We start from the raw sequence: 72089 nt of genomic DNA, 5'->3' as shown, positions 1-72089 counted from the left end.
CAAACGGGGGTTCAAACGTTATATACTCTTAAAATAAAGTAGGGGAACATGGACTTTCAATTTGGATAGGAAGTAGAGGCATTAACAAACTTTTCACAGACACACATCTTATGAACGCACCACCATTTCTTTTTATCACCACCCCTAAACACAACGCATGGGATGCACGTGCACAACGCAGTAGCCCCTTACACGTGCATGGTGTGTCATTCTTGATTGACGGTTTTCAAGAAGGTCGATAAATCACAGCAGACCATTAATTTTGACAATCATCTTGCATCACACAGTTGTTAGCATAGTGTTTGTTTCTAGTTGTTTTTTGTTTGTTTGAAAAATTAATACCGTACAGGTACAAATTTCACGTCATACACCAATTATCTTTAAAGAGCGACTACTGTGCAAACAACTATGGTCATAAGAAAGTGCAAGTGGTGATGCACTCTCAAAACATCCATTATCATATCAACATTGATTGATTCCGATATATCTCCCAATTTTTTAAATCGTAAATTAAAAATGAAGTTCCCTCACTGTTTTTGAAGAGTATACAAAAGTAGAAGCGTACAAAAGGTCCTGTATCAACGAAAGAGAGTAACCTGCATTTCCATTATCATGTTTCAAAGGTGGACGAGAAGTAGTTAAGCGTAATTCAGTTTTAACTGCTAAATTAAGCTTTTCATCTGCATCATAAATGCCCGTCAAACATCGAGAAGAGAAATTCGAAACAGATGTTGATGCTGCAAACACCTTGCTGAAATAGATGAAACAAATCAACGGCTGGCACAGATATACTCCGAGTCTCAGAGCCTTCAGAAATCTATGAACAGTTGGCGCTTATGAAATGATTTGTTGTATGCTCGTGTACTAACAGTGTTCTAACAGTGGCGTCTTAGGTAAAACATCAGGTACTTGGTGGCGCTTACGACTCATAAATATACTCAGCAGCAAAAAAAACCCCGTCAGTACGAATTGAAAATTAGATAGGCACTGTAATCAAATCATTACAGAAATGGACATAATAAGCGGATCAAAAACATTTTTTGTGTACAATATCCTGACACATCAATGAATAACTCAGCACAATTCCAAGACATTACGTGAACGTTTGCAGTCCATTCAGACTCTTGACTTCAGTATCTAGTGTGACCACCATGAGCGGCAATAACTGCAGCACAGCGTCTATGCATGGAGTGCACCAATCGATTGATGAAGGCCATTGGCACCTGGAATCACACTCTGAGAAAGGCCTGGCGCAATAAATCGGCTGTGTTCAGCCTTGGTATGACATTATTCATGCAGTCTCCTCTGAATTTCATCCCGAAGATGTTCAACTGGGTTTAAATCAGGACTAAGGGCTGGCCACTTCATCATGTTGACACCGTTCAGCTGTAGTAAGTCCCGTGTAGCTCTGGCAGTATGGGCCCGGGCGTTATCATGCTGGAAAATGTTCCGGTGACGTGCGAAATGTGGTATGACGTGGGGTCTGAGAGCTTGGTCGATGTAGCGCACCGCCCTGATGCCGCCTCCTCTCCCTGGACCAAGATTTTGGAACACCACTGGACCCACTCTCTGGTTCAGGCCTATTCCACCCCATACCATGATGCTTGCACCTCCCCATGAGTCTCTTTCAATAACACATTAGTCTGAGTAACGCTGGCCACGTCGTCGCCATAGTCTTGTTCTGACATCTGCAGTTGATACGCAGTACCGACTCACAGAACAGTTCTCCATTGCCTGTATTGCCAGTTTTGGTGTTGTAGGGCAAACTGTAGACGTTCACGCCGATGACGAGGGGTGAGGATAGGTCCACGGTAAGGTCTACGGCAATGGAGGTTCCCGCTGTTGACACGTCGGCGTACTGTATCAGTACTGATTGGTCTTCCGTGTGTTCCCACTGTCTGGCGTGCTGCTTCGGATGCCTACACTATGATGCTGTCGCACAACATGGCAGCCTTGTCGTCTTGTGGTCACCCTTGGTCTGCCAGTACGGGGCCTATCATTTTTGGTGTTGGAGGCCCGGAAACGTTGCCGCAGCCTGTAGATGGTCCGAACGTTGACCTGGAAGTGATTGGCAACGGCTTGTGCAGTGTGGCCAGCTTCAAGTCTTCCTAGCCCCTGGTTCCTCTGAGCTGTCGTGAGTCGCGGCATCCTGCTGACGTTGTAATGTGAATGTTTCAACCAGGTTTGGGGGTGCATTTTATAGGGCGGGTCCTTTTGAACAGCACGTGCAGCATGAGTTGCATGAAAAACATAGAGAACACCGTACCATCTCCGAGATCAGGCTGCGTTTTTGAGACCATTTCCTGGGTTCCATTCTAAGTTTGGGAAGGAATGTCTTTGCTCAGGTAAAGTTGGAGATGTTGTCAAAAATATACAATCAAAACATTAAATGAGTTTACAGTTATCCGTTTCTGCGCAGGAAAATTCCAAACTGACGTTTCTTTTGCTGCTTAGTATATAACGTAGGCTTACGAAAGTTAAGATAGTGACAGGCATCGTACACAGGACTCGAAACGTGATCATGGACTTACGATAATGATCGGCATCGTCCTTAGAACTCGAAACTAAACATGGACTTACGATAATGACGGGTGTCGTACTTATGCCTTGTGATTTTAACATGGACTTACGATAATGACGGGTGTCGTACTTATATCTTGTAATTTTAACATGGACTTACGATAATGACGGGTATCGTACTTATATCTTGTAATTTTAACATGGACTTACGACAGTGACCGGCGTCGTACTTATATCTTGTAATTTTAACATGGACTTACGATAATGACGGGTGTCGTACTTATATCTTGTAATTTTAACATGGACTTACGATAGTGACGGGTATCGTACTTATATCTTGTAATTTTAACATGGACTTACGATAGTGACCGGCGTCGTACTTATATCTTGTAATTTTAACATGGACTTACGACAGTGACCGGCGTCGTACTTATATCTTGTAATTTTAACATGGACTTACGACAGTGACCGGCGTCGTACTTATATCTTGTAATTTTAACATGGACTTACGACAGTGACCGGCGTCGTACTTATATCTTGTAATTTTAACATGGACTTACGACAGTGACCGGCGTCGTACTTAGGACTCGTCACGTTAAGATGGACTTAAGATAGTGACCACATGGCAAGAGAGACATAAAACTGGACATATGCAGTAATGCACAAGTGAAATTATACTTTATCGCATGAAAGGGGAAAAATATATGGGCATAATAAACCAAAGACGTATTTCACTCTATGTTTACCAACACCCCGAGCCGCCACGTTATGAACTAATGCCGCGATTTTCATGAAATATGTTCTGTCCCCATGAATATGTCTATACAACATGGTGAGTATACATATTGTAAATCAAATGATGACATATACTACTCAAAGTTTGCTAAAGATCACCACTTTAAATACATCGAGTTTTGTTGAAATAGAATGATGTTTTAATGAACAAATGTCCGTTGTCATGTGCCACACAATGCCAAAACGGTCAGTCCGATCACTCCACAAACTGACATTATCTGACTGAAAGGTTAAAGAACCACGAAAACAAACTTCTTGTTAAAAAAGACCAACTCTCGGTAGCGTGTTGGTGATCCACGGAAAGTGTGTTCCACTCTTCAGTAAGAGATATCGTCCCTGTCAGCGCTTCTGATCCCAGAACAAATCATGATTGCGTCTCCTTCATGGATGTCGTTTGATTCCCCACATTGGCACAATGTGTGAAGCCTATTTCTGGTGTCCTCCGCCGTGATATTGCTGGACTATTGCTAAAAGTGACGTAAAACCTCACTCACTCACTCACCGGAACCACAAAATCTTCTCCCTTGTTTTCGCCACATTCGGACACGATGATAAGTGAAGTCAGGACTGTATCTCGATTCATCAGTGAAAATTAGTGGAGCTCTGTCCTGGTCTGCCCAGCTGACATGATCGTCAGTCGAATCCACGCGTGCCTGTCTGTTATGTAGGGGCAATAGGATGGCGTTCCGCAGTTTATTTCTGAGCGTGGTGGTTGTCACCAATGTTATGACGTCTTGCTGCAGTCTTCCCGCTATGTGGTGGAATGTCGTCGACCACCTGTATGTCACCCCGGAGCTGATCCACGCCTGGTATCCATTCTATGCCCGGTTAACGACAGTTTAGCTGACACCAAAGACGACTTTGTATTCACACGGTTTCAATCGTGCCTGTGCATATGTCTACATCTTCGATCGTCAAACGACGACTTTGACGCTGAGGGGACATCAGTGTATTCAGTTGTAGCAATCGTCAGTAGCAAATCGTGTACTCTCTTATAAAGATGTACAGCTATTCTGTCACGATACATCCAAGCAGAGTGACTGAGGTTTTCAACACCTCGTGCCAATGACTGCATGCCTCTGTCCGTCCATCATGAAACTGAGGGTATATTGGGATTACCCAATCATTGTGTACCAGGATATTTCAATTTTTAAGGTGGATAATTGTTTTCTCGATCACCAAAACGTAATCCTCAATAACTTTGAGTGGTACAGTTCCACAACCAATGGATCTTGATCTGGACGCTTGATCCTCACATCAGACCACGGAGGACTCAGGGTAAGATATCTTCAGGAATATTACCCACCTTAACTGTACGCCGTGACCCACTTTCAAAATGTGGTTTTACGTCACTTCTAGCAATATTCCAGCAATATGACAGCGGGGGACACCAAAAACTGTCTTATTGTGTCAATGTGTGGAATCGAACCGGGTCTTAGGCGTGACGTGAAAACGCTTTAACCACTAGACTACCCCATCACCTATACATCCTCTGACGCCTTCTGCAAAATTATCTCCAAAGTTATTTCTTTTGTAATACATCCTTTGTCATGCATCTTCTCCATAAACCTTAAAATAGCAATAGTTTTTGACATTGTGCATACATTGTGCAAAGTATATAACTGTCTTTTACAGATAATCATTTTCGTGATTTGTACCCTGTTCACGTGGGCATCGCAAAAATACCTTTTCTTCAATGATAAATACTGTATCATGTATACGTGATGTAAATGTTATCAATATCAGAAAGTATAGAAACGTGAAACGAACAAGATTTCTATTCCACATTTAATATATCTGTTATTCATTATTCCAAGGCAGATTTCTCAACACGAATAATTGTTCGTATGAAAGTTCGCCGAGCAGGTAAAACCATATCCATTTTGAATAAAACATCATTTCTTAACTGAACCAAGCGCACATAAAATATATACTCATGCCAATAATGGTTGTCACCCCCTTCAATTTTTTATTTGGAGGGGTGGGGGCGTGAGGTGTGGGGGTTGGGGTGGGGAGGGGGTGACAACCATTATTGGCATGAGTATATATATATATATATATATATATTAACGATGACGGTGTGCGGCTGTAAAGCAGGTTAGGGTGTGTATTTTTCGGTTACTCGACGACAGTGGAAATTTATGCGCCGATGTGATAAAAAGATACTACTAACTAAACAAACATTTTAATGCAAGACCTGCTTTCTACAGCTATATTAAGTAGAATTTCGGGGGAAATGCCAATCAATCTAGTTGTAAAGTGGACTTACTCTGCTAACCTTCGACATGCTACCGGTGTACCGCCGGAATCATTAAACACTGCAGCGGGCATTTGTGTGTGTGTGTGTGTGTGTGTGTGTGTGTGTGTGCGTGCGTGCGTGCGTGCGTGCGTGCGTGCACGCAGATAATTAGAGATAAGGAGCGCGTTGTTCACAAAACTTCTGAAATGACTTATGCCGAATCACCCAGAATTGTTAATATAAATACAGGTATGCAGGGGCAGACAGGTACAAAGAGATGAGTCATATGCCAACAGATAATTGTAGATATCACCTTACATTTGAGAAGTTAAAACAGGGCAATTTGGCCAAGAAGTTTAACTTTGGATTCCGGTATCTGTTATCGTTCACTATCAAAAAGCCGATTCCTTCCCCACTGTTAAACCCACCTGAAATTGAAATAAAGGAGACCAGTGTGTCTGCTTCATTTAAGATTTTAAGCATAAAGATTCAGGGTGACAAAACTCTCACAAAAATATACAACAAAATGAATGGCTTAAAATTCCCGTTTAAGCTGGAAATATTCCACTAGTTCCATCTTTCCGTGTCTATAATTCCCCAGCTTTTGAGGTGCAGTCGCGCATACTATTTCCACGAGGATTTCAAAGTGTGTCTTTCGCAAATGTTGTTTGATCAATGTTGCAACATTCAATGCATTAATAAAGCGTGTTAATAAAGCGTGTTAATAAAGCATGTTAATATAAAAGTGTTAAAGTTGACATGAGGGGGACATTTCTAGACTTGACACACCAGTGACAAAAAATAATGCCGGATGCAGTTACATGTGGTGTCCTGTACCGCATCTACTCATGTTTTCTTAAGGAGAACAATTGCTTTGCCTTTGCATGTGTTTATGATCGGGACCACCGGTGGGCAGTATATCCTCACCACAGGTCCGTTCCACAAAACAACTATAGCACTTAGCTGATAATAATAATTCCATACACTTAGATATACACTTTACTTGCCAAAGCGCTACGATCGCTTTGTGGAATATTATTGTAATTGAAAACATTGATCCGACAGCAGACATTCGATATTTAAGATACACATTCAAATCTGATGCACAATGAGTCAGTTTTTGACAATCAACCTACACAAAAATGATACCAAACTGCATCTAAATAATTAAAACAAAATGAAAGTGGACTTCCCTTCATGCTACACACCACCAGGTAACGTGAAAAGACAGTATTCATCTATCAATTTAAAAAACTTCTTTAAGTTGAGTCTATAAATCGGGTTTTCTATCCAAATTTGGTCGAGGAGCAACATAGGTCTGTCAGCATTGCTTAAGGTCATGTACTTCACAATATCATTTTAACAAATATAACGGGTAAATGTATGCTTAAAGAACTTTAAGTTAAAGTAAGATCAATATTTTTATTCGTATTATTCTTTGAAAGTAAAATGTAAAGCCTAATGAGGTAAAAGAATATACATATTTCATATTGATTCGAAAATTTCAATCAATTGACTTTAATCAAAGGTGAATTTTGAACAATTTTCAAAATATCTTACTTTTCAACGGCGATTTAAAGAAGAACTTAGGAAGAACAGTATTTAGTTATAAGTTATTACCTAACAGTTGATATAATATATCAATTTAAACAAAAGTCGTAACAAAATAGCAACTACTGTTGTTTGGATAAAGATGAAATGTACGCTTCAAGTATTTTGTCAAGTGTATTTCCTTCTCAAATGATCAATGATATCTGTATTTAGAATTATATTGTTAAAACCGGTTGTCCCACGCGATGTTTATTTTTTCATAGACAAACAAAAAGAACTTACATGAGAAACGCGTATGGTTTTCCCCTTCATCTTCTATTTTGAATAGAAAGGAAAAAAGAAAAAAGGAGTTCATGCAAAATTAATCACAAGAACAGCGGAATTCTACTCTTTTAGACAACTGTGTTATATTTCTAAGCAAAGTGTTTGTCGGTAAAGGGCATGTACTCATTACAAAGGGAAGCCACTCCCAACTATGTATGAACTATGGTTAGCTGCCCCTGACTTACGAAAAGGTCACGGACGTTATTTTAAACTGCCAACTTGTACTCTATTTATCCGTCCGAAATTATCGAAAAGGTATGTTGTTTCACACTAGTTTCCAATATGAATGTATCCGGATAGAAAGTAGACTTTTGGGCAATCTACTCTACAGTCACATAGATCGTGAGATTGCGATAAACATTCCTGATGTGAATTTGTAAATTACTGTTTTTCGAAGGTAACTTAATCGCACATGTTACCAAAATGGAAATATTTTATGGCCCCATCGTGAATGATTATTAACTAAAATTACGACCGGTATGGAGCTGTCTCAGTCTTAAGGCTCTGATAGTTTCGAAAATGGTCTTCAATTGTCCACGATTTTCTTGCGATAGATGTACGATACTTTTGGGGCCAAGATTGGTTCGTTTGTTGTTTAATGCTGCACTCAGCAATATTCCAGCTATATGGCAGCGGTCTGGAAATAATCAAGTCTGGACCATATAATCCAGTGATCAACAGCATGAGCATCGATCTACGCAATTGGGGTACGCATGTGTCAACCAAGTCAGCGATCCTGACCACCTGATCCCGTTAGACGCTTAATTACGACAAGGATGGATTACTGAAGACCAATATTTTCAACCCGGATCTACATGGGTATATTTAGGACTAAGACCGTTTCGTACATTCCTCGATCAAAGTAATGGATGACCCACATATGCTGTGGATTAGGTCACTTTAACATCTCAAATCACCTAATAATTATAAATGAATACAGTTGTCATGGAATTCTGTTGATCGTGAGTTATTCGCGTGGTTTTAAAGCCATTTAAAATTGGTTGCCGTTCATTGTATTTGTAAAGACTAATCTAAATATAATGACAACAAAACACGAAAAACAGTTAAAAGTTTTATAACTGTAACAACTGTAAATCATCGTGAAGGTTATGAAACCATCCATAATAACACATTTTTTTCGTTATATCACAATAAAAATTTGGTGTAAAGTGTCCATGATTTTTGAGTTTCACAAAAAAGTCTATAGTTTGTTCCATCCTTCACGTTCACTGCGCTTCGAGCGTTGGAACAGTCCGCGCACACCTCTGAAGAATCTGCCGATTCTTGAAACCTTCTTTGGTTTAGGGCATATTCTGGCCACTTGGATGTCAAGCGAGATATCGCTGTAGACTGATGTGGAGGAGGCGGTGGAGACGGGGCTGCCGCTGCCGCCGGTCCAGGTTGGAGTGACAGGGGGAAGGATGTCCCCTTTCTGAGCCACATTGATTGGCGCCCATGGAGATGGTGGTCTAGAGTCGTAGTCATGGAAGTGTTCATCATCATCCAAGACTTCAACATCGTCATGGACAGGCTGGAGCATGGACTCCTGAAAGTGAAATGTAAAAATATTAGCATTACTCGACACTTACATCAACAACTCTAAGGAATTTAACATTTCTTGATTTATTAACATACATTTATAGTATGTTTTCGTCCTGAATTTACTACAACATACCTTGTATGCCTTGATGGCGAGTTCGGGATCCAGACTGCTCTCAAGGAGATGGTCCCATAAGTCGATCAGGCTTTGCCAGTCTGAAGACTCTGCTATGAACATGGCTGGAGATTGCTATCCAGGACAATCGGGTGACGTTTGAAGATTATGACGTCGTTGTGTATCGTGCAGATGACGAGAAACAATGACTTTACGCCTGAATGCAGCTGCCTTTATGCTGGTGACGCGGACGTTCGAGGAGACACCTAGAAACTGTTGCTAGGTCGTTTGTCTTGTATACCCGAACACTCAACCGTCTCGTCTTTTTCCGTACAAATTCACTCACAAAATGGACTCGTCCGAAAATACTGTTGCTGATGATAAGTCATCACTGATTATGATTTAAAACTACAGGAAAGTTGATCACACTTCCCCAAACCCCCCAACAACAAAACCTGAATACAAAATGTAGAAAAAAAAAAGAATTCAAACCTCTAAAGAATAAACCCCAAACCCAAAGAAAGGAAAATACTCCTTCCTCGCTCAAATACGCTATAAAAAATCGGCTTATGTTCAAATGTTACGAAGGAAACAACTTCACAATATTTTAAATGTCATATGAGCTTACTGAAAGGCTTAACTATATGACGCAAGTCATAGTTATCCCCCTTTTAATTGTTTTAACGTCAGAGACTCGTGAGGTTGATATCACAGCCAAAAGGATATAGCTAGAGTGTCCGACTGAAACCCAGTGTTTTGACAAACCTATTTACCGCATTCTGCACTAGAAAAATAGTTCGTGTCATCTTTATTACATGGGCTAACATGGAACTTATTTTTTAATTTAAAGTAAAAACGGATTACATTTACCGGAACAAATAAAAGTCGTATGTAACAAACAATTGTCTGTTTCCAACTTATCATACATTTATAGTATTGTTTCAACGTATACTTAATACGACATAAATACAATACACAATATTTATTGTTTTCAGAAGATTGTCGCAACAATTTATACAAACTCACCAATAAAATAATTATATGTAAACAACAAAATGTGTATGTAAAGTTGACCTAAACCAAACTAAATGTTGCTGATTGATTTCAGCTCTCATACGAACTGCTCGAGCCGAAATGTGTTCGTGACAAAACCGCGTCCATGAGAATTCGTGTACATAAAGTAAGCAGTTTAGAGACAAACATATACATAACAACAAAGTTCAAAACTATTTTATTTCAAACGATCATAATGACAAACATGTTTCTAATTTGTTCTGAATATATTTGATATCATACAAATATATATATATAACGGCCGCCATTTTCAAACACTTGACCAACCGTTTGTAAATATTCAGCTCCTTTAATCAATAGAGTCTGGAGAACCTGCATGTAAAGAAACTGACAGGTAAGACATATGCTGTTACATACTGAAAAGTGTTTTAATCAGCTTTAGGGAGTCAACAATAAATTCAATAGTTCATACATGCGCGCATAATTTCTTCAAAGGCGAATAATAACGAGTGTGTGTCTTACATATAAGAATGACGTAGTTCAACCTACCGGCATCCAACTGGAGAGAAATGTTTACAGTTCACCAACAACTGCACAACAAACACGGAATATTATCAGACTTACAGAGTTACCAAGGAAAATATATTCTTGTTGTGAACAATTCAAATCCCGTGGTTGTGGATGTTCCTCATTACATTGCCTGTGACCACGCCAGGTTTACCTATCCAGAATTCCATAATTAGGCGTTTTTGTCCAGATACGTAGCGTTTAGCCGTTTTTCACCCATTAAACTGAAGGGAGATAACTCCAATTATCGAATACTAATAAGGGAACGCGAGTTTTGTCCCTTCAATTAAATACATGCCAACGTTTTCTATCACGCTGAATTTTGACACAGGAAAGTTAAAAACACACACACAAGAAACAAAAAAAACCCCAACAAACAAAACAAAAACGTCACGCCACGTCAGAATGCAAGAATTTAAATTCGCAAGACAGTAAACCTGTCTCTGTACAGCTGCCTAATACAATCTGCAAAATAGTCCAATAACAGCTGAAGAGAAAAAGCATGCCAGCATATTGTTGTATTTATATTATGCCTTGTATTAAACTTGATTGTCACATGGACAGCTTCAGTCAGGCGTGAAGTCACTGTCCATCTTCACTTACCCAAGCTCTGTATATACATGTATCCATATGATTAGACCTTATGGTTGTCCTCTCGTTACACTAAAATGACAAGACATCAATCAAAATGTCAAGACAAAATATGAGTAAAGTACAAAAACATTATTACACCTGTCAAACACAGTTCAAAACGTAGCTTAATCAACAACATTAATTCGGTACATAGAATAAATAACAAATAAAAGATCAAAATGTATTTTTTGGTGGAATGTGTACACTACATGATTTTTTAGTTTCCCCACGTTAGGACAGTCCATGCACACCTCTGAAAAACCTGCTGGTTCTTGCAGCTTTCTTTTGTTTGCGGTTTATAAAAATGTGTTGACTGTGTTCCTTTTGTAATATGATATCACTAACTTAAGTTTGTGTTATATCTATGCTTGAATGCGGAGTAAGGGGTCAACATCAATCTGAAGAGGATGGTCATGCCTATCTGAGGAGTCTATTCGGAACATGGAAATTGATAATCGTGTGACGTAATGTTACTGTTGCAGGTGACGCCACTAAATGACTTTACGTCGGACCGATTGTTGCTTTATACTGACGACGCGGACGTTCGAGGGAACACCTAGTAACAGTTGCTAGGTCCTTTGTCTAACACCCGTACGTCCAGTGTAGTCCTGTCGGTTATTTCCGTGGACATTCACCCAGAGCCACAGAACTAATGGAAACATGCCAAGCCTTTACTGTTTGTTAAAGAATTCACGGGGGCCTAGTTAGTTGCATCTTTAGGTTTGCTAGAAACCTGCGATTGTGGGTTCGAATCCCGACTCGCACTGATGATATTTCCAGGTTTGTCAGCGCCGTGTCCGTGGGTTTCACTGAGGTGGTAATGGTCTAAGACTCACCACGGGCTTTAAACTAACCTCTAGCTGACACGCCCTTTTCAAAGCGGCGTGAAACCCAACTCACTCATACACGATAATCAGCTGTATTTTTCGAAAACTCAAAATTTATTCGGCTGTCAACTGCATAACAAATATATCTCTTCATAATAAACGTAAAAGTAAAAAGTCATTTACGCCGATAACAGTTTTAAATGCCTAATGTAAAATCCTTAAAGGGTATTAGGTTATTAAGTCATCTTTGACATACATTACTTCGCATAGGTTTCATGTAGGTATTACGATTGAAACATCCATACATATATTGAAGTAAATGGTCCAAACACGTGTTGCCTCATCTGTCTGCCACGATATACCCGACTTACCTCCCTTTAGTACGGAATTTGTTATGTTTGGGCTGATGTTAGATACGTCTTCACATGATTAAAGGGACATGTCTACCTACCAGTGACTCGACGATACACAAAAGAAAGTTCATAGACATAATGTTATAATATTGTATGAGGTGTAAATAGAAGGTGGTCTTTGCTATTTACAAGTATATACTTTGTACTCGCGTCGGCCTGTCAATACCGATCAAGCCTTCACCAGGTTAACCAGCTGTAGGCAATGGCAGCAACACTAAATCATTCACATCCGACCACATTCATCCTCTATTAGTCCGTCTGCCCATATGGTTCCAGCAATATATTCCACCTCCTCCGGTGTATAAAGGCCAACGTGAGGCTGTCATAGCATTCGTCAGCAGACTCACGTTCAGCACTTAGAGTGAATGAAGCGTCTCAAAAATGTAACTGTTACCGCAGTAGCGGACGTTTGAGTTGATCCATTCCCAGCCGTGCTGTTGCCACGGACACATACGCGAGGTTTGATATTCGCATCACGGACATTGTTAAAAAAATAACTGCCCGTCTTGCCTCGTATGTAACAGCCGGTAAACCCAACACATATCACCTGGTAGCATAGCTGTCTAAAAGCTCAGGGGCGTGTCACGCTTAGAAGCAGCGTTAGAAAGACATAAGTATAGGTTAGATCACGAGGACCTGGCGTCTAATCGTTGAAGTGGTTAGTTAGATCACGAGTGATCTTACTAACCACTTCAACGATTAGACGCCAAGGTGCGAGTGGCCTAACCGACTTAAACCATGACACATAATTAAATGGCTACATGTACATTAAACGTTATCAAAACAATGATAAATTCAATGCACTATATTAAGTTGCGCTCTCGCGTAGTAAAAGGTTTATTTTCACACTTAAGGTCCTTGAAAATTTCGTATTGCACGTGCCCTCACATGTTACTTACAGCACGTGCCATCTGATATATCTGAACACGATAAGGGCTGTTTGACAATGTAATGGGCCCCGGAATGCGCAGAGTAATTGTAGTAATTGATATGTTATTCTTGGTTAGAGGCGAATGAATTTTAGTTTGCCCTGCACGAGAGTTATTAATGAATGATTTTCCCGCATGCGCAAACGTTCATCAAGAAACATGCTTTCACATTCACCGCCATTGCCAGTGTCCGGCAGCAACAAATGGGTCCAGAATGTCTGAAGAAGATTTTATTCCGTGCTCACATATATATTTGAGCTCAAATGTTCATAGTAATGCAGTTTCTCCGACAAATTATGCTACTCTGTGCAGTGATATTAGCGACAACGACGACAACGCTGCTGGAAATATGCAGACTGCAGATAAACATTGTGACATACCGTCAAGTGAAGATTTAGGTAGCTTCTCAACAGATTGAGAGTGAGTTGTTTAAAAAACAGAAAAGTTAATTTCTTGTTTTGTCTTCGAGCGATGATGACATGCACAGAATTTTGACAGTTGATCAAATAAAAATTGGAGAAAATGACCAGGGTGAGTTCAAACGCTACCATGGAAAGGTCAGTAAATGTAAGGACTACCATGTTGCACCCAAAAGTGTTTCTGCGTATGCTACCGATGTATCTGATAAACGCATCGTCCACCTGTACCGGAAGTACCTCGGTCTTCGTCCAGCTGATGCTCCTACAGCTTTATATTTACGTCCACTCAGTAAACACAGGCCTGATCGATGGTATTCAGTGTCGCCAGTAGGAGAACACACACTTAGTAAAACTGTGTCCAGATTGTGCACTGCTGCCGGATTCAGAGGTAAGATTTTCAAATTCATTTATCTAAAAAACTGCATTACTCAAAATATGTTACCAACTTTACAGTGTCAAAAAACACAATGAAAACATTTATACATTTCTTCCTTGAACCAGGTGTTGTTTCGTTACCAGTAATTTAGTTAGATGTAAATGACAAAGCGTGTTTTACATAAATATAGCATCAATTCATCTCTTGACTTGTTTTGATTGGGTTAACATTTGTCTTTTCAGGTTTCTACACGAATCATTCGTTGAGAGCAACGTGTGCGACGCGGCTGTTTCGCTCAGGTGTAGATGAGCAGTTGATTGCTAAAACAACCGGTCACAGGAGTAACGCCATTCGCAACTACAAGCGTGTCTGTACTGAACAAGAGGCGACTATGAGCAGGATAGTGCAAGGGAAACCAAGAAAGCGACGAAGTGAAACGGCATCCATAAAAATAATATTCTGTATTCCTCCATAGGAGAGTACAATAACACGGACAGGCAGAAAACGTACATTAAGTAGGAGAGGTATTTAAAAAGAAAAATACATTAGAGTCATTGGAGCAGCACTGGATTAGATGAGTTTGGTTTTAAGTCACTTTACGATAAGGTAAATCTGGTGTATTTACACAGTCTATATAATCCTTGAACGACCAGAGAAGAGTAGATGGCGTTGTCTGTGTCATCCAAGTGGACACATGGAGTGCATGATAGAAGACAGCATACCACATCCTCGTCAGGTTGGTTGAGCAGGTTCACTCCCAGCTCTATTGGACCAATGCTTGAGATTTCAAGCCACAGTTTATCTTGTGCACTCATCTTATCTGTACAATGACAGATGGTATGGGTGAGTTTGTCTTTGAAGCGTGACTGACACAGCTCACATATGCCTTGTGCACCTCCTGGGCGCCATGATGCACATAGGTTGACCACAAAGTTGCATTGCTGTTTAATTGTGGGAATTGTCGGGCAATGAACCAGGCTCTATGTGGGGCCAGCACAGGATGGATTTTCAAGAAATGTCGGTGCCATGCTACAGTTTCAGCATTAAAGATTGCCTTCTTGACAATCTACCGCCTCCGTGGTGTAGTGGTTAGAGCGTTCGCCGAGAGAGCGGAAGGTTACGGGTTCGATCCCCGGCCGCGTCATACCAAAAGACGTTAAAATATGGTACTTGTTGGTCACTGCCTGGCGCTCGGCATTAATGGGTACAACAAGGACTGGTCGGCTCGGAGTCAGTATAATGTGTCTGAGTGGGGTATTCATGCTTCACTGCGGCATGGTATCTCAGTGGGCTAGCACTATAAAACCAGCTTCAGTCTGGGCTAGTACAAGCAGCCGCACATACACATACACACGTATGCACGTCGTCATATGAGCAAAATATTCTCAAGCAGGACGTTAAACCCAATTTCCCCCTCACCTCACCTCTTGACAATCTGCTTCCATCGTGTATTGGCAGAGACGTCCAGAGTAGTAGACTTCCTTCAGATAGTCACACAAGTTATACTTCGTTAGGATACGAAGTATGTGTGATATGAATCCTCCTGGGTCAACCACACAGTTGTTTCTCAAGGCAAAGATTCGTGTCATAAGTAGCTGGTAGCTTGTATTCCTGGAAGAGGTGTGGCACAGCCTTCCGAAGAACAAGAGTTTGCTTTTGTTGATGTGGGCTTCTATGGGTAACCATCCTAGCAGAGCATTACACACGTCAGTCCTGGTTGTTTTGGGGAGGTTTCTACACAAATCATTCGTTGAGAGCAACGTGTGTGACGCGGCTGTTTCGCTCAGGTATAGATGAGCAGTTGCTAAAACAACCGGTCACAGGAGTAACGCCATTCGCATCTACAAGCGTGTCTTTACTGAACAAGAGGCGACTATGAGCAGGATAGTGCAAGGGAAACCAAGAAAGCGACGAAGTGAAACGGCATCCAGTTCATGCGAGGAATCTAGAGCTTTACAAAACACCAGTACCGATGGTATCAACATCTCTGTCAACGTTACGGTCGCAAAATGAAACTTTGTGTATGTTCTGTGAATAAATACATTCTGCAGTATGCATTGCTGTTATTTTTTTCTATTTTTCCATAAGACCTTTTCAACAATCTGCGCCTAGTTTTGGTTGGATGATTGTAATTGGCAAACGCTGATGTTGAAGTAAAGCTGGTCAGATTCCAACATGAAAGCTAACATTTAAAAAGTAGTCCCGGTCGTAGTCTAACTGATATCTGGGTTGGTTAGACTACGAACTGAAACAAAACAGTCATGGTTTAAAGGTATATACACCCAACCCTAGTACTATATAAAAGGAGAGGGATGTAACGACGGAACCACCCCCTCCTCAATCAAAGTTAGATTTGTGTCTAAAAAGGTCGTAAAGAACACTAACTTTTGCAAATGATAAACTTACTGTTTAATTGACCCATTGAGGGCACAACACTTGACAAGTCTCCGCTAGGTGCATACATTTCCAGTATGTTTGTCTCGTTCTCTCTGTAGGTGTATATTTTATCTCTATTGCATCTCGGGACATATCTGGGTTAGTATGCCTTAACTAAATTATCCGAAACTCGGAACAGGTCTACGCTATTTTGGCACGTCTAGATTCTTCGGCAGTCTCCAGAATAATGTGTACAAAAAAAATTGACGACTTTCTCATAACAGAATTATGTTCAGTCTGAGTATTTCTATTACCTTCAACAAGATACGAAGCTGGTTATTGTGTACAGATGGAGGAAAGATTATTCTCGTTCTTGAAGACGTTTTCGACTGTATAGACAGGCTTTCTGAGCCTTTGCAAAATATACTGGCCACACACAAAGACTACATGTAAGTTTCGTGATGGTACTACACTACTACAGCACGGCAAGAAGTACAAGGAGCTACTAATAAAATTAAAAAGATGACAGCAGTTGACGTAAGATGAGTGGTTTATGAAAAACGTACAAGATGGATTTAATATGTGGCTTGCGAACATCTGGCAGCTATACCTGTTCACCGTTCACGTTAGGTTTTCTCATGCTGTTGATCACTGGATTGTCTGATACAGACTCGATTATTTACAGACAGCCGCCGATATAAAGCTGGGATATTGCTGAGTGCGGCCTAAAAATAAACTCACTCACTACTGTAGGTTATAGACACGGTATATGGACTTTTTGAAATATTACTGATCCGTGTTCCTAGTGACTGTCAAAAGATATATTGAAAGCGTGGAGAAGATGTCAAATCTCTATCACACTGCGACAAGGCTCATCTTCGCGGCCACCCCTGTGGTATAGTGGATAGTGAGTCAGTCCTCAGAGTAGGAGGTCGGTGGTTCGAACCCTTGGCCGTGTCATACCATAAAACGTTAGAAGGCGGTAATTGTCGTTACCCTGTCAATCGGCATTAAAGTGATAGAACAAGGGCTGGTCGGCATCAACTGTCAGAGTGACGTATTCATGCTAATTATGCACTGTAAACCGGCACATTTTCACACTGGTACAAACCCGTGAAGGTCCGGGCAAGAATGAACCTTCAGTAACCCATGATTGTCGAAAGAGGAGACTAACAGGATCGGGTGGTCAGGCAGGCTGGCTTGGTTGACACATGTCATCGGTTCCCAATTGCGTAGATCGATGCTCATGCTGTTGATCACTGGATTGTCTGGTCCAGACTCGATTATTTACAGACCGCCGCCATATAGCTGAAATATTGCTGAGTGCGGCGTAAACCTAAACTCCCTCACTCACTCACATCGGTACAAGCTTCTGCCCTCAGGGTACACGTACAGTCCACTTGACAACAGGGGCGGTCTCAGTGTCGGTTTAGGAATGTGGTAGATAGTTAGATTAGGGCACTGAGTCTGACCCCTGAAACCCCTTTGTATGGACGCCAAGTGAGACATGTTGGAGACATTCCATGGACCCCTACAGTGCCGGTCAGCTTTGTGCCACTATTGCTCCCGCCCCGACATTCGTTAATCGAACAGTTAGTGTACAACAAAACATATATCTATATAAAATATGACTTTATTAAAAAAGATGAAACGTAGATTCAATATTTAAGTATATATAAAAGACGATATCTATTTGACAAAAGTACAAATGACAAACAACAGGAACATATTGTACAATATGGATACTCTGATCTCTACGCTATATATACATGGAACATGTGGGGGTTTCAATCTAGGCCTCATATAGTATATAGCATCAACATATAATGTCCACCTCATACGTTAAATACAGTATGTAGAATGTGAATATATTGTAGTGTTCGTTCTTCAAAAACTGCATTTTGCAAGTATGCTTGTGGTGGCGTGCCAGCCTTCAGGCATTGGAGTGAGTGAGTGAATATGTTTTTACGCCGCTTTAAGCAATATTCCAGCAATATCACGGTGGGTGTGTGTGTGTGTGGAAGAACACAAGAAATGGGCTTCACAGTTTGTACCCATGTGGGGAATCGAACCCGGGTTTCGGCGTGACAAGCGAACGCTTTTACCACTAGGCTACTCCACCGCCCCCTCAGCATTGAAGGTACGCCAGGTGGAACCTCGGGTTGAAGGGCATTCAGTGGGGACACGTGTTCTGTCAGTCTATTTTACAGTAGAACGAAGGTACATCTATAAATCTGTTTGTTACATATGGACTACGACGCATCTATCTTCACTGAACAAAAACAGTTGGGGTCAAAAGTATTTAAGGGGATGCTTTTGTAGCAAAGACTGATCACATAACGATGTCCCTCGAAATATTCAGGATCGCTATATTTGTTATCAGTATTTAGGAAACACTGGATGGGGAGATGCAAATTTATTAGAAATTTGATGGAGTAACATACCCAAATCCATTAACCGCGTTTGGTTTATCGCGCCTCTCGTTGGTCTTTTTCTGTCTAGACTAGATACTGAAGTGAACAACCGAGAGAGACGATGTACATGGACTTCTATTCATGGCTGACGGTTACGCCTACTCATTACAAAAGTGTAATAATTGAGTTTTGAAAACAATCTGCTCGACTGAAGGTTACATGTTTCTGATACTGACGAGTAATGTATATTCGCTTCCTGATTATATGTCCCATCCGCTACAAACAAAGATTACAGAGTTTGGGTCGATGCAAGGATACGCTACAACACCCATCGATCTGAAGGCCAGTATGCAAATTAACTAAGTACTCACCAGGAACACCCTACGCAAAAACTACCCGGGTCTGTGTATACACAACATAAACATGTGCCATGCAGGATTTCAGCTCGGAAGCGCTATCACATACAATATGTCTGAATCCTGTAATTACTCTGTGCAAAAATTTGACCATGAACAGAACAGAAGAGCTTCGTAAAAACCCTTCCGTGACAGTCCTTTGTCCTACAGCTCACATATCTTCGTGAAGAGTTCAGTTTGTTGGAGTCTCGGTGAGCGTAACTCACCTGACTGCTTCAGTTTGTTGGAGTCTCGGCGAGCGCAACTCATCCGACTGCTTCATCACAAACATAGACGTTACCAACAATATTGGTCCGAGATGAGTCCGGAATCTTCGCGGTTTTGTCTTAATGAGGTTTAACTGTTATAGTGTATATCTACCCGCTTTAACTGTCATCCTCGGGAGAGTTTGTGTCAACTTCCTCCTTACCATGATGTGTCTTTCAACCACTCTGTTTTTGTGCCTAATATTTTAAATGGATGTTTTGTGTTCAAGACAAAATGCACTGCCATTCGTTCATTGCTAGCAGTGTGTTACTAGTACTGGTGAGGTCTGTATACGTATGGGCTGGGGCTGACACTGGACGGAAGGACTCGGCTTCCGCCAGTCGGTGGCCGGACGCGTCTTGAAGACTCGTAGTAGTCGTCGTAGCCGCGTTGGCTGTAGTCAGCGAGCGCCATCGGACGGCCGTATCGGGAATCATCACGATCACCCCTGCTTATCTCCCCTTTCAAGTACGAAAATCCATTTCCGGTGTAGATCGTGTGTCCCATTTCTCTGTCTCGGTTGTCCTTGAATTGACTGGAGGTGGGCTTATGGTAGGCGACTGCTGGCTCTGGTTCCGCCTGGTATCCCCTGTTCTCGTAATGGCCGTTTTGTCTACCTTCGTAGGGGTTCCGTGTTTCAGAGTAATAGTGACTGTTGTTTCTCCGCTCTTCGAAGTCATCATAGCCTCTGATCATACCCCCAGACTGCACGGACCGATGGTCGTCATTATACCTCGACCTGTCGTCCATATATGGGGTTTGGTTGTAATAGCGGTTGCCACCGTGGCCATTCTGCACGTGGGGGTGAAGGTTCATCTTAGACACATCACGTGACACAGGAAGAGATGCCCCGTCGACGTGCTCCGGTCTACACTTCAATCTGATGAAAAGACAGATGACGATGAGAATGAGGCAGGCGATCAAACTCATCAACCAAGACCAAGGAATACTAGTTGAGTCGAAGCTTTCAACGAACAGGAAGAAATTGTAGTATTTGACGCCGAACAGTATTGCGCTGGCTAAGAGATCCAAAACTGTAACAGAAAGAATGTACTATTAAAATGACAGTTGAACATCAAACATTCTAAATGCAGCCAGTCAATAAAAGCGTATGTGAAGATCGTTGTCCATCATCAGCACACCTTATATGTGTAATGATTGTCCTCCTCCTCTCATCAGATCCGAGTTAGAATTGGTCTTCAGCAACCCATGCTTGTCCTAAAAGACAACTAACGGGATCTGGTGGCCAGGCTCGCTGACTTGGTTGACACGTCAACGCATCCCAATGGTGTAGATCGATGCTCATGATGTTGAGCACTCGAATATTTACAGACTGCCGCCATATAGCTGGAGTATTGCCTAGTGCGGCGTTAAACAACAAACTTTCCGATCAGCGCTGTAGTCGCTATCGTTCACCAACGGTTACGGCCTTCTGACCAAATATGCCCAAAGCAAACTTGTGTTTTCTTTTGATTGATTGATTTTGTGTTTGTTTGTTTAATACAACACTCAATGACATACCACCTAATGGTGTCCGTCTGCAAATACGTATCGCCATACGCACATGGGATACCATTACTGGCAATATCATGCCTGACCACCCGATCATGTCAGTTGCCTCTTAAAGTAAGCATGGGTTGCTGAAGATCAATTCTGAAGATCATTTTCAAGGGCGCGAACATGATTCTACAACCGGTAAACGTGTACTCACTTGTAAAGATACACAAGACGAAGGCGGAGAGGTTGACGGTGTTCATGTTGCTCCACCTGCCGCTGTAGCCGACCTTGTAGACAATGAGGAAAACGGTGAGAGCCAGGATGCCGGCCAGGCCGACCGACTGCAGCACCCGCAGAACCAGGAACTCCACGTCACTGTCATAGATTCCGTCTGCAATAACACCACAACAACTGTCAAACTGTATAATGTTACATATACAACGCACCATCAGATGGGAACATTGCATTCCACTATGCGCAAACTGCATTAGGGTGCTGTTTAACACCGCACAGGACAATTTCACAGGTATATGATGGCAGTGAGAATATAATCGAGTCAGGACCACACAATCCAGTGCTTGACGTCGAGCAATTGGGTGCGGTGGCATGGGTAAACATCTAACAATTTTCATAATCACAATGATGATAAAACGACGACATATATGTTTTGTCTTGATTGAAAATATATTTAAACTTTCTTATCCTCATCATTTCTTTTCTTTATCCATATTATTTGAGTAATTTAGCTATCAACGGGTTACTTGCATAGGTCTCCAAGGTTTTGTTAATGTTTAATTGGTGATTTCTAAAACAAATAAATAAAAAGAGCTCAATGTCCCTCAAACTGGCGTCCTTAGACTGTCTGCTTGTCTAGACATGCCTCTTTTAGGGATAGAATTATTATACATGCATGGACTTAGCATTCAAAACAGACTTGGAGCAAGGCTACGGATTCCTGGAGGTGTAATTCCTCTACTGTGATGTGTATGGACATTGTCACAGCTTTGCAATACAGAAATACATCTTCGCTGCATGGTGCACGGTGACTGGTTGTGTTACATTAAGTGGAATAGTTATACCATGCTGTGTGAAGTACAAACATGATACCCAACGTCAAAAATCAAACTCTCGATTAAAAATATACATGCATCTGTTTGAATACTGATAGTTTCACACAGCCAAATTATGACTGATACCCCGAATACGCGTCAGAGTACGATCTATCGTTCCTTCTACAGACATATGCTATCTTATGTATCAAATGACATGTGTTACTGTAATCCTAGATCCAGCGATACCTGGATCACCATGCAGTACAGGTTCTGGTGTCCAGTTCCGGCTGACTCTTGTTATCGACTTGGTGCAGCTCACACACACAAAGACGGACACGTACATACTTTTAAAAGGTCAGATTTGTGTATTATTTAAGTGATATCTCTGGAACGCCAAGAGTCTGTCATGGCTATGAATTACTATTCATCTAGCCTTTGTTCAAACGTTCAGGATCTCTCCTATAGGAGTTTGCCCATAAATATATCATTGCTTAAATATTTTCCTCAGTGTTTGGACATTTCGACGGGATTACAGAAAGATTATTTTATTCTCTCTTTGTCTTAAAACATCAAACATGTCGTCCAAAGCTGTCACTTATACTACATTTTTCGTATGAGTGAGTGTGGTTTTACGCCGCCTTTACCAATATTCCAAGTATGTCACAGTGTGGGAATAACTCAAATGTATGGATTACCCCTATTACACAAAGACACATTGAGTCTTGGGCGTCACACATGAACCTATTCATAAAATGCAAACCTACACTTGAAAAATTTGATGATGTCCGTATAATCTACCTGAACCAAGTGAATATATATCACAAAGCCCTCCAAGTACCCAAAGTCTAGACGGATTGGGTACATGTCTTGCCTGAAGTTAAGAATTGTTCCGGGTCTATTTTGGGTTATATTATTTTTCGACAGATAAACTTTTCAAAATAGAAAACGTTATTTATTGGGCCAAGTGTCAGTCTAACCTAACCTTTAATGTGACGCAGAGTACTACGATTCCCACACATTAAACGGACGTTGGGTAGTCTAGTAGATAAAACAATTCTCTTCCACGAATTTTGTCAGTTTTGTCTTCACACGAGTAAAATGTTTGACGCGTATCAGTGTTCTCGCTGATATAATCACATGTGGTCTCACCTTAGGCAAGTGAGTTTGTTCATAAATCCAGTTCACCCAGCAATGAATGGGTACCCGGTGGGATAAGTCATATGACTGTTAACCTTCTCACAGGCAACTTGGGTTATCCGGGGTAATAATGGGTTAGCGCTTTGAGCATGCACAAGTGCGAGGAAACAGGCGCTTTATAAATAGCCATTGTTATTATTGCTGGAATATCCCTGAAATTGTGTAAAACCTAACTCACTCATACTCTCAAATACGTAAAGATGAAATAAAAGGTTATTAAGGAAAACATTGTGAGTCGGCACTGCCGGCATACACACGTTTACTGTTATTGACGTCATAGCCGGGCTATGTGTATGTGTAGATATAAAGTCCGATTGTGCAGTGGGGACTAGGCGATGTAAAAGTCCCCTTTAGACCCGAGGCGAAAGAGCCCGGCACACAGCAGCACGGGACGGTGCCCGGCAACGTGACGGCTAAAGCAATTTTGCAGATCAGTACTGAGTAAGAGATATTACCTCCTTTCACCGTTACCATATTATTTCAGATCTCCTTTCTAAGTAATATGCGTACAAGGGATTTCAGTTTCAACATTCCGCAAAAAATCCGAATTATTGTTACAGCGACTGTATTTCAAACAAACATGCTCTTGTTGGTTTTAACCGGGAACATTCCAATGACGAAGCTATTAGTGTCGGTTTGAAAATGCAACTATTTTCACGCCGCGTTGAGACGTCAAGCTGTGGAGATGCCCTACTCGCACATAACCAATATTAATATGACCATGGGGTGATGCGGCTCTTTAGAACAATAAAGGGCTCGACCATTATGTGGTTTGCTGTACAGAGTTGTGTCCCTTGGGCAAGCCAGAAATATGCGAGTTCGACTCCCGGTTCGCCCTGTTTGTCAGCAACATACCCGTGTTCGTGGATGTCATAAGAGACTGACATCACTTAGGGATTTCCCCTTGCATTACGCTGACACACCTGTATATAACTGAAATGCAGTTAAAAGCGGCGTTAAATATCACTGAGGACCCTACACAGAGATTGATAATCTTATGCGTGTTTGCCAATCCCATCATGATTAAATGAATAAATATGTTTAAACCAGATTGATAATCAAAAACAATAAAGAAAACCGTTTGTCAAGGCCCATGAAACAATTTATTGTTAAGAGATATATTGCCTTGAGTCACCGCCAGCTATCCAGAGAAAATCATTTCGTACAAAAATATATGTTTTCAGTGTTTCGGTTTCCTAAAAACCAAAGTTAGATCTTTAACCTATTGGGGCTGACCAGACCCGATGTTTTTGATCCTTGATTCAGGACACTATGAGTACAGCTAGAGCCAGTGTAAATCACCGACCACATATTGCTGGGTACAAAGGCAGGTTATTGTCAACAGATGGTGCACAGTTGTGGTCTTCAATAACTAATAAGAACAGTCAGTACGGAGGTGAGTTATGTTGAGTTTGTCATACTGCACTTTTTGCCTTTACAGATCCTATCGGAAACCAATGAATAATTTAACATTGCTCAAAAGATTAATGAGTAAAATGTTTCACTCACAAATTCGTCATTCCCTGAAAATGTTGCTTTTAGCTGTACTGAGTGAATTGGTTCCTACGTCGTTTTAGTTACATACTTCGCAGCCTTGTCACGGCGGGGACAAAGTAAATGTAATGCAAGAGCAGGAGTTAAATCCTAGGCGTGACGAGCAATCAATTTAAGCACTTGTCTATTCTGACGCCCCCTACAGTATTGAAGATACAATGATTCAATATTTACCTACATCACAGATGTGGTAATTCGAGGGATTCTCTGCGTGCAAAGAATAAATCCCTATTTCAACAAAACGTGAACAGCACAAATTAGGGAAGATGAACACACATAGCCCTTGGTAGACCTTTTCCAGTCCATAAGATCGGATTTACAAAATATTTATAGTCACTATTTACAAAAACAGTTATATCGCTTTAGTATTTCTTCTTACGCTGATGCAGTCATAACAACATTTGACAGGATGACCGCGCTGTTTGGCCGGAAGTGGCAACGACCAGACACGTCAGATATGTGTTGCAACACCTGTCTGCTGGACGACAACAAGTGAAGGGGATTTAAAGAACGCAGGGCAGGTGTGCAACACAAATGGTCAACAGATGGACAAACAGACGGACACAATGCGATCAATGACGAATTCACCTTGTCAACAATGGGAGCCACCAATAGGACAATTGTTAATTGTTCTGGAACATTTCTGTTGACACTTGTCGCAACAAGTCAATCTTATTTCAGTGGCGACACGTCTTCATATTCTTGATTTATTTGGGATTTGACAAGGTCTGAATATTTGCTTATTTCTTATTAAATCAATTGTTTGCCCGGAAACGGGAATCTAGTGAGACCGGATTGATAAGGTCCAATTCAGCAAGAATATGATCCACTAAACCTTTTCGATATTCTAGCAATATTTGTAGCGCCATTGCAAAATTATATTGTTGATACCTTAACGAAGGTTCGAAGGTTTTGATTTTCTCAACTTCCACCAACGGTGGTACATGAGTGAAGTGGAAAAACGTTATATACACATATACACCAAGATGGCATCGGAGAGATATAATTGAGGCAGGATAATGTACAATACAATATACATGTACATACATATTCATATATAACCTCACCACACAAGTTAGAATTCCTCGCACTATTCAACATGGCAGATTTTAGCACGCCCAGTGTGTTCTATGTTGAGTGGATTGGTCCGGTTGTTAGGGAGTTATTATTTCTAATAAAACGTTACGATACGTGATCTGAATGGACTGTCACACATACATCAATACAGCTGCATTACGATGGATGTCAGAAAATGATCCAACTCAGTAGTCCACTTGTTGCATCCGTTTATACATCTATAGTATTAGGATGTATCGATTGTAACTACTGCCTTGTAACTTGTCATCGATTGCTTAGTGCTATCAAACAATAGCCAATTACAAGGAATCGATAGTTCAGGCAAGCATTACTGACATTTAAATTACATTTGTGCAATATTCCAGCTATGTGGCGGCTGTCTATAAATAATCGAGTCTGGACTCGACAATCCAGTGATTAACATCATGAACATCGTTCGACGCAATTGGGATACGATGCCATGTGTCAACGAAGTCCGCGAGCTTGACCTGACCACCCGATTCCGTCGTCTCTTACGACAGGCTTGGGTTGCTGAAGACCAATTCTAGCCCGGATGTTCACGGGTTCTTCTGACAGGCCGTCTCCAAGTGTATAAGAATAACATGTATGACTATATAACACTGATGCGAGACTTACATCTAGTGCCAGGAATAATGCCATCTTAAAATAAAAATAATAAAAAACTATCTTCAAAAAATAAAATATAAACCCCGAGGCTGAGTTTAGGCAATCTGGACTTGCCAAAACATCTCAGGCTTGAGTTGGGTTCATTTCTTAATCTATTCGTGAGAGACTACATTAATGCGACAGCTCACAGTGGGCGTCTCCCAGTATACCGGTATGACTAGATGTACAGTACTGTTGTGGGTGCTCTAATGTGGGTCGTCACCAAATATGTTATTGTAACTGGGACTACAACAGTGATGCGCGAGCTCTAAAGTGGGTCGTCGCCAACTATATTAGTAAAACTGGGGCTACACGGGGCTCAAAGAAAACGGATTGAATTGATCAAAACATCCATAGGTAGTACAGGCCAATATAGAATTGTGTGTGGGTAAGCATAACATGGCGTGTTTATTATGCAGCGTGAGTGTACATACAGCGTTGGGTGTGTAGCTTTGTGTGTGACGTGACTGTGGAAACTATAGAGACGGACCCTCACCTGGCACGTACCTGAACATTCACTACACAAAGGCATATATATGGCCGACAAGGACAGCTACCATACTCAAAGCCGACTCTGAATTCAAAGCTATTTTCAGAAGATTACATTTTGGGTACCGATACAGATGAGAGAGTACTGTTTTACGCCGCTTATAGCAATAATCCAGCAATATCAACAATATATAATACTGAGAAACTGTTTCGGGGTTGGGGGTGGGTGGGTGGCGTATCTGGTGCTTCCAACATTTGCCGATGAACTTCATGATTTATCATGATTTATTTCGTTGCATAACTAGAGACAGTTAAGGTATCCGTGACTTAGTTCTGAACCCCCGCTGTTGTAAAAAGGCGTGTGCTTCACCTTTAACGTGGGGTCGCGCTGGAGCATGACACTCATCTATCATAACAAAACCAGTGACACGATAGTGAGACCACATACTGTAGCGTTAAGACTGTGTAGGTCTAACACAAGTTTGTCTCAAGGTACACATGTGCCCTTGTTCTAGGACTTAAAAGGGTAAACTTTTGTGCATTTGCATGTGAACAAACGGTATGCCAGGTAAATAAAAATGGTTGCAAAACTCCGCCCTACAAATATACAGATTCACTTTCAACCATTGTTGGTTGCTCGATGCACAGCGTCATTTTGCATTTAGTTGAATACCGTCAGCACACAAGACCATCACTGTGGGGGGAATGTAACCGTCAGCACACAAGACCATCACTGTGGGGGTAATGTAACCGTCAGCACACAAGACCATCACTGTTGGGGGAATGTAACCGTCAGCACACAAGACCATCACTGTGGGGGAATGTAAGACCATCACTGTTGGGGGAATGTAACCGTCAGCACACAAGACCATCACTGTTGGGGTAATGTAACCGTCAGCACACAAGACCATCACTGTTGGGGGAATGTAACCGTCAGCACACAAGACCATCACTGTTGGGGGAATGTAACCGTCATCACACAAGACCATCACTGTTGGGGGAATGTAACCGTCAGCACACAAGACCATCACTGTTGGGGGAATGTAACCGTCAGCACACAAGACCATCACTGTGGGGAATGTAACCGTCAGCACACAAGACCATCACTGTTGGGGAATGTAACCGTCAGCACACAAGACCATCACTGTGGGGAATGTAACCGTCAGCACACAAGACCATCACTGTTGGGGAATGTAACCGTCAGCACACAAGACCATCACTGTTGGGGAATGTAACCGTCAGCACACAAGACCATCACTGTGGGGAAATGTAACCGTCAGCACACAAGACCATCACTGTTGGGGAATGTAACCGTCAGCACACAAGACCATCACTGTGGGGGTAATGTAACCGTCAGCACACAAGACCATCACTGTTGGGGGAATGTAACCGTCAGCACACAAGACCATCACTGTGGGGGTAATGTAACCGTCAGCACACAAGACCATCACTGTGGGGGGAATGTAACCGTCAGCACACAAGACCATCACTGTTGGGGGAATGTAACCGTCAGCACACAAGACCATCACTGTGGGGGTAATGTAACCGTCAGCACACAAGACCATCACTGTTGGGGGAATGTAACCGTCAGCACACAAGACCATCACTGTGGGGGTAATGTAACCGTCAGCACACAAGACCATCACTGTGAGGGGAATGTAACCGTCATCACACAAGACCATCACTGTTGGGGGGAATGTAACCGTCAGCACACAAGACCATCACTGTGGGGGGGAATGTAACCGTCAGCACACAAGACCATCACTGTGGGGGGAATGTAACCGTCAGCGCACAAGACCATCACTGGGGAGAGATGTAAACTTCTAACCGATGATTTTATTTTGTTTGCCACACAAAATACATCTTTAAAAGATGCCGTTCAGAACCCCCTCTTAGGCCTATATTCTAAAGTAAAATGATGTGATCACTGAGCTGCATCTAAAAAAATACCCCTTCTCCATGAACCCTCCGAACTCCCGTAGGTCTTGCTGACTGGAGGAAGGTTTGTCCTATTTATTTATCTAACGATTCTGACATTCCATTGTCACCGTACTTTCGAAACGTGATGTATGTCCGTATCCACGACGTTTATGCAATGGTTTGTTGGCTGGATTAATCTGAATGCAGTAGTTGCACAAAGAAAGAACACTATGCAACACACGTAATGAGGATACGACTGATTCCGCGCCTGTATCTGACAAATAACACTGCCCTATGTCACTGCGGTCCTGTCCCAACCGAAATTACTGTTAAATCTAACAGTTCTTAGTATGCGTTACTTATTCAGTAAAGGATTATGTTTGAGAGGGGCGGTGTTCAGTAACAAAGACAGTGGATTAAACTTTGTACTTCTCTTGTTTGTAGTTGATGTGTCTGTTTCCCTTAATCTGTGACCTTTTTTGCCGGACGGTGGTCACAACGAACATCAGACCCTGTTCATTCAGTCTTAGCTGCCGACTGTTTTCAGAAACCACTTATCCATGAGTGAGTGAGTGAGTGAGTGAGTGAGTGTTATAAGCTTAAGTCAGTATGCCCTTCATTGAGTCTAGTCAGTGTCGTGTAGTGGATGATAGCATGAGCAGGGATGCTAGCCGTGAGGGTGCCATGACCTATGACACGGTGCCAGGTTACTCAATGTACCTCGCCTTCACCCAAGGCTACTGAAAAAATACGTCCTTGGTTGTATTATAATACTACCCCTGTAAACGCTTGGCTGGATAAGCCGACAGCAGGTCATACGTCTTTCATACGGAAACTTGTTTTTTAATACGAGTATAGTGTATAGAACCTAGACAACATGAATTACCTAATATCCATCGTGCAAGGCTATATGAAACCCGAACCTCATCGGTTGACAGGGTGGGGTGCTGGAATTCTGACCCGTCCAGGAACCCGGATAGGGTTTCACGTTGGAGGCAGGTTTACAGACCAGTGGGTAGGTTTACACGCGAGATACGTGACGTCAGAGAATATCCGTAACAGGGAACATTCGTAACTACTCGTGTCATTCCGGCAAGCCGGATGGCGTCTCGTACCCCACGCGTGGCCATGTTTACGACTGGGCCCTGTCTCAGCGCAAACGGGCATGGAGATGAAAATAGTCTAGTACTATTACCAAGGAAAGATAAATCTGAATTTCCAAACATGGCTCCTAGAATATCCTATATCCCCTAGGTAAAACAGCAATACAGTCATTGCCTTTGTAAATATGCTTCAGTGTTTAAAGTTTCTGATCCTTTAGCTCAAAGTTTATGTTTAAATTGTGCTTTGCATAGTTAAGCGAAGTTTCAAACTTCAGCCATTTTCATGCTTCGAAATGCGTTTTACTACGCGCTATTTGATTGGTTTGCCACGACTCTTGGCAATAATGGAGTACGATAGGGGCACGAGTCTTCTTGTAGGTCACGGAAAGAGGCGAGTAGTTACGAATGTAACAGCGTATTCACAAAATGTCAGTCAAACAGATCGTATTCACTCTTGCATTAAAGGTTTGTTCGTTCCCAAAACAGATTTTACAAGTCAGATGTTTCTATTTTCTCTCCTTTATGTCCTGTTTGTTCATGTATTCACTTCACTATAGGTTCATCAGAGAAAGTATCGGCTGAGTGAACGCTGCATCCTTGACTGGAGTCGTTGTATTGCAGGAATAAAATACCTCTATATATGGCAGTGACCGTACCATCGACGTTATGACAACATTACGGTCCGAAGACATAGTCACTCACTATGATATTATCTCGCTGACATGACTTTCCAAACTGAATAAATAGTTTCCCTGAAGCAAATAACACAGATTCGTTTTCATATAAAAATGTTATCTGTACAATCTAGGAATGCTTCTTTTGCCTTAGCGACTGTGACATACATTCATCCATCAACTACCGCTGTTCTTTGGGCCAATGCTTGGATTGTCATAGTCGACCATGCGAGTTATAGCCCACCGTTACCGGCCTCTTAACAATGACTTTATGCAGATTTTTGCCGGTTTTTTTCTAAAGGTTGAAAAATCTATTCCTTTTCGGACTGAAGATGTGATGCTCAATTGCTTCTTTTCAGAGAAAATAATTTTATTGCGCGCCAGACCGTTTCAAAGCCATAACGGTGTTTCCGATGGAGGTGACGTGTACTGAAGCAGGGCGTTGTTCTCCCCAATGATGTAGAGTATGTTGCTTGGTGACATTCATAGTTTAATCTTATTAGATGTATACAGATATGAAGAACCATTAAAGATTTATCGAAAGTTAAACACGCCCTGTCCTGTCCTCTTTAGGAGACTGTTTTAACGTAAAGTTTTAGGCTATAAGTGACGCTCCCATATTCCATGCATTCACGTGGGAAAATATCAGGCCGTACCTGCGTTTACAAACATAGGACCGATATAGTAATGTTTGGTCAAAGGTGTGGTCCTCAGGAAAAGATGAGTAGAATATATTACATCTGTCGATTTTGAACATGGGACTTATGTTTTAGATGTCATCAGTTGTGGTATGTACGCCACACCAAGTCCAATATATTTCATTCAAGCACAGTGCTCAGTGTAGTAAAATATCGTTCATCCGTGCTGGAAACGAGATACCCGTGGTTTGATGGCAGAGCGACTTTGTAATTACATCCCACCAAGTGCCACACTATCCTCCCCACACCTCCGCCCCCAAAAGTGACCTTTAGCATCACCACGGGTGTGGCTGTACCTATATATACCTACATTACCATTGGAGGTTAACAGTAAATGAATGAAATCAGCATTCGTTTGCACGACTGTATTGTTGACATTTGAACCTATGAGTCATTAATGGTTAAACGTTCCTTCAATATTTTAGCCATGGCTGTTGCGGTCGTACGCGGGGCCAAGTAAAGGGACAGAAAGCTTGGGCGTTAACATCCCTGATAAATCCACAACAGAGGACCATATACAGAATTCGAAACACAAATAGAGAATCCTGAAAGAAAAGGTGCACTACTCTGCAAGCCATCTAAAAAACATTTTAACACTACGCCGCCCATCTTCAAAATCCTTTGTCCTCTAAAAGTACACACCATTTTTTGCGTAAAACGATTCATCTGTGTAAAATATTAACAAATTACTTTACATAGGTCACGAGTTGACAATCATCTTCACCACTCACTAACACACGTTAAACTATTCACCCCAAAGTAGGGATCACGAAATAATAGCTCCACGTGTAGTCTTGTCTTGACAAATGTATATTGGACGTGTTCATTATTAGCCTACATGTACCCGGACTTCCTGGTTTATCAAGCTGGCAAACAGCTTAAACTGTTCATGATAAAACACCATGGCCAACGTACTTCTATTTCAGAGCCCCAAGTAGACCCCCAAGTAGATTTTCTAATGCAACCTTACTATGTGACCGATCCACTTTATCTGCATGGACTTACATATAACAGGTATTTGTGATAAATCGACTTGATTATCTAGAACCGTGGTAATAGATCACTACTTGAAAAATGCAATTTGGCAGTGAAGACGTATGGCCTTTGCATAGGTCCAATGTAAGACAAGACGGGTGAAATTAAGTGCAGCGAACCAGATTAGACCTAATTACCTTCATGTTACCTGGGACCAAGGGCTAATCACCTTGGCAAAGAGACAAGGAAAGAATACTTTCGTAAACTTATGTCATTTCTGAGGTAAAGCTACCAGACAATCTACCGTGAAGACCGGACCTGCAAGTTCCCTGGCCATTCTTGGACACAGCCCGACCAAAGGTTAACTGACCAGGTGTGGAGACTGCAAGACTAAGACCAAAAGTTCTTACACAACGCATTTCAGTTTCTCCATTGATAATGATTTAGACAACTGGAAAAACGACTGGGAGGGTGTGGCATTTAAGGTGTGACAGCTTCTCGTTATGGGCACTGGCGATATAATCCTCCCAAGACACGGTGGTTTGGTTGTGTGGGTGAGTGGGCGAGTGAATGAGTGAGTGAATGAGTTGGGGTTAACCCCGCTTTGAACACTATTCAGGGTGTTTCAGGTTAATGTGGCAAGGCAGTTTGAAGCGGTGAAAGTTTTTTTTTTTAATGAATGTCGTGATATAGTAAGGATAATTCCAAAAACGGAGAAAGGGTGACCTTTCCCTTCATTGTCAACTTGATGAACGAGGAAAAAATAGCTCGGAAACGACACAAACATCATCGACATCACACGCCATGACATTCTGCCCTATCAGTTTTTTAACGTCTATAAAGTGTTGTGGTCACACGTGTTATAACTATCGGGGTGACCCCGGTGGCTCGGAAGAGCAGTCGCCCCTCCCATGACCCCCTCACGTACAACAGTCAGCATTCACTACAGCAATCACAGTATCATCACGACGCCCCTATCGGTGACCCCTACATGTCAGCCCACGTGAACAAGGGTAGCTCGATGTGAGTACCCGCCCTAACCCTATCTCTGACCCGTACAGCTAACGCCCAACGTCTATTGTTATCGTGTCTGGGTGTCAGATTCGACACCGTGAAAGCTTCTGCAAACCCTGGATGAGAGACACTGTCGACGATGCCTGTGTGTACTACTATCAAACAACATACCCAACTACACACTGCATACAGTCTAGAAAACACTCGCTGCACTACATGAGATTGAATGAGATTTTACACAACGTATATAACATTTACACCATGTGCACACGCAAGCACGCACGTACACACAAGAGATATGGGGAGATACACCATGGCTAAATGTTGTCACCGTTTCCTTAATCTGGATAATCTTAACCGTTCGATTCCTGATACAACGGAACTCAAAACAATCCACGTCCCTAACACCTAAAGAATTTTCCTTCACAAACCTTTACTTCTCCAAGTTCAAAGTACGCCTTCCCATAACCCTACACACATATCATTATTGACGGGCACATGGTGTGCAGCACACACTTAATCAGACATACCTTAATACCGATACCAGACATCACTCAGCTAAAACGTGTAGCACGATTCGAAACGTAGACTTGCATAAGTCTCTAAAGTAAAAAATAATAGTTTAAATGATAATTTCTAAAAAATAATAAACAGACTGGGGTCCTTACTGTCTGCTATTTTAGACTTGTCTCTTCGAGGGATAGAATCTTTACTACACATCCATGGGCCCAGCATTCAGTACAACCTTGGAGCAAGCCTAATCGAAACGTTACAGAGTACCTTAGTATACCTCATACAACATATAAGCAGTTTTAAAGTGTTTGGAACATTCGTGGATGTCTACTAATGTCATGGAAACCCGACCCCTGACAGATAACGAGACTGTTCCCATGTACCCAAGTTCCCGCTGTATCAGGTAAATTGACCTCTGGTCACCGAGTCCGGCGAGATGAAACACCGCTGATGTTTGTCTCAACAAGCCAAACCAGCCTGACAGGTTGATATCACAAAGCGGTAAGCAGACATAAATTAGAAAAGTGTGGGATTTGCTTGAACCTTTACCTCCCAAGATAACAGCAGCATCTGTCAAAGAACCAGTGGTGATGAAACTAGGTTTCTATATTGACCATCTGACCGTTAAATTACGAGGGTGACTCCGGTGGTAAGCATGTCAACATTAACACAGGTGCTTGGGTTAATTGTTCACGTCAATGCAGGTTAATACTTATACACTCACTCTGTCTTTTGTAAACGCGAATGTCCACAGACTTCCAACAGGTGTTACTTGTGCTTCAAAGCTTTGTACTTACATTTATGATAATCTTTGTATTAGAAGAAACAGAAACCTGGACATCAATGAGAATAAACTAAGTTATTGTAGTGTTATACTGGAATCAAATGTCAGTTCTCATAAAGAAGAGTTCGTCAGTAAGTGTGCGAGATGTCAATATCAGCAATATCCCAGCATCCTCAACACAGGGACACCAAGACCCGGCGTTACATAGTATATCAACTGGGGAATCGAACCCGGTCTTAGGCGTATGCGCCAACGTTTAAATGAACAACCAAACTACTTGCCCATATTGACATATTCAAGGAGGTCGCTACGATATAGGTACACAACCAAACTACTTGTTCATAATGAAGGAGGTCGCTCCAAGAAATGACTGAATCAGGTTAACACAGCTTTGAAGAATTATCACGGTTCTATCACGGCGTGTCAGCTTCTGTATATAAAGACCAATATGATGTTGGTCCCAGACGATTATATGGGTTAGCCTACATACACAGGAATGGTCCCTACAATCCCAGACATAATGAGGGCGGATGTAGGATTCGAACCCACGATCACAGCGAAATGATTTGGCACGGACGACTGGGCCACCCCGCTTCCCCTCACTCATACCATAGCCATTGAGTAAATAAACTGAACATTAAATATACGTTTTACTGAATAGATGGACTGAATTGATCTTATTTGAGAACTATCGCTTTGCAGTTTCATCGATGGCTATCACTTGCCGCCGTGTTGAAATATTCATAAAGTCCCAAAACAAGGTACAGGTACATCCATTGTCTGGGGTGGGTGTGTAAGGTGAACATACGTAGCTCATAGCCTTTGCTGCCAATGGATATAGGCATATGTATACTATGCGTTTAACCAATGCATTGAAATGGAAAGTGCAACTTTCATAGACAGACAGAGAGAGTTTGTATTCATTCAAACATTGAAAAGAAGTTGTTTACAAGTTTTCAAATTAAACCCTCAACCGCACGTATTTCAACCAGTGCATCCCGTACAAACACAATGTGATCCCTATTGCGAACTCGTCACCTGATGAAGTCGTGCGAAACTACCCTAAAATAACATTCTTCAGCCATGTAAGTGCTGTTGTTTCGCTGATCCTCTACAACAACAGTGAACATGAACAATTACCCATTGTTACACACAGTGTAGTGGCAGGTTGACATTTCCGTTCAACAAACATTTTTCAAATGTTGTGTTCTATGTATATGTAAATATTAGTCATGTCAAGCACAGCGGGCTGTGCCATGTACCACTGTAGCTATAATCAAGGTAGACGCCGTCACGGCAAGTGAGGTGGCAGTCTAATGTTCCAAATTCGGTCAAGACTGCAAGGCTACCTTGACTCTTCTGAAGTAACACCTCCATACATAGTCCTGCAGGTGCCCGTAAACAGGCTAATGTGACAGTCTAATGTTCAGAATGTTCCAAATTCGGTCAAGACTACAAGGCTACCTTGACTCTTCTGAAGTAACACCTCCATACATAGTCCTGCAGGTGCCCGTAAACAGGCTAATGTGACAGTCTAATGTTCAGAATGTTCCAAATTCGGTCAAGACTGCAAGGCTACCATGACTCTTCTGAAGTAACACCTCCATACATATTCCTGCAGCTGCCCGTTAAAGAACCACTAAACTTTGTTTTTTGTTACTCTTTTAACCATTACATATGAAAGATTTGTGGTTAGTCTTATGCGGAACACCAAATTTATTCTTTAAAAACTTGTGGTTAATTAATACCGAGCGATTAAAAGTGGCCAAAAAGTCGCCTGCTTCCCTCTCGCCCGCCAACGAAACCACAGACAGGTTACGTAACTGTGTCGCCAGAGCACTGCAGTGACGTCATATGAGGAACGATTTTCAGTTAGTTGTATAGAAAATGTGTAGCACGTTCATCATTTTGATGATTTCTCGACATCAACGACGACATGCCGAATCGTTGCTTTGTCGTCAATTGCTCCTAGGGGTCGGGCGATGGTGTCCCCATGCACAGATTTCCACAGGACCCCGCAGTTCGTGCTAAATGGGTTATGTTTGTGAGTGCGAAGCGAGCGTTGTGGAAGCCTGAAACGATATCTTACTTGTGTTCAGATCGCTTCACGGAAGTTAAAGAATCAAAACTACTTACTAGTTGTAGTAAAATATGCATATGATTGATGACCATAAAGATTTTCTATGACACAACTTGTAACATAACGATTTCTTCCTCGGAAGTGAGGTTGTGGTCGAAGTAACAATAATATTGTAAGTAGTATTATATTGACCCACCTCGCTGCCAGGAGAGAAATTGTTATGATATACGCTATGTCATGCAAAAATCCTATTGGCCATCAATAAAATACATATATTACTACCAGTAGAAAGTAGTAGTTTGATTTTAACTCGGTGAAAACAAACCTAAATACCATTTATCCTCAGACTGGCGGATGTTCCCGACAGGTGCGCCGCCATTTTAAAAATAAAAAAATCTGTTAGAATTAATGAGATTATAGTTTGTTTTCATCAAGTTAGAAAATCAAGACTACTTTCTACTCGTTGTTAAATATGTATTGGAATCATAACCAAACGGATTTTGCATGACACAACTTATAACATAACGATTTCTTCCACGGAAGCGAGGTGGGGGTCGAAGTCACAATACTGCGCGATAAATTTCTTGCTCCATTCCCATGGTTAATGTCCACTCACCAGTATGTAGATACAGTACTAGTCAATGTGCGTCTTTATATTCGGTCTTATAATCCTAATTAGTTTATTATCACACTTGTATGCATTTTGAAACTAAATAAAAAGCAGACGATCTGCTGATACTTATAGTGAATTTATAACAGAACTGTAATATCTAGACATTTTATAGTTTGCCAATGTGAATCATAATTCGCACACACACCCTAGTGCATGTTGTCTGTCTCATTACACTTCACGGCGAAAACAATGATTCTGTTGAATGCTACGACAAATGAATAAAAACAAAATGCAAATATTAAAATTAAAACAGATCAAAGTTATAGGAACAATATCAGGCCATTACCTTGTTCGAGGAATGTATCCATCAATATCCACAAAACTGTTCCAAATGATGTGTCTTTTAACAGTTTAATATACGAAAAAGTGATAAATCTTTTCAGGTATTGGTGTATAGTCTCATTGGTCACCCAAGATAGCACACATGGCACCTAATTGCATAATGTCCGCCTTTCTTTAAAAACAGTAATTTAGTTACCCAATAATGGGCAATCAATCAATGTATTGCCGGTTAATCCTTTGAAAGAAGGACGTTGTTTTTACGCAGACACCGACACGACAGAGTGTATTCAGTATAGATTAGTAAATCTACATACATAAACACTACCTTTTGACAATTCCGCTGTGTAAGATAAAAGTAATTAATCAATCAGCGTGTTATCGGTTAATCCTTTGATCGATGTTTATAATGTTGAATATTTACTCCAGACACAAGAAATGCCAAATGGGAACCTTTGTCGGGTAATCTAAGTGTGTTACCACTAATTATACCTGTTATAAATTCATTAACTGACCATCAAGTGAATGATGACAAATAACATGTGTAGGTTTATACCACCTAACACGGGTTACAACGAGGGAGTATTAATTGCTGTATTGCATGTGAAAACTTATGGGCCGACACTGTTTTGAGAATACAAACCGATTTTTACATGACATGATTAAATATCGAGGTAAAACAACACAGAAATGGGATCAATTTGGATCAGTCATTATACAAATAGGGCCTAACGACACCAATCGATTTTGACAGAATCGTCTATGAAAACAAGTTGTAACTCGGAAACTAGGCAAAGCAGGAGAGAAAATTAAATGACAGTAGATTGTGAGAACATATAGCTTTCATTTTCCACAACAATTGTCACGATTTCAGGTTTATACAAGCCTGTAAACAAGATAATTTAACCCCCTAAAATGTAGATGAATTCTGCATCGGCTCTCAAAGCTATTCCTCATATGACGTCACAGAGGCGCCCCGCTCTGATTGGTTGAAATTTCGTTCGCTGGTGAGAATTGTGCACTGTTGTCAAAAAGGTCGATTTAAGTTAATTAAAGGTCGAAATGAGTAGTTTTAATGACGGGGTTTCATTTATAACGATTCCAGTTAGTGATTTATGTATTTGTACCCCCCTAGGGTTTATGTGACCTTTAACAGGCTATAGAAACCGCGGCACATATTGGTTCATGGAACAAGCATTTCTCCGGGGTGTGATACAATCAATCAGACCGTTCGTTTCACTGACTTTGATGTAAACATATTTTATTCACCATTTTTTAACAAATGGATAGAAATTCACGTAGGAAAATACCGTTTCGCGGCTGCTCGACTAGGGTACATACTGTTCATGATGTATGGATATATTTGTCAGAATCGTATATATTTCAATTATGACAGGACAATCGCGACATAATATATCACTAGCTTGCTCTTTGTGTCACCCCAAGTTCCGGTTTGACGTCACGTGATGATATGCTATATATGCATATGATGGCGTGTGGAAGTGAACGTCCTTGACCTCTGACCAGTAGGGGATGTAATGTTGTTGGAGTAAGATGAGTAGCAAGCAAGTGTACAGAGTCGTGATAACATACATTCTGTCTTCCGCGTTCCAAGTAAACAAACCCATGCATTATGTCAAGATAAACATGTATACATGCTCAAGGGGCGTGGAGGAAGTCTAAAGATATTAAATATGACATATGAGACTTCATATACACCAAGCAAGCTTCATATTTCACTAAGTATTGATGAACATGTTTGTTTCTAGGACAGCAAGTCATAATAGAGATAACGCTTAGTCTCTGAATATATATAATTGTGATAGAAACAAATAATTCATTTTAAAATGCAAAGGAGCCCCGGTGAAATGGGAGATTTAGAACCTGAGGAAATCTGGACTTGCTTCGTTTTGGGATATAGCATTGCAGAAAGGGTGTGCAGGAGGGGAAATAATTCAGGCGGTTCAGGGACTGTGAGACAGACTAGTCACGATAGCACTGTCCAGTCAAGTCTTATTGTCCCAAGGTCACTGTAGTGAACCTGTCGTCACCTGTACATCAAACACACTCGTGTTAAATAAGAGCAAGTTCAGATAAAAATCAAATCCATTATCAGTTTTTTTAAGAAAAATGTCGATTTGTTTTGAGACCATGGTTATACCAAGCGTATGAATTGTTTTATTTGCAAGGATACCACGACGTAAGTATCAGGAGCTTAAGCTGTTGTGTACACTTGCAGGAGTGAGTGAATGAGTGAATTTTACGCCGCTTTTAGCAATATTCCAGCAATATCACGGCGGGGAACACCAGAAATGGGCTTCACACATTGTACCCATGTAGGGAATCGAACCCGGGCCAAGCGAACACTTTAACTACTGGGCTACCCCACAGACCCCGTGTACAGGTACACGTAATACACACGACTACTATGCAAATGAAAATGCAGACGTGCTGTTTGATACAAAAGTGATCAGTATAAGCACATAAATTGGTATAGCCAATCTTAAATGAACTACATGTATATCACAATTATTGTTTGACACCGGTTGTATTTGGGTTGTTATACTATAGTATTTCAGTAGTGATCGGACTGGTAATGACATGTGATATACACCTGTCTCCACTTGAAATACGGTCGAAGGTGTAGTGATAAGAAAGGCGAAACCTAAAGGTTATCAAAGGAAAGTTCAGTGCGATCTCCTACATGCGTGCTACATACATAATCTGCTGCAAAAACTCTAAGTGATAAACTCTCTTATCTGGAATCAGCACTGCAAGCTCTGTGGCGGACTCAGACACCCTCACACGTCTGTACAGTTGTTGGGCAGTGGGGTAGCCTAGTGGTTAAAGCGTTCGCTCGTCACGCCGAAGACCCGGGTTCGATTCCCCACATGGATACTATGTGTGGAGCTCATTTCTGGTGTCCCCCGCCGTGATATTGCTGGAATATTGCTAAAAGCGGCATAAAGCCATACTCACTCACTGTACATAACATAACTCCATGGACTGCAGATTATCATTGACTATTGTATATAGGTTTGATATTTACGCTGCAATCACCAACATTCAAGAGTGATGAAGATGACCAGCAAGCAATGCAGTCCGGACGAGACTATCCAGTGATTGATATTGTAAACAACGATTCACGCCGTGTGGGGTACGATGACCTCTATCAACAGTCATATGATCCACTGGGCCGTCTCTTACGGCGAGCATAGGGTGTTGGGGGGCCTATTCTATCCCGGATTCCCCTAGGTTAGGAGAGGGGTGGAGGGTTGACGATTCTGACAAGTCAATATCATACAATGTGAGATGGAAAACGTCTCACAGTGTTCATGCAGAAGAGATGCCACTGCACCTAGAAAAAACATAACTTTGACATTGTCGCGAGTTTCAAAGGAATAGAAATCACTTCAAGCAACTTCTCCAGTATCTAAGATTTGTCTGTGATGTCATTTCTGATGTAACGGTAGTAGGTTGGGTTCTTCAAACGTAAAATATTTAAATGACAAAATATGTTACTCATGAAATAAAGCAAATGTATCTGGGCCAACGTTGTTGCATGATCAATACGACAGGTATCGAGCGCGTTAATAAGGTCTGCGTGCCAACACAGACTTGGTTCAATATTGTGTCTGTAGAGTTTAAACACGTTTGTAGACCTTTTAAGCAAGTATCTGTTTCGAAAGATACCAGTTGCGGAATTGTCAGAGTGAGTGAGTTGGATTTAAGGTGCTTTGAACAGTAATTTAGTTACAACACGGGGTCTGTATCTTAGATGAAGGCCAGAAGTAACGTCGGCCTTAGACTTCTACCACTTCGGATAACCACACGAGGACAGGTGTAGTACTGCCCAAACCGGAACTGTAGCCATGACGAATTTGTGATCCGAACCAACGATCATAATATCCGGACAGGCAACAGACGTAATAGACTAACATTAACAGCTGGTCTCTGAAATGAACATATTTTCCAGAAAAAAAAATACAAGACATGCATGGGCTACTTTGGGTATATTTGTTTCGAGGTCTGAATGCCTGGCTGGGGGCGTAATAGACCAGTCCGAATCGAAGAGCTGCTTCCTCTAGTATGCCCCGATATCGAGGACAGCTGTCAGGATGTGTGATAACAATTATCTGCTACGTGGAGCTACTGACACATAGTAGTACTGTGTTCACGTTGTTGCGGCATTGTGCTGTTTATGTGGAGCTTCTATCCATGTTAGCCAAACTTCCTGAAGGTTAATTTGAAATCATTCGTAGATGTCCATTATCAACGTGTCCTACGAAACGCCTAATAAATTACCGAGGTTCGGGTGATCAGACTCTCCCGTGTGTCTCAAGCTGTTCTCCCGTGTGTCTCAAGCTGTAGATCGGTGCCCATGCACTTTGTTACTTGACTTGCCTGGATAAGACTCTTGCAGAGACCGATACCTAGGATATTGTTGACAGGGGTGGCAAAAGGTGCAGGACTCGCTCATAGTTTGAACTTGATATTCATCCATACCTTGAGTGAGACTAGCACTCATAACACTATGCACGAACTGTTTGCGGAGTCACGAACGCTTCCTCAACGTGTTGGAATGTTGAACTAAACTGTCTATTGTGTCTCTGGGAGAGATCTGCATAATGTACTGTACGTCTGACAACCAATATCAAGTGTTTGGTTCGAATACTGTTTGCCCCGTTCAAAACACCCCACTAAGGAAGTTTAGTAAGAGACCAAAGATTCAATCTTGGGAAATACCATTAGCAGCTATTTTTATAACAGACATATTAACACGAAATCAAAAACACAATGTAAATCAATAATTATCACTTTGTTAATATCGATGACCTAAACTGTTTAAAGTGTCAGCCACGACTGCATGTCAAATACAATCTCGCTCTGTCAAAAGATTAATAACCAATCAATATTCACCCTGCATGGGTTAATGCAAAGACAGCGCTATGGCAATGTTTTGACAATTACGAGGTAGTGGAAAGTAATTACATTATGGCTAAGCAAGCGTGATATTGTTGCATTCATCTTTTCCATACAGCTATTAGACGTCGAGCACGACACCTGTAATATGACCGTACATGTGTGGTTGAGTCCATTAAAGAAAAAGGGGTGCAAAGTGAGAAACTGAAAAGGATCCTACACTAAGAATACCTTCCCTCCCTCCAGCCCCCAAGGCAAACTCTCCAGAACATAAGCTATTAAAATATCCCCAAGTATTTTGGGGTAAAAGTTAAGGAATCAGTTGTATTGTATAGTAACAAGAACAGTACATGAGCAAACAACATTAATTTTCTTTTGGACATATATGTCTCACATGATTATTGGGTATACACTCCAAATAGGATTATTGGTGAAATTGGCTATATTGGGGGGTGGGTTTGATAAAGCTATCGAACCATGTTAATATCATGTAAAATTGAACATGAGTTCCAAAACTGCTAAATGTCAATAGTGTCAGCATTTAAGACCGGTCGACAACATTAAAATATATGCTGAAAGTTGAAGTCCTGGAAAAGATACCAAGCACAAAAAACACAAGCACCCCTAATAGACTCCCACTGAACCTTTACATGGCATGGCTAGAACCACGATATTGGCATTCCTTTGTCCAATCAATACTTTGTTCTTGTGTCACCTCACAATACGCTTGTTAACCCTATGTGATGGTTTAACGGTATATGCCTATTTGTCACGGGGATGATCTTCATACTGTTTTGTGTGCCATTATACCTGGCATTTAGCTTGGATAATCCGGGGATATTGCTTCTGTGTCTAAATGTTTATACAGGTACCAACGATCGTCATTCCTAATAGACTTAATTTGTCCAGTAGGTGTGAATAGCGATAGGGGTGAGACAAGGATCGCCTCTGGGTCCTATACAATAGCGCCACGTCAAGCCTGGAGCTAGGGCGCGTCTGTAACGTACAGACTATTGTGTAAACACCGGTTAGCCCACATACCCAGTTGACTTGTAGCCCATTGTAGTTTCCCCGTGTGTAATTCACACGTCAGGTGGAGTCAAAACGAAACCGGTTAGACATGTCGTAATACCTAGTTCATAAACGGAATGTTCCTAATCAGGAAAATATTTGGATGTAAGCTGCTGTATTAACTGAAACAGTCTGACGTCGACTATGGCACTTACATACGCAGGGTACCATACGCAGATGGTTGAACGCCATTGTGTGGTTCAAGAATTTAATATTCTCTGCAGTAAAGGTATGGTGCCTGAATTTCTGGTAAGGTATTAAAGCTATGAACAAAAAGCAAAAGAATACATGGTACTGGTATTATGTAACTGTTTTAACTGCAGAGTGAAAAATAAACAACCACTAAAAATCGTAATTCTGTAAACAAGTTAAACTAATTGACATTCGGTTGAATGAGTTACTTTTATAACTCTTTCATAGGGGCAGGTTTGGTTATAACCGTGATTCGCAGTAAAGCATTGCCGTTTACCTGTCAGTGTTCAGATTAAAATGCCATTGTCACATCATAAACAGTAACTTGAACACTTTGGATGGTGAACAAACATGTTCACATGATTAAAGCGCAGGCACGTTAAAGCAGAGACACATGTTCGATTACCTATACGAGTGAGTGAGTGAGTGAATATTCATCAGTATTCAGTAATTTTGCAGCTATTCGCGGTAGTCCTACATTGGTGCACTAGCTATGTCTGAAGACATCGCGTCCCCGGTCGACTTACAAGGACAATACTGTTACAGATGCGTAGTGATAAATGCAATGGCAACCTCACTAACCCGGAAGTGTTCAGCTCGAGGTTCCAGGGAGTATTAGATAGGCTTGGAAGTCTTGCCACTGAGAGACATGCTGAAAAGTGAACGTTGTGATGCGGTTGGTGTGTGTCAGAGGTACTTCGTCACACACAGTAGGCAAATACAACAATCTACTGTTCACTTAATGACACCCTCCATGTTTATTATCCCATTCATCTTAACATCTTCACTAGCATGTATTATATGGTGTTATTGTTGTCAGATGTACCAGTGCCTGTAATCTTCAGTATCATATCCCGATGAAGTTATAGACTTCCATACATAGCTGCCATTCAAGTGCAGTCACATATCCCAGTTTAGCTCACTGCAAAACGTTATTATGGCTACCCGAATGTCTGATGTTTTAGAGGTCAGGAGTTAGCATTTACAGATCTTAAATGGGGGATGTTGCATTATAATGTTCCGGGAATATTAATTCATGGTACATTCTTTCCAAAAAAGGGTCGCATTTAACCAAAAGGGTACTGTCTGTGCACAATTATGGTATGTCTTCTATAGAAAGATCGTCAAGAAGTGATGTTCGCAGACAAACTAAGTATTTGTGACTTGCAGGGGCTGTTATTTCGCCCGTGTGTACCCCTTTAAGAGTAGTTGAATTTCACTCAGCCTGAAAACAGAAACTAAGTTTGTCCCTATGGTCTCCAAGTCCAAGGCATTATGTCACCCAATATCACTCTGGTCTGCTTCACTACAAGCTAGTATTATCTTCCACCCGTTACCGATTGTTATCGATTATCGCCGCTTTCCTGTACCGATCTTAACAATTGCGTACAAGTCGATCAACCTGAAGGTGTGTTGACATTAGGACAACCAGGAATAAATCAATAATCACCCATAACGAGGGGAAGCTTTTCCCAGCGGAATGAATTTAAGATGAAGCCAGTATCCCAAAGGATCTGAGGGAAGAAAGACAGGCTTATTCGGGAAAATCAATATGAATATTTCATGTGCAGGAACTTACAATCGGACAGGTTTCTAAGATTAATATCTTTACAAATGGCCTCGAACAATATAGATGATATCAATACTCCCAACTGTAAAGTGCATCTGAATATATCCGTTACAGATTATATAGCAACACATGTCATTATATCCGCTTTTAGAAAAGTTCATACAGATTGTGCCAATACCTGTTGACTAAATATATAACTGTAAATGAGAACATTGTTTGACAGTCGGTACTGAACAATGTAAGAGATTCATTTTGAACATAATCTGTGTCATACAACTGATGTAAGATTGTAATGATAGGATACAATCTGGGACAATCAGAAACAAACATGTCTGTTTACCGCTAAGTACACAACATATCTACAGTTTACTGGAGCTAGCGTTCTTTTCCTACAAATGGCACACACGTGATTCCCTGCACGATCATCTCACGGACGTTCTTTCACGAATATACTAGTAGGACCTGCCTTATTGATATGTATGTTCGCATCTGTACGAAATTCAAACAAACGCAAATGGGAAACAACAAATTCAAAAACATATACAAATTACTCTGATCTTAGAATGTTAAGAGTTGACATGTCCTGCAAGCGGTAGGCGACAGTAGACGCCGTGCGTGAAGGTCGGTCACTATTGATGTGTCATAAGAAATATGTCCCCTAACTGTTACTTGAGCAACCTCTTTACAGACACCTAACACTGACCGAGTCCGTCGATGTGCATTAAATCAACAACAACACAATGGGCATATTACAACGTAATCACTTTGTAAAGAAGGCATACGTCCAGAGGCCTTTCCGCCATTCCGCCCAGGTAGGGTTACCTTTATCTATATATAACTAAAACAGGGTTGATCTGTGGGAAGGAGGATAGAACGTTCATAACAACCCGGTGTTTCATCGTCATTCGAGTTTCTGGGAGAACAAGGAATTCTCTCGGCCTGATATATAGGCGTGTGTCGAGAGGTTAAGATTCAGGGCACAGTTGCACAAATGCGTAATCTGAGTTTCTGTTCTAAGATGTTCTCGGATAACATACCCATACCATGTTATCTATATATCCGTAAAGTGTGAAGCTTATCATAGTGAGTTCATGAATTAGCAAGAACGCTGTTTCTCATAATACATCAGCCACGGCGTAGAAAGAAAGCCAAACGTTGTAGCTCTTTGAAGACTTTGCCTCTTAACGAGTACAGTTAAGTTGCTGACAGACCAAGATACCAATCTAGGACCTTAGGTAATTTGAACCCTTTCAAACGGATCATGTCTGTTCGGAGGCAGATGCATGCATATCGAGCTGTGATACAAAGACAACTGAATATTAATGTAATTAAATACTGCCATTTCTGAAACGACCTTAACATCCATAATGGTACCATTTTGGTCCGCGGTGCCTTTCATTGTTACTCTTACTTCAGGTGAGTACGTACATGCCCACATCACAAAGACGCTCTTCTTGATCTCTACAAGGGCCCACTTCACCGCAGTGAGCTACTCCATGCTCCTCTACCTGAGGGCCACTGCCATGTGCCAGTTCGGTAAGGCGACGGTTGAACGTTGTTAGGATTCGGCAAATCAAAGGAGATTACACTATATTTAGTATACTTACGTATTGTACAAAATGCTAAAATATACACCGGTCGAGTTTTTTATATCATCAAAGATCAAGATGAAAAGAGACAAGAGGTTGTAAGAACAGCGTCTACAGTGATCATTAATCTTGAAATTGACCTATGGTTTGGTAGTGGCAAATGCACGAACCACTGGACAACCCTGCGATTCCGGTTGGGATGCCATGAACGTACAGTCTAGCTCACACTTTAACCATGTGCTGAACAGATAGAAGACTTTAATATGACTTCAGCCCTCTGAATATCTACGTGATGAGCATTTCCCCTGATCTACCCCCATGATAAATTCCTACAGTGATACGATCCGATGGCTTTGGGGAATGGCATATATTCACCTGAAGTGTCTTATTGCGGAGACGGCATGGAATATTCACCAACAGGTCGCGGCTGAGAAAACACAATGGTTTGGTTTCAATATACAGAGGGCTTATGTGAGATGAAGAGAAACATGTAGATTTAGAGAGCGGGAATAGGGGTTGAAGACATGAAATGTATCATGAATTTACTGAGGCGAGGACAGTAAATCTCCATAAATGTTGTATCTGATTTCAGTGGGGCTGATGGGTTTTCGGGCCTGTCAGCAGTAAAACTCGCACTCCATTGGTCAGCAGAAACGAGGAACGAGTACATCGGACAGTTTATATGTATCGTAATGCACAGAATGTTAATTCCTCGTTCCTAATTCGTTAACTGTAGCACCATTCCCCTTTCCAGGTCTATGCCATCTGGATGAATTTTTATTCTTACTAATCGGTGGACCTGGGAGAAGAAACTACAATGTTTGAAGGGGTTTGAGGTCAGTATTAGGACGACGTTTGTCATGCTAGCAACAGTGTGTTAGTTAAAGGTCACATGAAACCAAAAAATCAAACATAATTAAAACGTAATTATCACTTATTCATGACATATAATATACATTGCTGGTTATGAAAAAACATATAAACAAAATTATAAGCGTACAATCGCAAATCAAAAGTGCAATATTGTGTACTTCGGTTTACTTCCCACGAAACGAAGCAGCCGGGATACCGAACCCAGTCAGAGCGGGTGGGTGTGCACTCAAGTGTAACGGCTGGTTCATTTGCAGATGCCCTCACGGCTGATTGTGTGTGTATATATAGAGATGTTGGGTTTTGTAAATACATGCTCATTTTTGTGTATAACATTTTGCAATCAACAGACATCATAACATGTCATGTGTTCAAGTATCACACCTGCCTGTCTGTGTAATTACATAATGTGACAGAGACCGAACTCGGGCCATAAATCAATGCATTTTGTTTATGGTGTATAGCCTGATTGGTGTTAAGTTCAAATTGCATGTGGTCATTAGCAGACAGGCAGGCAGACACACAGGTGTCAATAAAACAAGACATTGAGTTTTGTCTGTGACGACATATCTATATCACAGTTGGAAATTCTGTCAACGCTAAATAATGGCATTGCTTTTAAGTATCGAACTGAGAAAGTGACTCGGTAAGAAGAACGTGTGGTGAAATAGACAAATGAAATTATATAAACAGTTAATTTACTGTCATAACATATAAAAAGCTCGCGCCTGTGAGATATCAACAAAACATTAGAAAAATAGCTCACACCAAAGCCTTCACCGAGTATTCACCGGACAACCGCTTCCAAGCTGCGCGAACCTACTTCACTGCGCACGTGCTATAAGCGCAGCCCAGCTGTTGAAAGCCGTTTTCCCCAGAAAAGTCGGGGAAAAATTAGTGAATCGTTTGAACACCGATTTCGCGCGGTTTTTTTCATCGCGTTATTTTTCAACTTTATAAGTTGAATTTGCATTTTTGACGATTTGTTTCGGTAAGTCCATACCGAAAGGTATCAGAATCTGCAAAGTTGTGTTTTACGTTGCATGTGACCTTTAATGGTTTTCTTTAAGTTCCAAGAGTCCGCACATCTACAAGACACACAGTCAAGTGCTGTTGGTCTAGAGGACCTACTTCGCGTTCCACTGCCTGCTGATGCAAGGGTCATTGCCAGGTGGTATTGGACTGCTGGACATTGACGACCATTAGGCAAACCAGACAGTTTTACAGTGAGTGAGTATGGTTTTACGCCGCTTTTAGCAATATTCCAGCAACATCACAGCGAGGGAAACCAGAAATGGGCTTCACACATTCTACCTATGTGGGGAATCAATCGAACCGTGTCTTCAGCGTGACGACCGAACACTTTAACCACTAGGCTATCCCACCGCCCCGGCAGTTTTACAATATACGTCGATTGTGAACAATTTGTAAAAACAGTTTTCAAATATCATAAAACATCAAATTGTAAACTAACCGGCGTTTGCAATCGCGGCGTAACAACAGTGTCAATAGTGATCATTAACAGTCAGTAATTGACTGACTGAGTTTGGTTTTACGCCGCTTTTAGCAATATTCCAGCAACATCACGGCGGGGGACACCAGAAATGGGCTTCACACATTGTACCCCTGTGGGGATTCGAACCCGGGATCTTAGGCGTGACGAGCCAACGCTTTAACCACTGGGCTACCCCATGGCCCCGTCAGTAATTGAACTCTGGTCTAGTGGCAAGCGCACGAACCAATCCACTGCCCTACGTTTCATCCCGAGACGATATGATCTTAACGGCAATGCTTTCGTCCCTAGCAACTGTGTATAATGACGTCTGTTTATGCAATAATTATTTTGGGAGCATACAAGCTGTTCTTCAAGGTTTGGGTCGTGTTGAACGCTTCCAGTACTTCAGATCGTCTGGAGGGGTTGGTGTAGTCTTATGGTTAAAGCGTCACGCGGAAGACCCGGGTTCGATTCTTTATATGGGTAGTATGTGTGAAGGCCATTTCTGGTATCGCCCGCCGTGGTATTGCTGGAATGTCGCTAAAAGCGGCGTAAAACTAAACTCACTCACTCAGATCGTCCAACCATAATGTACATGATTTTTGTCATTTTCCGAACCGACTCGAACTACACGACTGAAATGCACAGTAGTTACCTCCCTGTGTATGTGGTACTCTTGCTAAATGACGCTTGTTCAAACACAACTGGTCCAAGTCTTCTTACCTCCAGCTGATTACATACACGAATACATTATATCGACTAAAGCAGGCACTATGCCTACACAGCTATTGCAAGCTATATTAAATAGGTCACATTTCTTTCATCAAGGCGCCACTCCTCTGTATGTCGTCTTATAACATAACTGCATTCACCGGGCATAAAGAAACGGTATGCGAATATTAGGTGTGTACGTATACACCAACAGTGGCAGCCGTGGGCAGGCTTATAGACATTCGAGGAGTTGTTGCCACGACAGCCTCCCCAGAACGGCTCTTAATATCTGAAACTACCCTTGCAGTATTTCTGCAAATACAGATACGAGCTGCAACCTATTTTCGAGAACGAGTTTTGTCTGTAATGATAAATATTGAGCTATGAAATTTTAGTAGAGTGAGTGAGTGAATGGCCACCTGTATTCCAGCTCATTCGCCCGGACCTGAAAAACCAGTTTCTCCACGCGTGAATAACCGATTTACGTGAGTAACCGATCTGCGTGAGTAACTGATCTGCGTGAATAACTGATTTACGCGAGTAACCGATCTGCGTGAGTAACCGATCTACGTGAATAACCGATTTACGCGAGTAACCGATCTGCGTGACCACGCAAGATGTCGCGCCATCAGTCCTGTGTTTAAACCTGACCACTCGACATCCCTCAGTCGGTTCTTGCGATAAGCATTGGATACATAAATGGTGATGTTCTCCTGACCGTGAAGATAACGGGGCAGTTCAGGACTTTATTACCCAAGAGGTCAACGTATGGGTAGTTGCATACTAATCTCGTACGTCACACGAGTGTCGTATCGCGTTGACCTGTGTCGTAACGACTTGACCTGAGATTCTAACGATTTGATTGGATAACCGATGACCTATCAATTAGGTCACATTCTGACATAACTATTTTTTTATTCACAAAAAACACGTGAATTCATTCATTCTACAACTTAAATGAATTGTGGGAATGTAAACATTGCGAACGTTGCTGTGTCGCTGTTAAATTGTGAGTCGAACTGAGACATTATATCCGTTGAAAAACAATGTTTCCACCAGTGATGTTAGCCGTATGAAGCAACTGGAAACCAAGAAACGAGGTGCTACGGAGTAGTTTACTGTAGGAGGCTGTACGAGGAGATGACAACTGACATGCATCGTGACATACGAATTATACGAAACTCGTGACCTTCCTATGATATCTGACCTCGCTTTCTCTCGATACCATATCGATGGTCAGATATCATAGGAAGGACACTCGTTTCGTATAATTCGTATGTAATGAGACCGAGTGTAGTATTTACTATACCCGACAGCGATACAAGCTACACTCACATTCACGAAATACATGGACTTCCGTGTTGCTGTACAACGTCAGTGTCTGACGTGGAAGCTCCTCGAGAAACTTTAGAAAGACTATTTTTCTTCTTAGGTATGCTGCATTGTTCACACATCCCAAGTCAGCGCGGAGACGCTGATTACTACCCTGAAACATACTTCCTTGTCCAGTGTACCATCTTCTCATTTGCTATGTCATTGTATAGAACAGAGCTATGAAATTCTGTATGGGTGTGCGGAAATCTACCCCCAACACAGCGGTGGAAGGAGACATGGGTTGGACCCCTACACCAGTGAAACTATGGGGGACTGTGATGAATACGTAGATCTACACCAGACTCAACAGCCTAAACCCCGATAGACGCTGTGTTGGGGAGAGAGTGTGTTTTAGCTGTTTGAATGTTGTAGAATATGAAATGCATGTACTTTTAAACTGTTCTTTATATCAATCTTTTACAAAATGTCTGTTGGATGAGTGCATAGTTTTAAATGGTAATTTTATAAAATCTACGGATGAGGAAAAGCTATCGTTTTTAATGTCTAGTCCTATTTTATGTAAATTAACATCCAAGACCTGCTCGGATATTTTAAAGGAACGACGCGTTCACCGTTATCATTAGTTTAATATATGTAAATTCCTTTTTATATTTCGTATAATTTTATATTTGTAAATAGTCTCTCATAATGCTATAAGGGATGGCTCATTTCATATACTAGTTTTTAAATGTACAATGTATGAGGTGGACTTCGAAATAAACAATCTGTGTCTGTATATGCACCTTGCCACTGCATGTCAGCTTTCAGTATTTACAGTAAAAGGACTTGGCTCACAACAGAAACAACCCAATTCTAAGACCCCGCACCCACCGCCACTCCGAAAAGAAAGGTGAAACACACACAAAACGAAAACGAAGAAAAATAACCTCCAGGTTGAATGTTCATTTAAAAAAACGCCACACTCATTTGAACAACTTTTTCAGCATCTCACACCTCGATTATTTGACTTTAAAATCATGATTGTGGAAAATCTGAAAAATATGTTTATGTTCTACAAGAATAAAACAATGTGTTATATTCGAAAATGTTTGAGCTTGCAAACTGGTCCAGTAGGTTGAGTTAATGTTAAAGGTGCCCTAGGAGCAAGTTGCATTCCGGGCCCTTCATGTGGGTATATGTTATTACAGGAACTGGACAACCAGTACCCACGGACATTTGTACTTTTATAACGGGCTCATACCAACTCGTACATAAACAACTGGACTCTGAACAGAACGCTAATCCCTTCCCATTGTAAACATAAGATTCATGCTCGGTTTCAAGTTGAATCGCTCGGTTTACTGAGTTTTACTCAATGTAAGTTTGTTCTTTTCAATTGGTCAATTTTTAGATTTCATTACCATTGGTCAATTTTTAGATTTCATTACCATTGGTCAATTTTTAGATTTCATTACCAATGGGCAATTTTTAGATTTCATTACCATTGGTCAATTTTTAGATTTCATTACCATTGGTCAATTTTTAGATTTCATTACCATTGGGCAATTTTTAGATTTCATTACCACACAATGGTAATGTCTAAAACCGACAACCGACATGTATAATGTATGGGAACGTAATGTCCATTTATTAAAAGACAAACTGCCAATGTCAGAGGACTGGGACGGTCACGAGAGTCTGCGAGGAAGCCTACTTCAATCTCCTACACGTAGACGAGATCATAAACATATGTTTATGGGTAATCAATCACAACATTTATGGGTCAGTATGACCCATCATGGTTATGAAGAATATCAGATACCAGGCACGTTCATGTTGACCTATACTGGTGGCGGATATTCACAACACGAGAATCACTCGTATATACGTCTACACAAATATATCTGCTACAGCACAAACATGTATAATATAATACCTAAACCTTTATTTACATAACATTCTGTCTTCACGCTCCAGTGGTTTCAAATCAAAGGCGAACTGGTTAAGTCTCCAAGAACGTGAGAATTCGCATTTGGGAAGAGAATCACGGAATCATTCCCGAATCAGTGTATGATAACTGTATGAAGGCTATATACAATACATGGAATGTATGAGTAGAACTAAATCAATATAGAACAGCTGTTGCGTGAAGGGCGATTTCTGCAGTCTCCATTCAGGAGTCATTAATGCAGTGAATTGTTTGGGATGGAGGCAGCGAACGCAGCTTATCGCGGTTTGTGTCAGGTGAAAATGTGAATCGTTATCAAAGCATGACCCAACATATTACCGATCCATATCTGAGGATTATGCACATTTCACTGTCGGTATGGACAGTGTATGAACATTGCGTCCGAATGTACACGGACGAAATCATCTAAGCCAGCATGGGCAGCAATATTGCCTCTTTCAGTGTGAGTGATTGAGCGGCCACCTGTACAATGCCATCCAACAAGCTGTTCGACCGTTTCAACATAATAACAGATATTGATCATACTTATGTGCGGCTGTTGTTTCCCTAGAATAGAAGTTCTTTTCAGATACAAAACACGTTCATCAAGGCCTTTCAAAACACACACAGATATGTTATTAATGAATGAGCTGCGACAGGCCTAGTGACAGTGGTTGACTTACCTAATGTTGCGTTGAGTTCGGTGTCCTTTATAGGGGTGCATGGTGGTCCACAGCCAACGGTGTACCATAGAGCAACCCCTCTGTATCTTGTGTCCTTCTTGGCCCAGGCCCACATGGGGGAGGCATATGCCCCGATTTGGAACACGAGGGCTATTAAATCCACTAAAATTGTCACTGTAATCCATGAATCTACATCCATTTTGTTGGTAGTGCTTTTGTAACGAAAGGGGATTTTTTCACGAAAATGGCCACTTCAGTTCTTCATGTGATGTGAATTGACGGAATGGACCTTGAGGAAGAAACAACGAGCGAAGTAGCCTGCGAAACAGTCCGGCCTCCTCCGCTGCCCGGTGTCGTCTGCGCTTGTCGTCAGGTAGTGTGGTAACTCAAGCAGAACCCGAGCTCCGAGCAGACGACACTACTCGTGCATTGTGAGGCTGTCCTTCCCGCTACACTCCTAGGGCGGGGCTAACCAGGAACGCTGCTCCGTGTCTTCGCGGAGCTTTCGTCATCTCTAAACAACTCTTCTTATTTCTAATCTATAGTGGACATAACAATAGCCTAGCTTGCGCCAGACCCCTAACTGATTAATGTAGTAACCGAACTGGGCGCCGGTGTCTATAAGACACTGCTGTCAATGTCGATTAACAATAAGCGATTGCGCAACAACCACCGCAATTTGTGACGCCGCCTCAAGCACTGAAAACACAGAGCAGTCTAATTACAGACAGATGTAAAAACGTGCAGTTTATTGTTTTGTTGGCCATGGAATATCGGAGTTAACCGCGGCAGTTTGTTGTTGACATGTTTGTTTCGACAAGGGTGCATTGGGGCAAGCTGTTTCAAACACTAACAGAAACATTGGGTTTGCCCATGGGCGTGTTGTCGCGTCTTAAAATCAGCCTTTGTGTGTGTTGTTTGATCGGCCACTTACCCAACCTTCGTTCTAGTTGATCGGGGTTGCAGTATCAATATTATCCCAAGACCTTTGCGACCAGAACTGAATGTGTTCTTATAATTAGGCGTGTACATGTAACATGCACTCAGGAACAAAGTGAATGTTGTGTAACCTACGTAGTCAAAGAGGAGTGTATGGCTTAAAGGAAATGTACGAAAATATTTAGACACGAAACAGGATGGGTCAGATATATGGATTAGAAGTTAAATTCATAAGGTACATTAATTGCCTGTACAGCCTGAATTCGAATGAGTCAAATCTCACGTGACGCAATCATTTGGCGAGGACAATATTGACGGTGTACATAACAGTTCATTGGATGTGTTATTTAAGAATAGTGTCAATAAAAACTGAGTCACTGCTGCGGTAAAGCCATTTGATACCCTACTTGAAATCTATGGAGCACCTCACAGCCAATGCATTAACGTCATTACAAATATTTCATAAGATTCTGGGTTTGTGGAGTGAGTAAACTGACCCGTCTGCACGTTAAACGTCGTGTAATAAGTGACTAAATATGAATGTGAAGTAGGGTGGATAGCGGCCTGTCTGGGTAGAATTCAGTATAGCGGAGATGGGTGTTGCTCACAAACACAACACGATCGTTCTTTAGTAGTCTGTCCCACAGTCCCTGAACTACATTATTTTCCCTTCTGCACAGCCCTTTCTTCCTGAAGCAAGTCTATATTTCCACAGATTATCTCCCGCCTCACTGGGGTTTCAATTTAAAGGGAATTGTTTATTTTTTGTTTCTTTCAAAATTATATATATTCAGAGACTAAGTGTTAGTCTAGTTCTTTAGTTGGGGCAAGTTGAGATCACGAGGACAAGATGACGTACACTTTAAGGAACAGTATGTCTACTTCAATCCTTTTATACGGACTATCACGATCTCTTGATCCGACAACGTCCCGCCCTTCCCGGCAGCATTCACACTAGCCAAGCCCATATTACTCACTGCTAAATCAAAAATCATAAGAAGGCATTTAAACATATGTAAGTTGGCTTACGTGAGTGAGTATGGTTTTACGCCGTTTTTAGCAATATTCCAGCTACATCAGGGTTGGGGGACACCAGAAATGGGCTTCACACATTGTACCCGTGTGGGGAATGCTACCCGTTCCTTCGGCGTGACGGGCGAACGTTTCAACCAGTTGGCTTACGAGTTTTAAAAGTATGAATTTTAGTTCAAGACTTGTTTACTCATTACTCAAAACTTCATGGGTACTCATGGTGGGGCTTTGTTCTAGTGTACACGGTATACATACAATATAACGATCAATAAGAAATAACAGCCTCGTTACATTTAATAACAAAAACGTCGAAGGGGAAAGAAGAGAATTCGATTTATTTCTGATCTTACGAGCCCTATATGTTTATAACATTTAGATGAATAACTGAGGAGCAATTTTGTATTTTCGACAACCGATGGAAGGTTTTGAGAGACGAAATTAGTAAACCAAGTTATGAAAAGAGAAATGTCTTACAGACTGACGATCAAAAAAGAAATATACGCCTAGTTTAATGGATGCTAAAAATAAAACACATAAATGTTTTTTTTGATGGCGGTGTATTTGATACGGGTATCATGTTGTGTTTTGGGCCTTCAGTTTACAGTGCGACTGTTTTCAGCCTAGTAACACTTTGCTAGCTTTTGTATATTTTTTTGGTCAAACCTAATTTTTGAGTGTATACTTTTGCCAGCCACTTGATGTACCTACTCAGATGATATACGTGCCTAATCCAACGCGGGTACACATTTAATATGTTAATCATATTGGCAATTTCGGGAGGCGATCAGTTTATTCTGGAACCCTCTTTTCAGAATATTTGCATAATGTCATTAAGGTAATATTTTAAGTGGCTTGTGTTTCATGAATAAAAACAAACGATTTCACGCATACATCTAGAAAACGTAATGTAATATGATGGAATCATAACGATTTTTTGAAACTCGTGCAAAGAAAGATCTGTTTCTGAGAACAATGGCAAATTAAAGTAAGCATCATAAAATACATGTTCCCTCAGATTTCACTTTGACACAGCTCGCTGCATATATTTATGAACTTTTTAGTTTTTCAGAAAGAGTGTTCATGAGAGATGATATGTTCGGTAAGCATGACATACAGCAATGAGTTGCGCAGTTTTTAATCCATGATGCAGCGGTGCACAGCGGCGGAGTAGGAGAGCGTCGCAACCCCTGGTGAAGTTCTAAGATGACAACGGGTTTAACAAAGAAGTTGATCAGCGCACAGCGTAAACTAGATCTGATGTGTATCTTACACATTTCAGTTTTCCTTGACGTCCTGGTTGCTGAACCAGGAAGATATGCTAAAAATTCAAACAAAAAAAGAGAATATTTTAAAAATATATATTACTGAATAGAAAGTCCCACGGTGTTAATGCATGCTTAGTGGATTAAAAGGCGCCATGGGAAAGGGGATTGCATCTGATATAGTCGGCTACGACTTAAATGAATGTAAATGTAATGTAAATTTGACGCTATATTTAAAGCCAAATGGACGCTCGTCTTAACGTTATTTCATAAAGTTCGTGATGATATTTTTCAAAAATATCTACTCAGACCCACTTTATAAGTACATATACCGGATGTCTCGTGACCTCCCGTGGACCATCCCGTGCATACACCCTGATGAAACTTTCGTTGCACATCCTCGTCGTGGATCAACTATGTACTTAATGACTTCTTTGCAACATCTCGGAGTTTTAAGTCTTCCTTGTAAATTATAGAAACATTTTGGTACGGGTGCATGAAGAGTTGTGACCCTTTACTGACACAATCCCAAATGAAGCAGATCGTCAGGTTATGACTCTTGGTCTGTCAGCATCGTGTCAGTCCCTGTTAATTTCAACATAACTGAAAATATCCACGGTTTATAATTTTAGGTGCTTTTGTGTAACATTATAGAAGGGTTTTAGACATCACATGCGGAATCTGCCTGTTTGGAAGCGCCCGTAAAATCTCAAAATCATCATCAACAACCCATCACCGTTCAACTCATTGTTGAACGTGCTTTATGAACAAATTCACGAAAAACACGTGTCGCCAACGTCAACCAAAACTGTGAGGGTCAACGGATGCAGTCTCCTTCCACATATACTGACAGTCATGTGGAACTAAGACTGGCAACTTAACCAACGTAAGGACCAGTACTTACTTTATGAACAGGTATATTTGTCATTTAATCAGTATTTTCTTTTGTACATTAAACGCACTCTTGATTTGGTAGCTTTTGTGGAAAGAGCTCCTTCCGTTCCTCCACACAGATTAACAGAGGTAACGCAGCGAGGTTCGACCCTATATATAGTAATTAATTTTGGGGCTTTTAATTATTTTGTGAGTTCTCTAGTAATTGTTGTGTTAGGTTTTGTTAATGATTTTAGTATATATTAATTCATAAATATTTTTGGGGGATGGGGGAACGGGAGGAACTTTTACCGCGTTTGTTAAATTTACTATTTTCTTGATCCGGGCTATGATTGCTCATAACAGGCCCATCAATATCGGCAAATAACATTCATGTGATTGATAAATGTGCTTGAAATAGTCTAACACTAATTTTGTATATATTTGCCCCGATGTGTACACTCGCCAATCGCCGAAGAACGAGATTCACGTGCCATGACACAAGAGCCATGTTTCACGTGCATCACTTTGGATTCTTTGGATTTTATTCGATTAATTTCAAGTACCTAGTTTTATGAGATTAATCTGTCCGGGTGTGGCCACCGTGCTCCGGAGTCTGCCCCGGAGTGGACACCGTAATTAACGATTTTGTAATCTACAGAGCGGCCACTGTGGGAATACACCATTCTTTGAAAGCTGACACGTAAGAGAGTTTGAAACTGGCATGCAATCATTGAAATGGTTATTTAAGTCCAAGGCATCCCCGCTCCGCGCTTTCGAATCTTTAACTCGGATTTGACACCAGGTCCCGCTTGCGCAAAGCTATCTTAGCGCTACGACTATCTCAAGTCTATATCAGAGTATGTGAGCTACGGTCATCGTAGAGCTGAGATCGTTTTGTAGCAAGCGGGTCCAGTCCTCATGCTCCTGTTTGTTTGTCGTTAGGCCGCACTGAGCAATATTGCAGTTGTATAGCGGCGGTCTGTAAATAATCTGGACCTGACTATCCAGTGATCAACAGCATGAGCATCGACCTGCGCAATTGGGAACCGATGACATGTGTCAACCAAGCCAGCGAGCCTGACCACCCGATCCCGTTAGTTGCCTCTTACGACAAGCATGGGTTACTGAAGACCAATTCTAACCCGGACCTTCACGGGTCCTTAAGCTCTAACCGATACATGGACACGAAATACACGCTTCATCGTGTCATCATGAGTCACGTTGCAAGACACAGCATGTGTGGTTTACGTAGATAATATACTCAGTTCTTTTGTTCGTTTATCACACGACATAACAGTAAATGTTGCTGCTTTGAAAATAGCATCCTTAGGGCGTGTCAACTTATGGAACTCTTCCCCATCCCCTCACCCCGAAACCAGGAATGTTAATTTGAGTGATCTTTTTTAAAACAAAAACTTGCGGATCCTGGCACGGGTAAGGGACGCCACAATGCACAGTGATTCAGCTTTATGCCAAAATATCTCAGTATGTAACACGATTTTTGTTTTGATTCGTTCAATGTGTCGTGTTACAGATATGATTAAAGCACCCTACTTAAGAGTGAGTGAGTGTGTTTAGTTTTAAGTCTGGGCTAGTACAAGCAGCCGCACATACACACACACGCGCATGCACGTCGTCATAAGAGCGAAATATTCTCAAGCACGACGTTAAACCCAATTTCACCTCACCTTTCATCTTCTTCATCCATATGCTACTGCTGTGGAGACTGCAGGGTATGGGCCCGGTTTGAGTGAGTGAGTGAGTTTAGCTTTACGCCGCACTTAGCAATGTTCCAGCTATATGGCGGCGGTCTGTAAAAAAATCGAGTCTGGACCAGACAATCCAGTGATCAACAGCATGAGCATCGTTCTGCGCAATTGGGAACCGATGATATGTGTCAACCAAGTCAGCGAGCCTGACCACCCGATCCCGTTAGTCGCCTCTTACGACAAGCATGGGTTACTGAAGATCAATATTCTAACCCGGACCTTCACGGGTATCCTACTTAAGAGCGGACTAAGAATCATTTACTTCGTGTTGACGCCATGGTCTTGTAATATCAATTTGCAGTTCAATCATGTGTATTGGTGAAATCTGTATAGCTGGTTTTGTATTCAAAAGTGATAACTTAAATAAATAACATACACTTGTGTTTCAACCGTAACAACTTGCCTCTACCCCAAAGTAACAAAAATCTCGATCAGTTAGCGGCGCGTCACAAACACTGTTTGGAATTAGACTTTCTCGGTAAGTGAATTCGTATCCCGACTTTTAGATAATCGTTTCGGGTCTCACAAAGGCAATATGTAAATCTTTCATTACAAAATAGGGTTTGGGATGGGGCTTCCGTATGGGAAGAAGAGTTTCATTGTAGTTCAATCCCCAGCCATCTGTGCCACCCGTGAAGATCCGGGTTCGAATTGGTCAACCCATGCTTGTAGTAAGAGGCGACTAACGGGATCGGGTGGTCAGACTCGCGTACTTGGTTCCCAAATGTCAACGGTTCCCAATGGCGTAGATTGATATTCATAATGTTGATCACTGCATTGTCTGGTCCAGACTCGATTATTTACACACCGCCGCCAATTATTGCCGAGTGCGGCGTTAAACAAAAAACAAACAAACAAACAAAGCAAGCTGTGCTGGAAGATGTGACTTTATAAAGGACGTGGTTGATTGGTGGTCATCGTACTCCAACACGGATCGTATAGCATAAAATCAATCGAATAAACTTAAAACTCAGGGCTTAACTGACCTATCATTCCACATTAAGCATCCGGACTGGAAGTAAGTGATTTACTGGCTACGATAACCCAGCGCTGCCTAATATATAGCACTGCGGCACAGACTTGTCGCTACACGGACGTACCAAACACTCAGTATCGAAATCTTTTATAAAGAACATCATATTGAGGGTTGTACCGGAGATGCTTCAACAGCGGCAAGGATGTGTAAACATCGGACACAGCGCTTTAGAAGTGAACGAAGCGGTAATAAAATACATCAACCTCGGCAACATCTAGATGCGACTATGATTTAGTTAAACGTTGAATAGCATTTGGGGCGTTTATTATCATTCATTTTAATAACCTTTTCTGTGTCAACACAACTTAATAGAATTATTTCAATTTGTCAAACTATCAGCGTTAAAATGAAATATAATACACCCCCAATAAATTCATTTAAGAATTTTAGTGTCTGATTGTTCTGGAAGTGCCTCAAAAAGACATATTAAGGTTTTAAGTAAAAGAATATCGTCATTATTAATTAAACCACAGGCTACATAAAACAGACCGGGAATTATTGTCGATTACATTATTAAATTTAGTTACCAAAGTCGATAATTCGATAGAAGATGATATCTTCTCATAGGTAGATTATAATATCATGTAGGTGACATAAGCACCATGGTAAACATAAGCACCATGTACGTAAACATAATCACCATGTAGATAAACATAATCACATGTGCGTAAACATAAGCACCATGTACGTAAACATAAGCACATGTGCGTATACATAATCACCATGCAGATAAATATAAGCACCATGTAGATAAACATAAGCACCATGTACGTAAACATAATCACCATGTAGATAAACATAAGCACCATGTACGTAAACATAATCACCATGTAGATAAACATAATCACATGTGCGTAAACATAAGCACCATGTACGTAAACATAAGCACATGTGCGTATACATAATCACCATGCAGATAAATATAATCACCATGTAGATAAACATAAGCACCATGTACGTAAACATAATCACCATGTAGATAAACATAAGCACCATGTAAGTAAACATAAGCACCATGTACGTAAACATAATCACCATGAAGATAAACATAATCACCATGTAAGTAAACATAATCACCATGTACGTAAACATAAGCACATGTGCGCATAAATAATCACCATGTACGTAAACATAAGCACATGTGCGTATACATAATCACCATGCAGATAAACATAATCACCATGTAGATAAACATAATCACCATGCAGCTAAACATAATCACCATGCAGCTAAACATAATCACCATGTACGTAAACATTAGCACCATGTACGTAAACATAATCACCATGTAGATAAACATAATCACCATGTAAGTAAACATAATCACAATGCAGATAAACATAAGCACCATATACGTAAACATAATCAACATGTACGTAAACATAAGCACATGTGCGTAAACATAATCCCCATATACGTAAACATAAGCACATGTGCGTAAACATAATCACCATGAAGATAAACATAATCACCATGTAAGTAAACATAATCACCATGTACGTAAACATAAGCACATGTGCGTATACATAATCACCATGTACGTAAACATAAGCACATGTACGTAACCATAATCACCATGTAGATAAACATAATCACCATGAAGATAAACATAAGCACCATGTATGTAAACATAATCAACATGTACGTAAACATAAGCACATGTGCGTAAACATAATCCCCATGTACGTAAACATAAGCACATGTGCGTATACATAATCACCATGTACGTAAACATAATCACCATGTAAGTAAACATAATCACTATGTACGTAAACATTAGCACATGTACGTAACCATAATCTCCATGTAGATAAACATAATCACCATGTACGTAAACATAAGCACACGTACGTAAACATAATCACCATGTACGTAAACATAAGCACATGTACGTAAACATAAGCACCATGAAGATAAACCTAATCACCATGTAAGTAAACATAATCACCATGTACGTAAACATCATCACCATGTACGTAAACATAAGCACATGTACGTAAACATAATCACCGTGTACGTAGAGATAAGCACCATGTACGTAAACATAACCACCATGTACGTAAATATAAGCAGCAAGTAGGTAAACATAAGCATCGTGTACGTAAATATAAGCACTATGCATGTACGTAAACATAAGCACCATGTACGTAATCATGTACGTAAACATAAGCACCATATACGTAAATATATGCAGCAAGTAGGTAAACATAAGCACCATGTACATAAATATAAGCACTATGCATGTACGTAAACATAAGCACCATGTACGTAAACATAAACACCATGTACGTAAACAAAAAAAGCATCGTGTACGTAAATTAAAATTTCTTCTACGTAGATTATACAAGTCATTACCGTGGCAGTAATATGCCATCACATCACACGTTTGAAGTTAAAAGTCAAAGCCCAAACATGGAAACTGTGGTTTAAATGTCAAAGTGGATCTTAGGACAGAAATAGAAAACAACACCTATTACACTTTGGATCAATCAAAGTCAATCCTTCAGCCCCGCCAGTTGTTGCCAGGACACCCTGTCTCTTCAAGGAGTACAATTATTCTCCGTCCTACTGTTTACTTTATCAGTTAGCTGGTACTCCAGTATCGACAGGTAATTAATCTCGACATACAGATGCTAGGGCGGCAGTGCCGTCACTGTCGTCACTACAAGCACTGCTCTACGACGTGCCACGTGTAACACACGGGGTGTAATTAAACCGTGTTGGCTCTGAGTACTCGTATTCATTGAAAGTACATCGAGTTATCCGAAGTCCGAGACAGTGAGTTCGAGTGAGTCATGATTTTACATCGCTATATTCCAGAGTTATCATCGAGGACACCGACAATGGGATTCTCACACGTGAGATTCGAACGCTTGAACCGCTAGGCTATGCTACCGCCTCCTTAAGTTCGAAACAAGCGGGGTTTCGATATAATACTGCATTGGTGATGAAGGTTAGGAGGAACCATACAGGTACATTGTCATGCAAGTACAGTTGGAATTTCACTTAAGGCGACATTATCCAGATAGGAAATCTCCAGGCTGGAGGACCAATAAATGGTTAAAGCGTAATGGTTAAACCGTTTGTTCGTCACGCCAAAGACACGGGTTCGATTCCCCACACGTGTACAATGTGTGAAACCCATTTCTGGTGTCCCCCGCCGTGCTGGAATAATGTCTCATTAACCAATTCAGACAATGACCTACTTTTCTCGTGAGAAAGTGAAAAGAGACACTACCAACTACTATGGTTACACTGAATTCCAATTCCTTGTGTTATAAGAAAATAGTATTTACAAATGAATTTTAATTTTAGACTTTAATAAAATCGTATTTCTATATTTTATGGCGAGGTTTAGGCAGCATGACCTTAATTAAGACGTCACAGACTGCCCCTGTTTCATGAGGTCATAAAATGATTCACAATTCATCTGGCTCACTGGTTACACCTGTTGTGTTTTTTTGCGCTTATTCAGTGTATTCTTGTAACGTACAATGTGATTGATATAATATTGAGTCCGTACCAGACCGCCAAACGTTTCTAGCGGCCGAGCCTCGTTTTGAGATTTACATATTTCCGTTTGTCAGAGCACATTGTACGACAGAGCATGCTGCACGACGTGTTTGCGAAGATTAGAAGGAGCGTAGTGCTGCAATATACAAGTGCTTAGATGTATCAAATAATACTGATTAAAATTTATATATCCATTTGAATGAATTGGTCTCAAAATTCTGGAATGATCATTGTACTAAGTTGCGCAGTAGGACGGAATCCAGTCAACAGGAAACGAGACTGTTGTGTAATCAATGTTTTGACTTGCCCACTCTGAAGAGTGGGCGTGAACAACGTCGCTGTGACAGGTATTCTAGTTGGATCCCGACGTGTCACGAACACGGTGGTGCTGAGAAACGTAGAAACCCGAGGTGTTTAGTTTTACGCCGCACTTAGCAATGTTCCAGCTATATGGCGGCGGTCTGTAAAAAAATCGAGTCTGGACCAGACAGTCCAGTGATCAACGGCATGAACATCGATCTGCGCAATTGGGAACCGATGGCATGTGTCAACCAAGTCAGCGAGACTGACCACCCGATCCCGTTAGTCGCCTCTTACGACAAGCATGGGTTACTGTTACTGTCAATCAATTCTAACCCGGATCTTCCCGGTTCTGTAGAAACCTGACTCGAGAACCGGGATTCGAACCCGTGGCCTCTGGTTTTGGCACTCGCTCTGTACCAAAAAGTACACCCTCCTTCCCCAGTCCACGCACACCACCCCTCTAAATGTTAAATCTGTGGTCTCTCAGGGTTGAAGGCGTTGTTCAACTACCCGACATATGGCATCTTGATAGCAGAGTACTTCAGATAACTGCTCGCTCAGACAGCTTGGCCACTAACAGGTGTTTTCTCCATGTCTCAGGCATATCTATCAATGCAGCATTTTAAAGAGCGATGTTGATCGCAAACAGATGGCTTGGCGTTATCGTGCATGTTATTGTACATTGGTAATAATGCTATATGTAGGTGGGCTTTTTGGGTCTTAAAGTGAGATGTTAGGATGAGTTGGGTGTTGCTGCAGGGATGTTGCTGCAGGGATGTTGCATCCTATAGGACTGGATTTCACATGGCTACCTGGCAGTCAGAACCAACTTTGAAGTCAATGCTGTTTCCGATGTACCGACTGTGGTGACATCCCTGTTGATGGGGATCGGATCTAACGGGGAGTGCATGTTATACAGGCCCAGACGTCCCTATAGGAGAACACCATCTCCTGTCATAACTGCAGATGTCTTAAAGGTACTTCCTCAATGATCTAATATAGAGATCTCTTTTTGCTTTGTACATTTGCATGTATTTTCTGTTCGTTGGGGTAGAGGTGAATGTAAGAGATGATTAGATTGCTAAATTATTTATTCCGATTCGTTTACTTCTTTCAGACTAGTAACATTGTATACAACTGTATGCTTGTGTTTGTGTGTGTTGTTGTTTGCTCCACCTATATGACGGCGACCTGTTAAGTATCGAATTGTCAAGCTCTGATTTGGGGCAGAGGTGTGACGATACGGAAATGTCACGATACGATACGTATCGCGATATCTTGGAACGATACGATTCGATTCGATGTATATCACGATATGCTATCTTTAGTTATTTTCTTTAAAAAAGTATATTTTGATAGCAAGTAACAGTGTAAATTTTTACAATTTCTAGTGAACATTAACAATTTTAAGGTGAACGATTCATATCACGATAGGAACAAAAAGTATCGAAATATTTATCGTCAGATTAAGTATCATGATTATCGATACTACGATATATCGTCACAGCTCTAGTCTGGAGTATTGGTGTTTGGCTGATTGGCGTGGATTGTGTGTTTGTTTGGTGAGTGTTGATCAATGTTGATTCGGCCGCCATGATGAGGTCGTTATTATGTTTCAAATCTCTCACTGAAAAGTCAGAATCGAACCTTTGGTAGAATTATCTAAACACAAATGTTGTCTTGTACAAAATATACTTGATGAGTGACAGATATTCACCTATGTTGAGCAGAGGTTGAGTTGAATAGATTAGTATCCCGCTTTATGTTGGTGAACGCAGTGGAGATGCGAATACGATACGAACAAAAAGTATCGAAATATTTATCGTCAGATAAAGTATCACGATTATCGATACTACGATATATCGTCACAGCTCTAGTTTGGAGTATTGGTGTTTGGCTGATTGGCGTGGATTGTGTGTTTGTTTGGTGAGTGTTGATCAATGTTGATTCGGCCGCCATGATGAGGTCGTTATTATGTTTCAAATCTCTCACTGAAAAGTCAGAATCGAACCTTTGGTAAAATTATCTAAACGCAAATGTTGTCTTGTACAAAATATACTTGATGAGTGACAGATATTCACCTATGTTGAGCTGAGGTTGAGTTGAATAGATTAGTATCCCGCGTATGTTGGTGAACACAGTGGAGATGGCCTTGTATAACGCATGGGGGCACACCAGGAAATATAACCCTTTGGTTGATTCCATGGTAACTTGTCACAACAGTACGCGTTCATCAATATTCTCCAACACCGGCACTGCTCTATCAACACGTCACCAAAATAGCTGTTGAATAGTGAAACCATACATATTAAAGAACACCCGATTTGTTCATGTGTTTGTTGTCTAAGAGTTTGACAGATTGACTATAGTCATATGAAAATATCTTGGGAAATGTCGGGTGTTCTTGAACTTGATTTTTAGTAGTAGACTGGCTTCAACACATGTGTATATCATCAGGCTGAACAAATAGCACTAGGCCAAAGGATTGTATGTTGTCCTCCAGCGATTATCAGTTGAAAAGCGAGTCCTTAGTATAGTGTGACCATCCATACATGCATTCCGTGATTACAGGATTATAGGTGGTTGTCGCTGTTTACGACGCGCCCAGAACCGACACGAAGGATTCAGACGTTATCGTAAGACATTGTTATTTAAAGAGTAAAATACTAGTATTTATTTCTGCCAATGTATTAATCGTAGAATATTTCTATGTTCGGCTTCGGTTACAAATAATCGTCGGCACCTGAGGGGTGTAAATATTGCTTGGGTGCCATGCGAAGTCCCCATCTTCAGCCTGCGTTTTATGTTATGTCGTTGTTTAATATTCTTTTCAAACACATTTAAAAACTGAGTTTCGAGTTATTTTAACGTCTCCTGGTGACAGGTTTTAAAAGATTACACATGCATTTCATACAATACTTTGTTTTTGTATGGTTATGGGATGTTCGTATTACAACTGAAGTTGTTTATGTGGCGCCGTATGGACACATTGTAATGAATCAGAGAAATTGATTTCCGTTTTCATGAGAGCAGTTCTTGTTTTGTTTGCGGATTCATGATTCATTGCTAGATTTAAAAAGTTACAGCAGAAACCAGCCATTTATATCTTTTGATAAATGTTAGCCAGCCTCCGATCACGATAGCTAATATGGTAACAGACTCGATGGTAGAGCCACACCTGCACACAGTCATGTGGTTTTAAAATATGCAGTGGGGTATCATAAACAAACATATGCTTTCGACATATCATACGAATTCATTGTAACATTATGAAAGTATTTATTTGGAGGCTTAAGGGGATTTAAGGGCTAATGATCAGTGTGAATGGCTGTGTCGGGGTTAATGCCACTTAAATCTGAGTTCGGTTTTTTTTGCTGGGTGTCAACTTGAAGTAAGACGCCAATATGACACATTTCTGAGACACTGACGATTGGTCAAACACCAGATATTGACTATGGTATCAGCACATCCATAATCAGGCCGAATTGGGACTCTCGCCAACAGCGGATCCTTGCACCTCAAGGGACGTAACTCTGCACTGATTGCGCCCTAGATGCCTTAGCAGCATCTGAAACGCAGTTCAAGTCTTACGTGTTTTTTTAAAAATATAAAACATAGCACACAATCTTTGTTGGGACGAGACAATCCGTTACTAAGTGTTCATTGGTCCAAATAGTGCCTCTTATCTCTGCAACTTGCACACCCTGTGGTTCCCAGGCTTGGAAAGTTTCACGTGACACAATGAATGCCATTATGTATAAATACTGACTTGCATTATATCATTCAAAGAGAAGCTCTTATGTTGAGCATTGTGGTATTTTTTATTCTGCTTGTATATATGCTACATGATATGAGACATTATTAGAACACACGGATATTGTTGGCTGCTGTTCTTTAATGACGTATCGCTGTTGGCTGGTAGCGTAGACCGATAACACTACAGTAAACATGTAGCACGTTATTATAAATGTGAACTTTACGTACAATTTCTGTTGGAAATTAGTGTTGCTTCTCTACGGTTTTTTCAATTCAATGAAGGTTTCGTGAAAACCAAGCTCCATTTGGGATCCTCCATTTCGTCTTCTCGAGAATGTGGAAGGGACCCTGTAGTCCGTGAACTTGTCTGACGAAACTGCAACTGCTATACCCAGGTAAATAATACACATAATGATTTGGCACTGCAGGGGTAGAATCACCCTGTTTCTTGTCGTCAGAGGCTACTAACTTGGACAGGGAGGTCAGGCTCGATGGCTGTTTTGATTGTATAATTTAATCAACCACGGTCCATGTCTGGGTTCATTACATGCTAAGGTATCCCAGTATTAACCACTGTCCATGTCTAGTTTAACTGCGTGCTGTTGTATCGTATCGTGTTGACTGTCCATGTCTTTTAACTGCGTGCTGTTGTATCGTATCATCGTTGACTGTCCATGTCTAGTTTAACTACGTGCTGTTGTATCGTATCATCGCTGACTGTCCATGTCTAGTTTAACTGCGTGCTGTTGTATCGTATCATCGTTGACTGTCCATGTCTAGTTTAACTACGTGCTGTTGTATCGTATCATCGCTGACTGTCCATGTCTAGTTTAACTACGTGCTGTTGTATCGTATCATCGTTGACTGTCCATGTCTAGTTTAACTACGTGCTGTTGTATCGTATCATCGTTGACTGTCCATGTCTGGTTTTAACTACGTGCTGTTGTATCGTATCATCGTTGACTGTCCATGTCTGGTTTAACTACGTGCTGTTGTATCGTATCATCGTTGACTGTCCATGTCTAGTTTAACTGCGTGCTGTTGTATCGTATCATCGTTGACTGTCCATGTCTGGTTTAACTGCGTGCTGTTGTATCGTATCATCGTTGACAGTCCATGTCTGTTTAACTGCGTGCTGTTGTATCGTATCATCGTTGACTGTCCATGTCTGGTTTAACTGCGTGCTGTTGTATCGTATCATCGTTGACAGTCCATGTCTGGTTTAACTACGTGCTGTTGTATCGTATCATCGTTGACTGTCCATGTCTGGTTTAACTGCGTGCTGTTGTATCGTATCATCGTTGACTGTCCATGTCTGGATTTAACTGCGTGCTGTTGTATCGTATCATCGTTGACTGTCCATGTCTGGTTTAACTGCGTGCTGTTGTATCGTATCATCGTTGACTGTCCATGTCTGGTTTAACTACGTGCTGTTGTATCGTATCATCGTTGACTGTCCATGTCTGGTTTAACTACGTGCTGTTGTATCGTATCATCGTTGACTGTCCATGTCTGGTTTAACTACGTGCTGTTGTATCGTATCATCGTTGACTGTCCATGTCTAGTTTAACTGCGTGCTGTTGTATCGTATCATCGTTGACTGTCCATGTCTGGTTTAACTACGTGCTGTTGTATCGTATCATCGTTGACTGTCCATGTCTAGTTTAACTGCGTGCTGTTGTATCGTATCATCGTTGACTGTCCATCCATGTCTGTTGTATCGTTTAACTGTCGTGCTGTTGTATCGTATCATCGTTGACTGTCCATGTCTGGTTTAACTACGTGCTGTTGTATCGTATCATCGTTGACTGTCCATGTCTAGTTTAACTGCGTGCTGTTGTATCGTATCATCGTATCATGTCTAGTTTAACTGACTGTCGTATCATCGTTGACTGTCCATGGATTTAACTGCGTGCTGTTGTATCGTATCATCGTTGACTGTCCATGTCTGGTTTAACTACGTGCTGTTGTATCGTATCATCGTTGACTGTCCATGTCTAGTTTAACTACGTGCTGTTGTATCGTATCATCGTTGACTGTCCATGTCTAGTTTAACTGCGTGCTGTTGTATCGTATCATCGTTGACAGTCCATGTCTAGTTTAACTACGTGCTGTTGTATCGTATCATCGTTGACTGTCCATGTCTGGTTTAACTACGTGCTGTTGTATCGTATCATCGTTGACTGTCCATGTCTGGTTTAACTGCGTGCTGTTGTATCGTATCATCGTTGACTGTCCATGTCTAGTTTAACTACGTGCTGTTGTATCGTATCATCGTTGACTGTCCATGTCTAGTTTAACTACGTGCTGTTGTATCGTATCATCGTTGACAGTCCATGTCTAGTTTAACTACGTGCTGTTGTATCGTATCATCGTTGACTGTCCATGTCTAGTTTAACTGCGTGCTGTTGTATCGTATCATCGTTGACTGTCCATGTCTAGTTTAACTGCGTGCTGTTGTATCGTATCATCGTTGACTGTCCATGTCTAGTTTAACTACGTGCTGTTGTATCGTATCATCGTTGACTGTCCATGTCTAGTTTAACTACGTGCTGTTGTATCGTATCATCGTTGACTATCCATGTCTAGTTTAACTGTGTGCTGTTGTATCGTATCATCGTTGACTGTCCATGTCTAGTTTAACTGCGTGCTGTTGTATCGTATCATCGTTGACTGTCCATGTCTGTTTAACTACGTGCTGTTGTATCGTATCATCGTTGACTGTCCATGTCTAGTTTAACTACGTGCTGTTGTATCGTATCATCGTTGACTGTCCATGTCTAGTTTAACTACGTGCTGTTGTATCGTATCATCGTTGACTGTCCATGTCTGGATTTAACTACGTGCTGTTGTATCGTATCATCGTTGACTGTCCATGTCTAGTTTAACTACGTGCTGTTGTATCGTATCATCGTTGACTGTCCATGTCTAGTTTAACTACGTGCTGTTGTATCGTATCATCGTTGACGTCCATGTCTGGTTTAACTACGTGCTGTTGTATCGTATCATCGTTGACTGTCCATGTCTAGTTTAACTACGTGCTGTTGTATCGTATCATCGTTGACTGTCCATGTCTAGTTTAACTACGTGCTGTTGTATCGTATCATCGTTGACTGTCCATGTCTGGTTTAACTGCGTGCTGTTGTATCGTATCATCGTTGACAGTCCATGTCTGGTTTAACTGCGTGCTGTTGTATCGTATCATCGTTGACTGTCCATGTCTAGTTTAACTACGTGCTGTTGTATCGTATCATCGTTGACTGTCCATGTCTAGTTTAA

General features: G+C 41.2%; 2 protein-coding genes and 1 long non-coding RNA gene across 3 annotated transcripts; 1 reads left to right on the top strand and 2 right to left on the bottom strand.

Annotated features, from left to right (window-relative positions):
• Positions 1–8488: 8488 nt before the first annotated feature.
• Positions 8489–10274, bottom strand: LOC124291664. Its single transcript, XM_046728712.1, has 2 exons — positions 9105–10274; positions 8489–8975 (listed from the first exon to the last, which is right to left on the bottom strand). The coding sequence occupies exons 1-2, from the start codon at positions 9204–9206 to the stop codon at positions 8631–8633; spliced, it is 447 nt and encodes a 148-aa protein (XP_046584668.1). The 5' UTR covers positions 9207–10274; the 3' UTR covers positions 8489–8630.
• Positions 10275–16453: 6179 nt separating this feature from the next.
• LOC124291687 lies at positions 16454–38658 on the top strand. Its single transcript, XR_006902261.1, has 3 exons — positions 16454–16533; positions 26947–26953; positions 38647–38658. It is a non-coding gene; the product is annotated as an uncharacterized LOC124291687 (long non-coding RNA).
• Positions 19894–54948, bottom strand: LOC124291686. Its single transcript, XM_046728737.1, has 3 exons — positions 54325–54948; positions 21425–21601; positions 19894–20747 (listed from the first exon to the last, which is right to left on the bottom strand). Exons 1-3 carry the CDS (start codon positions 54521–54523, stop codon positions 19984–19986), a joined length of 1140 nt encoding a protein of 379 aa, XP_046584693.1. The 5' UTR covers positions 54524–54948; the 3' UTR covers positions 19894–19983.
• Positions 54949–72089: the final 17141 nt, after the last annotated feature.

This window comes from Haliotis rubra, unplaced genomic scaffold (assembly GCF_003918875.1).
Source record: "Haliotis rubra isolate DU_JTF1 unplaced genomic scaffold, ASM391887v1 Scf5, whole genome shotgun sequence".
Classification (NCBI taxonomy): domain Eukaryota; kingdom Metazoa; phylum Mollusca; class Gastropoda; order Lepetellida; family Haliotidae; genus Haliotis; species Haliotis rubra.
The sequence above is the reverse complement of the archived record's forward strand: the minus strand, read 5'-3'. Positions and strand labels throughout refer to the sequence as shown.

What these genes read in the sequence shown, in the direction of transcription:
- LOC124291664 (XM_046728712.1), bottom strand. Translation starts at nt 9,206, where the DNA reads ATGTTCATAGCAGAGTCTTCAGACTGGCAAAGCCTGATCGACTTATGG. An exon ending in TCGCCATCAAGGCATACAAG is followed by an intron (nt 8,976 to 9,104) that starts GTATGTTGTAGT and finishes TTTCACTTTCAG; the next exon opens with GAGTCCATGCTCCAGCCTGT.
- LOC124291686 (XM_046728737.1), bottom strand. Translation starts at nt 54,523, where the DNA reads ATGGATGTAGATTCATGGATTACAGTGACAATTTTAGTGGATTTAATA. An exon ending in CGAACTCAACGCAACATTAG is followed by an intron (nt 21,602 to 54,324) that starts GTAAGTCAACCA and finishes GTGTTATTGCAG; the next exon opens with ACGGAATCTATGACAGTGAC. An exon ending in CGTCTTGTGTATCTTTACAA is followed by an intron (nt 20,748 to 21,424) that starts GTGAGTACACGT and finishes TTTCTGTTACAG; the next exon opens with TTTTGGATCTCTTAGCCAGC.